The sequence below is a fragment of the Canis lupus genome, chromosome 2 (assembly GCF_003254725.2).
Source record: "Canis lupus dingo isolate Sandy chromosome 2, ASM325472v2, whole genome shotgun sequence".
Classification (NCBI taxonomy): Eukaryota; Metazoa; Chordata; class Mammalia; order Carnivora; family Canidae; genus Canis; species Canis lupus.
In genome coordinates, this window is record NC_064244.1 from 70,282,293 (window position 1) to 70,334,400 (window position 52,108).

General features: G+C 40.6%; 1 protein-coding gene and 1 pseudogene across 1 annotated transcript; both read right to left on the reverse strand.

Moving 5' to 3' along the window:
* Positions 1–11,360: 11,360 nt before the first annotated feature.
* YTHDF2 (YTH N6-methyladenosine RNA binding protein 2) lies at positions 11,361–44,107 on the reverse strand. Its single transcript, XM_025447408.3, has 5 exons — positions 43,733–44,107; positions 43,210–43,234; positions 42,547–42,626; positions 37,827–39,413; positions 11,361–12,206 (listed from the first exon to the last, which is right to left on the reverse strand). Exons 1-5 carry the CDS (start codon positions 43,757–43,759, stop codon positions 12,183–12,185), a joined length of 1,743 nt encoding a protein of 580 aa, XP_025303193.1. The 5' UTR covers positions 43,760–44,107; the 3' UTR covers positions 11,361–12,182.
* Positions 44,108–44,408: 301 nt separating this feature from the next.
* On the reverse strand, positions 44,409–46,732 carry LOC112660661 (40S ribosomal protein S21-like; annotated as a pseudogene).
* Between the last annotated feature and the right edge of the window lie 5,376 nt (positions 46,733–52,108).

The window sequence follows — 52,108 nt, forward strand, 5'->3', positions numbered from 1 at the left end:
AAGTGCCAGGTATCGTTTTAGTGCTGTGGACATAATAGTGAACGTGAAAGATCATGGTATACACTCTCATGACGTTTATATTCTCCTTAGGGAGATAGGAAACAGAGCAAGTACACAACTTTTAAATATTCACTTATTTTTTTTTCAAGATTTATTTATTTATTTATTCATGAGAGACACAGAGAGAGAGAGAGAGAGAGAGGCAGAGACACAGGCAGAGGGAGAAGCAGGGTCCCTGCAGGGAGCCCAACGTGGAGCTCAATCCGGGGACCCCAGGATCACACCCTGGGCCAAAGGAGGTGCTAAACCGCTGAGCCACCGGGCTGCCCTAAATATTCACTTATTTTTAATAGGTAGTAATGTATGTGATTCAAAATACAAAAAGATGCACAGTGAAAAGCCTCCCACTCCTCCCCTAGCCTCCTAGTTCCCTCCACTGAGGTAAGCAACGTTAAATTTTTTCTGCACCCATCCAGAGATAACATATGTGTGGACAAGCAAATATATTCTCCCCTCACCCTTATTATACAAATGATGGTATTCTATAGACTCTCTGTACTGCACCTTGGGCTTTTTTTTCATTTAGCAATTTATCTTAAGACATCATTCAATATCAATACATAGATTTCCATCTTTTTTACAGTGGTATGGTATCCCACCGTGTGAGTATTGCAAGAGTGAAAATAATGTTACATTGTGATAAACGTTAAGATGCAAACAGAAAATAAGCAGTGAGCTGAATTTTAAAGTAACAAGGGAGATCTGGCATTAGATAAGATAGTCAGGAAAGGAAATTCTCACTGAGGAAAAGACATGGAAGCAGAGTCCTAAAACATAAGAGGGGATCCACCAGGGAAATACAAGGGAGGAGCAAGAACAGGCACACAAAACAGAGGACTGTCAAGGCAGGAGTGAGCTGGGCTTATTGACGTGGCTGCAAACCACTGTGGCTGCAACTGGCTAGAGGAAGCACAGAACCAGAGGCGGGGAGAGCCTTGTAAGCCAGAGCAAGGAGCAGGGGCGGGTGGGATTCCAAGTGCAACAGGAAGCCAATGGAGGGCTCAAGAGAGAAATGGGAATTTATATTTGGAAGAACATTTCACTTAGGCAGCTACGTGAAAGGTGGATTAGAGGGCAAGAGTGAACAGGGAAGATCAGTAAGGAGGCTGAGGCACCATCCGGGGAAGAGCAAAGCAACAGCATGGAGACAGGGAGGTGGCTGCAGAGGATGGGAAATGCTGACAGTGCTGGCAGGAGAGTTCTTGGGATTGGAGATGGGTGGGGGGAGCCTTCTAAGTCACTGGGGCCAGTGTCTTCCCTTCCCAAACAGACTTAGCCTACTGCCTGCCTTGCCACAGGTCACAGAGCTCCTGTCTCAGAGTGACAAGTCCAGGCCTAGATTTCAAGATTTCTGGCTCCCTGGTCAGCGCTCTAGGAAAACAGGAGCTGGAATTTAAGCATAGAAATTACATTTTTAAAATTCTGTTAACCAGCAACTACTGATACATTCAATTTTTAAAACTGCTTTGACAACTTTTTATTAGCTTGCTTGCTTGCTTGATTTCTTTCTTTCTTTCTTTCTTTCTTTCTTTCTTTCTTTCTTTCTTTCTTTCTTTCTTTCTTTCTGAGACAGGCAGTGTAGGAGATGGGGATACCGAATATAAACAGGGTAGTCAGGAGAGACCTCACTGATAAGATAACCCTGCTGAAAAACCCAAAGGAGGTGAAGGAATGGGTCTAGCAAATATATGAAGAAAGGTATTCCAGGTGGAAGACACAGTTGGGTGAAGCTCCTCTGACAGGAGCCTGGCATGTTTGAAGGGTCTCAGGGAAGCCAAGGTAAGTAGAACAAATGAGAACAGAGCAGATGTAAGCCCAGAGAACTGTGAGAAGAATGTGGGAATGGAGGTCAGATGGCATAGGCTTCGTGAGCCTCAGAAGGCTTTGGCCTTTACTCTGAATGACATGGGAGCCAGGAGAGGGTGTAAGCTGAGAAATGGCATGATCTGATGTGCATGTTCACAGGAGCTCTGTGCTGCCATGTGGAGGACAGACTATAGGAAGCAGAAGTGGAAGCGAGACCTGCGACAAGATTGTGGCAATTAAGGTGAGAGGATAGTGACTTGGCCCATAGATGTGGCAAGAAGTGGTCAACCAGTAAGATGTGCTGACAAATATGATACAGAATGTGAGAAAGGGAGTCAAACATTACTCCCAGGATTTGGCCTGAGAAACAAAAGAGATGAATTTGTTATTAAATGTGATGGGGCAGATGAGGAAGGAAGGGGTTTGGGTTTGAAAGTGTTGAGTTTGAACTGCTGGTGAGGCATCCCGTGGAGAGGCTGAGCTGGCAGTCTAATACACCAGAGTTCAAGGAGATACATTTGAACTGGTTCTAGTTGGGAGTTGTTGGCACATGGATGGTGTTCAGAGACAGGACTGCATGAAATCTAGTGAGTATAGAGGCTCAGGGACGGAGTCCTGGGTTACTTTGGTGTGGAGAGGACAAAAAAGCAGAGGAGGAACCAGCCAAGAAGACTATGTAGGAACACCCATTGAAACAGGAGGAAAATCAGAGGAGGTATGCTGTGCTAAACTGCAAGTGAAGGAAGTGTATCAAGGAGGAAACAACATCACATGCTATTTATAGGTCATGACCTTGACAAGACTAGTCTACTGGGATGAAGAGGATGAAAGCCTGATTGGAGTGGATTAGAGAGAATGGAAGGAGAAGTGAAGCCAGGGAGTAACAGCTTCCTCTTGGGGGTTTTGCTGTAAAGAATAGAGAAATGGATGGTAACCGACAGAAGAAACAGGAGAAACAACAGCATGTTTGTATGCTGACAGGAATGATTCAATAGAATTCAAATTGGGATGTGAAAAGGGAGTGATTTGATGGACCCATGTTCTTGAGTTGGTGAGAGACAAAGGTCTGGTGCATAGCTGGAGGGATTTTCTGGGTAGAAACATGCATAGTCCAAGAGCATTGGTTCTCAGACTAGAAGGTTCATCAGAATCACCTGGAGCACATATTAAAGCACAGCTTACTGGGCCCCATCTCCCGAATTTGTAATTCAGTAGGTCTGAGGTGGGACCCAATAATTTGCCTTTCTGACAAGCTTCCATAGGTCCTAATGCTGCTGGCCTGAGATCAGGCTTCAAGAAACACTGATGTATGATGATGTATGAGTACATGAAGTGGAGGGAGGCTGTGATGTTTCATTCTGATTGCTTCGGCTTCCTCAGTTAAGTAGGAAATCTTAACTGATGTAAATGTGGCATCTAAAAAAAAAAAGTGGCATCTGAGGTGCTGGAGATTTGAAGAAAGGGCGAAGGCATGAAATGGTTCATCTTCTGAGTAGGCAAATGAATAGAAGGGGAAATGTTGGTGATTCCCCTCCTAAGACTGAAGATCATGAATTTAAAATAGGACTCTAGTTACACATTTCTCTCCAACCACTCTGAATGGCACAGGTGCAACGTTGTATGTAACCCAGATTATGGTTTGTCAGTTAAAGTCAATGAAGTGAAAGAAAGGGGCAAGGAAGTTGATGGTGAATACAAGGTGGGAGGGGGATTATGGTCAACCATGGAATGTAAACTGGGAAAGGAAAGATGTGAGGCATGGTGAGGTAAAATGCAAAGTGGATATACTTTTGTCAAAAGTGGGTACTTTCTTCTCAAAGTCTTACCCAACTTGTTTTTCCCTCTCACTTCATTGGACTTCTGCTGACATGTCTCTTCCAGCATCAGATGTTTGTGTTATTTTCTCTGAAGCATTCATCACCTGACAAATTTCTCTCTCCACCAGAATTTAAAGTCCCGTTGAAGGCAGGAGCTTTTCGTTTTCTGCTGTTGCCCCAAGTGCCTAGCACTCTGCCTGACATAGAATAGTCCTCCCCATACTACCCTCCCTATCCAACCCTGGCCAGTTTACTCTTCACCCACCTGACCAGAGTATGTCCTATTCTTCCTTTGATTTGGAATGTCATTCATTTAAAAATGGAATGCCTAACTCTTCAAGTTGAAAGGCTTTGGGGAAGAAGAAATCTGGAAAAGTTTGAATTCCAATGCTTCAGAGGAGCAAGTTTAGGAGGACAGGCTTCTGCCAAGTTGCTTTTGGTGACAGAGACGTAGGCCCTTGGAGTGCTAGTCACCCCAGGATGCTAGAAGGCCATCTTTATTAGATTGTCATAGAAGACCTGTGTCCTTTAGCAGACCAAAATAAAAAATTCATGGAATTGTGACTGGGGGAGGGAGAGCAAAGGAGAATCCTGCAGATGGTTTGGTATTATTCTATTTTTATAAAACAACTTAAAATTATGGGGAATATATATATATTTAGGAATACATACGTGCCATATATGTGTGTGTGTATATATATATATGTATACATATATATATTTAGGAATATATATATTTAGGAATACATACATGCCATATATATGCCACACACAGACACACATTTTTATGTCATAAAGCAAAATTTTTTTAAAGTTTAGAAGGGTAAATAGCAAACTGCTATATCAAGATCTACATCTTTTTATTTTATATATGTAACTGAACTGGTTATTTCACTTCTTTCATCAGAAAAGCACTACTAGTTAAAATGAATTTAAATCCCTGCAAAAATCATACATCTATTAGCTTCAGAAGACATTTCCTCTTTTCAACGAGAAAATGTGCGCTGAGCAATTCACTGATTTGCTTGACATCACACAGCTCACTGATACTGGAGCAGAGTGCCCACTGAGTGAGAGCTGCTGCTGTGAAACAAGATGAAAAGGCAGGGGCTCATGTGGTTTCCACTAAGAAAAAGGAAGGAAAATCCAGTACAGAAAGGGCAGTCTTGGGGATCCCTGGGTGGCTCAGCGGTTTGGCGCCTGCCTTTGGCCCAGCGCGCGATCCTGGAGTCCCGCATCGGGCTCCCAGCATGGAGCCTGTTTCTCCCTCCTCCTGTGTCTCTGCCTCTCTCTCTCTATCATAAATAAATAAATCTTTAAAAAGAAAAGAAAAGAAAGGGCAGTCTCCCCTCTTCTCTTCTCCAAGCAACCTATATCTCTCACAACTCCAAACAGTATTATAATGTAATCTTAAACTGAATTCTGAGAGGACAAGAATCTTGTTCTTTCCCTTTCCCCCTTGCCCAACAATAGCACCCCAGAGGCGCTCAGAAAATATAGGCTGAAGACATGGAAAAAAACAGAGGAGTACACTCACATGAAAAACTGGACAAAGCAGCTAAACTGAGTGTCTTCAAGGAGCTTCCCCTTAAAGGGCAATTCTTTTTTGGGGGGTGGAGGGCAATTAAGTAACTTTTTTCTTTTTCAAACAGGGGAACAGAGCCTATGGCCAGGAGGTGGGTCTGAAGTAATAGTTTCCAACCGTCAGTTGGCAGCCACACATTTGAGCATTATTTTATTTTTTTTAAAGATATTTATTTATTTACTTACTTACTTACTTACTTACTTATTCATAGAGACAGAGAGAGAGGCAGAGACACAGGCAGAGGGAGAAGCAGGCATCATACAGAGAGCCTGATGTGGGACTCCAGGGTCTCCAGGATCACGCCCTGGGCTGCAGGCGGCGCTAAACAGCTGCGCCACCGGGGCTGCCTGAGCATTATTTTAAAAGGTAAAAGAAAACAATAAAACCATGCATGACACTAAAGTCATCTGCACCGTTTGCACTGTTGAGTGAAATCCCTTTTCCCTCAACCCCCAGGCTACCTTGCTCACCTTTGAAGGTAAGGGGTTTAGCTCAGGGAAACAGAACCCATTTCAAACCCAGTTCCTGAAGCTCTTCGGTCAGGAAGAAGCGTCTACAAAAACGAGGGTATGCAGAGCGGCCCCTCATGTTGTTGCAGTGAGCTAGAGCCAGCAAGGTCACAGGAATATGGATTCAGGTTATAACAGAAGTTGTCCCTCCCGCAGGCCATGAAGCTGGGGGCCAGCGCTGAGCACGCACCATTCAGTGTCCTAACCCAGCGGCCGGATGGGGCAGAGTGGGAGGACCTGCCCTAAGCTCCCCAGGCAGGCCAGATTGCAGAGCCATTCTCAGAATCCTTGATGCAGAGCCATGAAGGCTTTGTGAGAACTTCTCCAACCCACTTAATCTTGCTGTGGATGTTTTACCCCACAATCATGTCAGGTTTCCACATGCAAGCCTACCTATAATAAATATTACCATTCTAAAGAAAGACTTCTCGAAAGTAAGGAGCCTCACCAGCTGCCCAGAAGCCACTAGCGAGAAGTGACACACAGTCATCTGTGGCATGACTTCCAGGGAGGCGGGGGCAAAAGGGAATCAATTGCAAACTATCAGATCTGAATCCTACATACATGATTACTCTTTATCAGAAGGGTCCTTCATTCATGACACAAGCCGCATTTCAAATGCACATATCCTTCAACTTAAGATGGGTTTGGGGGATCCCTGGGTGGCACAGCGGTTTGGCGCCTGCCTTTGGCCCAGGGCACGATCCTGGAGACCCGGGATCGAATCCCACGTCGGGCTCCCAGTGCATGGAGCCTGCCTCTCTCTCTCTCTATCATAAAAAAAAAAAAAAAAAAAAAATTGTCAGGGGTGCCTGGGTGCCTCAGTTGGTTGAGTGTCTGCCTTTGGCTCAGGTCACGATCACCAGGTTCTGGAATTGAGCCCCACATCGGACTCCCTGCTTGTCAGGAAGCCTGCTTCTCCCTCTCCCACTGCCCCTGCTTGTGCACATGCTCTCTGTGTCAAATAAATTAATAAAATCTTAAAAAAAAAAAAAAAAAAAAAAGATGGGTTTGGGTCCTAGGACGCCTGGGTGGCTCAGCAGTTGATCATCTGCTTTTGACTCAGGTAGTGATCCTGGGATCAAGTCCCACATCAGGGTCTCCATGCGGAGCCTGCTTCTCTCTCTGCCTACGTCTCTGCCCGTCTCTCGTGAATAAGTAAAATTTTAAAAACCTGATGGGGTTGGGTCCTGATAAACCCATGAAGTTAAAAATATCCTTAAGTTGAAAATGCATTCAATACACATAACGGGGGGACATCTGGCTGGCTCAGGCTGTAGAATATGCAACTCTTGATTTCAGGGTTGTGAGTTCAAACCCTACATTGGGTTAAGACAGATTACAAAAAAAAAAAATCTTTAAAGATGTATCACACATAATCTACCAAACATCATAGTTTTGACTTGCCTACCTTAAAAGTGCTCAGAACATTTACATTAAACTACAGTTGGGCAATATTATCTAACATCAAGCCTATTTTATAATAAAATACTCACTGAAAAATAAGAAAAACAAAATTTTCACTGAAAGTGAAAAACGAAATGGTTGTGTAGCACTAAATGATTGCAGTTGCAGTAGTCTTGCTATGTCATGAGAAAATATCTTTGGGCATACAGCTAGCCTGGGAAAATGATCAAAATTCAAAGTTCAGTTTCTACTGAATGCATATCACTTGCACACCAGCATGAAGTTGAAAAATCTTAGATCAAAACATCATAAATCAGGGACTGTCTGTGAAATCATTTTTCAAATAAAAGTCAAAAATAATCGGCAATACCCAAATATCACATTAATTCTAATGAAAAACTGAAAACTTTAGCATATGACCATTTGTTTTCTTGCAGGTTGAAAAACCTCTCAATCCCTAAAAGTTCAGATGGGGTGAAAGCCAGGTCTTCCAACATTTTGGGTCTTATTTATAAAACTAAAAGTAGAAATTCTGGAAGGGCACAAACCAACCCACATTCACTGGGCCTCACTCTAGGTGAAGCATTATGCCAAGTGGAAGTCCTCTCCACAACTCCACAAGATTCATATGACAGGGCTAGAAGTGAAGAGTAAAAGAAATGAAGTGGTTAGGTGTTGGATGGGCTAATTCTCGACCTACATCAGTAATAAAAACTCTAATAATCTTGTGCAATTTAAAGAATTGCTTTAAAAAAAAATCAAGGGATGGTTTCTAAATACTCTCCAATAAAAGGAATCTTTATTCCTTGGGGAAATGGGGCTGGGGCAGAGAAAATACAAGATTAACTGGGATCTAAGTATATTGTACCAGAAAGTAAGGAAGGGCTCCAAAAACCATTGAGGACATGCCAAAAAGACACAAAAGCCAACTTAAAGAAGCAGCTCCCAATTGCCAAGTCTGGGACAATCTGAGCAAGAAAATAAATGATGCACTGACCCATGGAATTATATATCCCTGAGTCCACACTGGTACAATTTTTTTAAAAACGGGAGAAGGCACAGTTCCTCCTTACAGGATTCTAATTTGTGTAAATATAGAACAGACCTACAAATAAACATTTGGCAAACACCACAGTGATACTTGTTGTAGGCAATAACAATCCAGATGTCAAAATTAGTGAACCAAAGATTGAAGTTTTTAAGTATACCCCTCCACGAGTTACTACTATAAAGGGAAAATCAGTAACTATACAGTGGAGAAATCTGGCAGACACTACCTAAACACCAAGTGACCAAAGTCAACATCACCACCAGTTAAGACATATGGACACCATGTATCATGATGTAATGCAGTGAGAAGTGTACAGGACTCTTGTGGTAGTCTTGCCAAAAAATAACCTCAATCTAACAGTGAAAAATTTGAGACAAATCCAATTCAAGGAACATTCTATAAAATATTTGGCCAATACTTCTCCAAAAGTGTCAATCATAAAAAGTGAAGACTGAAGAACTCATAGGCTAGAAGCCTAAAAAAACCAAAATGCAATATGGGATCCTAGATTGGATGCAGAGACAGAGAAACAAAAGGATATTCCTTGAACAATTGGCACAATTCATAGATTAGTTAGTAGTACTGAATTAGTATTTAGTGTTTTTGATAATTGTACTATGGTTACATAAATGTTGACATTTGGGGAAAGGGAAGTGAACAGTGTATGAGAGAACTCTATACTATTTTCACAAAATTAAATTATTCTAAAGTAAATTTTTAAAAAACAGAACATGTAAAAATAAAAACGTTAGGGGAAAATAGCCCATCAAATGCGACTAAGATTAAATTGAGTGACTTACACATTTTGTTCAAATCTTAAAGGTTTAGAATGCTTTGAATTGACAATGATGATATGTGGTAATATTGTTGTTCAGTTTCCCCTCAACAGAAGAGAAAAGTAAACAAACATGGCTATCCAAAGTCTTACATTCACAAAGTAAAGAACAAAACAAAAGTACAGAGGACAAATAATCAAGTCAGCAGTTTCCACTGGCAAAGCAGTCACTGGCAAATAAGAGAACTAGTTTTTTTATTCATTCATTCATGAGAGCCAGAGAGAGAGGGAGAGGGAGAGAGAGAGAGAGAGAGAGAAGCAGAGACATAGGCAGAGAGAGAAGCAGGCTCCATGCAGGAAGCCCATGCGGGACCCAATCCCAAGACTCCAGGATGACGTCATGGGCCAAAGGCAGGCGCTCAACCACTGAGCCACCCAGGCATCCCCAAGAGAACTAGTTTTAGCTGCTCTGGGAGATCACCAAACCAACTTTTGAACCAAAAACTTAGGGAGAACATAGCCTAATTTTTAATACTACAAAAATACCTCTCTGTGCGTGTATTTTTAACACAGAAATTCAACATCCTGACACCCTCAATCTCCCCCTCAAGGGAGAGCTAAGTGAACAGCCTTGTTAGGGGTTCTAAATTCTGTTTGCTCCCAAAGCTATACCAGTATTTTCTGTGACGTGAAAAGAAAAACTGGCAAGCACTGGCTTTAAACTAACATTCCAAATTGCAAAACAAGCATCTTGAATAATCTTCTATCCAACTTGAATACAAGGTAGAAAAATCTAGGAAAAATTGCTTTTGAATTTGCTTTGCTCAGGATATTTTCCCTTTTGAAGGTGAAATACTGGACAAATTAAGTTCACGGGAGTTCTCTACAAATCAGAGAAGTTTGACTAAAACTGAAAACAGTGAATGTAGATGAGCATCTTCAAACTGATTAAAGTGCAAAGGAATCCCAATTGGGGGGGGGGGGAGGGATGTAATTCAAAATGAGCTTGGGAAATAGGAATATCTAGGTATATTGTACTGTGCCTCAGGCAGAGAAAAGTTCTCCACTCAACTACAAATCAGAATTATTTGATTCAGTAGCCTGGGCTATGTCAAATAGCCAAATAAAGTCAATTGAGGACAAAATATCATTAAAATCCATTTTCAGAACCCTTTCTTTAAAAAGTTTTCACAGATTTAACTCTATAAAATTGTGACATCTTCAGAACTAAATATCTCCTGGGGCACCTGGGTGGCTCAGATCATGATCCCAGGGTCGTGGGATCGAGCCCCACCTTTGGGCTTCCTGCTCAGTGGGGAGTCTGTTCCTCTCTCTTTCTCCTCGCCCTGCTCATTCTCTCTCTCAAATAAAATAATAGAATCTTAAGGAAAAAAGAATAACAATCTTTTTAAACTTATTCACCTTATTTTTAAAAAAGATTTTATTTATTTATTCATGAGAGACACAGAGAAAGGCAGACAGGAGAAGCAGGCTCCATGCAGGAGTCTGATGTGGGACTCGACCCTGGAGTTCCAGAGCCTAAGGCAGACACTCAACCACTGAGCCACCCAGGTGTCCCATCACCTTATTTTTTTAAAAGTAATCCCTATACCCAACATGGGGCTCAAACACCACCTTGAGATCAAGAGTCCCATACTTGGGATACCTGGGTAGCTCAGGTCATGATCTCAGGGTTTTGACTGAGTCTCACCTTGGGCTCCTTACTGGGTGTGGAGCCTGCTTAAGAGTCCCTCTCCCTCTCCCCTCCCCCAACCCCACATAAAAAAAAAAAAAAAAAAGAGTCCATGCTCTACCAACTAAGCCAGCCAGGCACCCCAAAGACAAAAAATCATTAAGGCAGAGAAGCCCCAAACCCTGAAAAGCAAAGGTAAATCAAATACCATTATGGTTATATGGTTAACAAAAACCCAAGCCCCACTGGAATTTATTGTTTGACCTGCACCCATAGGGAATACTCTCTAGATAAGTGGTATTTCAAATTAAACACTTAACATCGTTGATATTGGGCTCTTCCTACTTTGCAAATAAAATTATGCACTATCTCGCCAGTTTCTAAAGGGTCAGCACAGTGCCTGGCACCTAGTAAGCAGTCATAATAAAATATTTGCTGAAATGATTTAGCAATGGCTTGACTTTATGAATTCTGACCCACCTTTTTCTTTATGGAGGTCATGGTTATCTGGCCCTGGATACAAAAGCAAACCTGAACTATTTCATTTCAGCAAGCTTTCTAAAAACAGTTGCCATCTCACCTCATACAACTCCTTACACTCCAAATCTTTAATAAAACACAGAAGACACAAATCATACTAATAAATGGTACTAGAAGTGATGCTCAACAGGATCTCACGTTTATTGAGAAGTGATTAATGGTAAAAAGAAAGGCAATGCCCTCTCCTCATTGGCTGAACAATAAACTGAAGAAACATTCACTACACGTTTTACAATATTTTTCTCTTCCAAAATGCATTTCTGTAAACAAGTTTTTACCACTGTTCTTAGCTTTGAAATCAAATTAATCCTGACTTAATCAGTATAATGTACAAGAACAGAAAATTTCTTAGGACTCCTAGTACTTTACTTTGAGTAACAAAGGGTCAGAGAAAATGAACCACCCTTAAAGACACAACCTTGGGTAACACTGTTAAATTCTCCAAGACAAAAATTCTTCATAAAAATGTTCTTCCAGTTCGGAAGGGAAAAACCAAATTCCCACTTTCTGGGGTGGAGGCCCAAAATCTTCGAAACTCAAGTGTTCTCCAAGTGCAAATGTCAAAATGGGGAGAGGAAAGGGTTTAAAAATTAGAGAAAACTGTATGCACTTACGGACTTTAAAATCCGAAAAACATAGTAAAAAGACAAAAAAACAAAGCATTATGCTCTGAAATCACAACCAAAGCCAAAATAAAAGGGACATTTTTCACCTAAACTACCTAGAGGGATTTTTTGTTTAGTTTTTTCTTTTTCTTTTTTTTTTCATTTTCCAGTTAAGTCCTATGTCTTTTGTGAAATTCCAATACTTAAACTGCAAGTCTGCAATCGTCTCTGAAGTCAATGAAATTAAGAAAAAAGTCCTAATTCTCTTGAAGGTCATTTTTTTCCTTAGGATATGCAGATGCAACCGTTGCTGCAGTCTGTGCAGAACTGCCTTTTATTTGCCACGACCTTGACGTTCCTATAGAAGTTAAAAAAAAAAAAAAATTTGAAATGGTTAGTTAAAACTTATCTGAACATGCATAAGAATTAAAATTTTACAACTCAACAGAAACTTCGTTATTTGTGCTAAGTAGAATATTCCTCACAAATATTTACTTCCTATATTTAAACCAAAGTAGTAATAAACACCCAATCATCCCAATTAATACAAAATTATTTTCCTTTGACTTTAAAATTTCTTACATGAAAAAAAAATAAAAAAATAAAAAATAATAAAATTTCTTACATGACTTAAACAGATCTGTTTTCCAATTACAGTTGGTTTAGGCTAATACTTATCAGTCCCCCCAAATAATGGAAGTAACTCAAACATACATCAAAAGCCTAAAGAAGGGAAGCAGCATCAAGTATACTAAACAAAAACAAAAACCTAACACTACTAGAGTCATCCCATACTAGTCCTAAGGCCTTAGGCATATTCACAGGCCTCAATTTCCTTTTTTTTTTTTTTTTAAAGTGAGGATATATATCTCACAGGGTTGTGTGAGAATTAATGGGCTGACATACAGAAAGCTCTTTATCCATAGCCAAAAAGAAAATTACCCTTTTCCCTAGGGACAGTTTAAAATCCACTTAGAGATGGATTTTGAAAACTGACCTCAATACTTAAGTTTTCCCTGAAATAAATCTAAATGCTCATTTCTTAGTAAAAATCATTCTTCGTGTGCCTTTTAGAAGCTTATCCTAAACAGCCTTCCATTTCACACACTACCTCATGTACTGGAATCTTTTAAACTATGACTCAATCCATGTTCCCTTTCTTTCTTTTTCTTTCTTTCTTTCTTTTTCTTTCTCTCTCTCTCTCTCTTTTTTTTTTTTTTTTTTTAAGAGAAGGAGGGGCAGAGGGAGAAGGAGAGCGTCTTTAGCAGGCTCCAAGCCCAGCACAGACCCCATGCGGGGCTCTGTCTCATGACCCTGAGATCATGACCCGGACTAAAATCAAGAGTCAGCTGTTTAACCAACTGAGCTACCCAGGCACCCCTCAAATCCACGTTTTTTATTTATTTATTTATTTATTTATTTATTATTTATTTATTTATTTGAGAGAGAGAGAGAGAGAGAGAGAGAGAGAGAGGCAGAGACACAGGAGGAGGGAGAAGCAGACTCCATGCCGGGAGCCTGACGTGGGACTCGATCCCGGGACTCCAGGATCACACCCTGGGCCAAAGGCAGGCGCTAAACCGCTGAGCCACCCAGGGATCCCCCCACGTTCCTTTTAAAAGCAAAAACATTAAGTAGTTAGGAGCACACAGGCCTGAACTTATACTTGATTCATCAATCTGCTTGAGTAGAGTCATCTGCTACCATTTACCCCATGGTAACTATGATTCTGAAGTAAAATAGGACTCCTACTAAAAGGAATAGCAACTACTACTTACGGGTTTCCGTGTTCCAGACACCATATATAATAATGATCTTCATAACTATGCTACAGGGACTGTATTACTTCTGAGATAGGAAAACTAAAGCTCAAAAAAGCTACTTGACTAGTATTACCTAATAACCAAGATTCAAACGTAAGGTCACATACTATATACGCTCTTTCTGAACACCAGTTATTACAAATACTTATGTGAAAGTCAACAAACTGAAGCTTTGTGATGAACTACCCTTACTACTAAATTAATCCATAGGTATAAAAACAGTATTCAGAAAGAAGTTGGGATCCTTGGGTGGCGCAGCGGTTTGGTGCCTGTCTTTGGCCCAGGGCGCGATCCTGGAGACCCAGGATCGAATCCCACGTCGGGCTCCCGGTGCATGGAGCCTGCTTCTCCCTCTGCCTATGTCTCTGCCTCTCTCGCTCTATCATAAAAAAATAAAATAAAATAAATGCTTTCCCTTAAAAAAAAAAAAGAAAGAAAGAAGTCATCTTTATTCTTTTTAAAAGATTTTATTCATTTGAGAGTGTGAAGGCCCTCAACGAGTGGGGGAAGGGGCGGGGGGAAGAGACAGAGAGGGACCAGCATACTCTGATAAGCACAGAGCCCCACACAGGGCTCAATCCCACAGCTCAATCCCATGACCCTGCGATCACAACCTGAGCCAAAATGAAGAGTTGTGACACTCAACCAACAGAGCCATCCAGGCACCCTGAGCAGTTATCTTTTTCTAAAATTTTATTTATTTATTCAAGAAAGACACAGAGAGTGGGAGAGAGGCAGAGACACAGGCAGAGGGAGAAGGAGGCTCCATGCAGGGAGCCCGACGTGGGACTCGATCCCGGGATCCCAGGACCACGCCCTGGGCTGAAAGCAAACACTCAACCACTGTGCCACCCAGGCGTCCCAATAACAGCATTTTTAATTCAAAAGAAACTAACCCACTGAGGGGGGCACTTGATGGGATGAGCACTGGGTGTTATTCTGTATGTTGGTAAATTGAACACCAATAAAAAATAAATTTATTATTAAAAAATAAATAAAAAAAAAAGAAACTAACCAGCATTTTGCAATTGTACTGCATCATCTGACTTTTAAAACACCAAATTCCTCTTTATAATGTGCTAAGTTCCACAAATACCTGTTCAAATTTTGCCCCAAACATAAAGCTATTCTTGAATCTTCACTACACAATGATACCAAGAAGGCAAGTATACAACCTGTGTCCTAACTTAAACCTATATGCCAGAAGGTTTAAGATTTTTATTTAAGATTTTATTTTTTCAAAACAACAACAACAAAAACGATTTTATTTTCTCATGGGAGACACAGAGACAGTGGCAGAGAGAAATACAGGCAGAGGGAGAAGCAGGCTCCCCATCAGGGAGCCGGATGTGGGACTCGATCCAGGACTCCAGGATCATGTCCTGAGCCGAAGGCAGACACTCAACCGTTGAGCTACCCAGGCATCCCTAAGATTTTATTTTTAAGTAATTTCTACACCTATGGTGGGTCTCAAACTCACCACCCCGAAATTCAGTCAAATGCTCTTCCAGCTGAGCCAGCCAGGCACCCCACAGGTTTATCTTAAATTATGCAAATTACATACAAATAAATAGCATTCACAATCTTAAATCTTTTTTTAAGATTTATTTATTTATTCATAGAGACAGAGGCAGAGACACAGGCAGAGGGAGACCAGAGAGCCTGACGTGGGACTCGATCCAGGGTCTCCAGGATCACGCCCTGGGCTGCAGGCGGCGCCAAACCGCTGCACCACCGGGGCTGCCCGGCATTCACAATCTTAATCTCCTGATCTACATCAAGAAAACATCATACACAATTCAGCAAGCTCAATTAACTGCTGTCCTATTTCCAAATAGTTTTGATGTGTATACAAAAATAAATTTATAAAATTATAAATAAGGAGAACCTCCATCTTCTCAGAGATTATAGAAAATATTCACAAGGCTGTTCTTTTAAAAGATTTTATATATTTATTCATGAGAGACACATAGAAAGAGGCAGAGACACAGGCAGAGGAAGAAGCAGGCTCCATGCAGGGAGCCGGATGTGGGACTCGATTCCAGGACCCCAGGATCACGCTCTGAGCCAAAGGCAGATGCTCAACCGCTGAGTCACCCAGGCGTCCCTTGTTTTGTTTTTTTTTTTTTTTTTTTTTTTTTTTTTTTTTAAATTTTTATTTTTTTTTTATGATAGTCACAGAGAGAGAGAGAGAGAGGAGAGAGAGGCAGAGACACAGGCAGAGGGAGAAGCAGGCTCCATGCGCCGGGAGCCTGATGTGGGATTCGATCCCGGGTCTCCAGGATCGTGCCCTGGGCCAAAGGCAGGCGCTAAACCGCTGCGCCACCCAGGGATCCCCCTTGTTTTGTTTTTAAAAGATTTTATTTATTCATTCATGAGAGGCAGAGGCAGAGGGAGAAGCAGGCTGCATGCAAGGAGGCTAATGCGGGACTCGATCCCAGGACTCCAAGATCATGCCCTGGGCCAAAGGCAGGGGCCAAACTGCTGAGGCACCCAGGGATCCCCTTGTTTTTTTTTGTTTTTTTTTTTTTAAAGTGGGCTCTGCCCAGCATGGAGACCAACAAAGGCCTGAACTCACAACCCCAAGATCAGAACCCAAGCTGAGATGAAAATTCAGATGGACTTAACTGACTGAGCCACCCCCAGGTGCCCCCAAGCAAGATTTTACATACTAGATTGAATTTTTAAAATATTTTCATCAGGGTGCCTGGCTGGCTCAGTCCATAGAGCATGCAACTCTTGATCTTGGAGTTGTGAGTTTTGAGCCACACAGTGGATGTAAAGATTACTTAAAATTTATTTTAAAAAATAAAAATTAAGGGGCACCTAGCTGGCTCAGGTCATGATCCCAGGCTCCTGGGATCGAGTCCTGCATCAGGCTTTCCAGAGAGAGTCTGCTTCTTCCTCTGCCTATTGTCTCTGCCTCTCTCATGAATAAGTAACATCTAATTTTCATTAAAAAAAAATATAGGACAGTCCCGGTGGCACAAAGGTTTAGCGCCGCCTGCAGCCCGGGGTGTGATCCTGGAGACCTGGGATTGAGTCCCACGTCGGGCTCCCTGCATGGAGCCTGCTTCTCCCTCTGCCTGTGTCTCTCTGCCTCTTCTTTGTCTCTATGAATAAATAAATAAGTAAAAAATCTTAAAAAAAAAATTATAGGTTGGAAACAGGAATCAGTAGGATCTTGCTTGAAGGTCCTCCCACTGCTCAAATCTGTGACAACTTAAGCATTACATAACCGCAGTAAGTAAACTATTATCACGGGGTGTCTGGGTAGCTCAGTTAAGCATCTGCCTTTTGGCTCAGGTCATGATCTCAGGGTCCTGGGATGGGCCCCACATTAGGCTGCCTGCTGAGTGGGAAGCCTGTGTCTCCCTCTCCCTCTGTTGTTCCCCATGTTTATGCTCTCTGGCTGTCAAATAAATAATTAAAAAAAAAAAGAATTATTATATAGTGTTATCTGAATTAAGGCAAGAAAACAATGCATGCAAAAACTAAAAGGTGAAAATTTGGTAAGGAACAAGGTATTTTTACAGTCTCAAACTATTTTCCCACTTATTGAAAGGAAAATAGCTTTACAATGGAGAATTTGGTGAACACTTTAAGTGATCAAAATAACATTCCCAATAATGACATAAAACAGCCTCCTAATGTGAAGCACTGAAGACACAGTCACTTATGTGGTATTCCTGCTAGAGAAACATAATCACAATGTACATGATGAGGAAACCTTAGACAAACTGAGGGGCATTCTACAAAAACAAACACCATATACTCTTCAGAAAGGCAAGGTCATAAAACAGCTGAGTGGGTGGGGTATGGTATTCATATGTAATCGCTGCAGATTAAGAGAAAAAAAAAAAGACATGAAAACTAAAAGATCCTGGACTAGAACCTGGATTATTAAAAAATGGCTATCAAGGACATTAAGACTTACTGTAAAATATAAATAAGATCTATAGATAATAGTGTTGTGTGTCAAAGTTAAATTTCCTGATGTTGGTAAATACACTGTGGTTATAAGCCAATGTTCTTATTTTCAGGAATTAACAGCAAAATATTGAGGAGAAAGGACCTATCTGAAACTTACTTTTAAATGGTCAGAAAATTACACACACATATCAAAAAGAATAAAGTAAATGAGCCAGAACGGTACACTGACAAATCTGGGTGAGAAGTATATAGGCATTTATGTACTATTCTTGAAATTTCTTGAAGTTTGAAATTATTTCAAAATAAATAAATGGGGAGAAAGTGAATGTTCATTTAACTCTTCTGCAAATACTGGTTACACTAAAAGTCATGTACAACAATTCATAAAACTTTGAATTAAGTTTATTTCTGGAGCACCTGGGTGGCTCAGTTTAAGTATCTGACTCGATTTTGGCTCAGGTCTTGATCTCAGAGTTGAGCCTCATGCTCAGCAGGGAGTCTGCTGGAGATTCTCTCCCTCCCTCTACCCCTCTGCCCTAAGAAAAATAAATAAATAAAATAATGAAATGAGTTTATTTCCTCAGACCTACACTAAAAGTCCCTAAACACAGTATTTTAGTAAAAAAAGAAAACAGGAGCCCCTGGCTAGCTGAGTTGGCGGAGTATGCAACTCTTGATCTCTGGGTTGTAAGTTCCAACCCCACACTGGATGTACATTACTTAAATAAATTTTTTAAATTCTGATTAAGTGTAAAAAAAGAAAAAAAAAGAAAACGTCTACTTAGCAGCTTTTTACAAGTCTTTTAGAATGAGAAAAGAGGACAGAGAATGTTCTAAGGACCATTATTTTTAGACACTTATGGACATTAAAACCTTTTAATTTTTTTTAAAGATTTTATGTATTTATTCATGAGAAATAGAGAGAGGCAGAGACTCAATGTGGGACTCCATCCTGGGGCCCAGGGATCACATGCTGAGCCACCCAGGCGTCCCTAAACTTTTTAGGTATCTTTTTTCTTTTTTTTTTTTTACCTTTTAGGTTTCTTTTTTTTTTTTTTTCTTTTTTTAAAGATTTTATTTACTTATTCATAGAGACACAGAGAGAGAGAGAGAGGCAGAGACACAGGCAGAGGGAGAAGCAGGCTCCATGCTGAGAGCCCAACGTGGGACTTGATCCAGGGTCTCCAGGATCACACCCTGGGCTGCAGGCGGCGCTAAACCGCTGCGCCACCGGGGCTGCCCAACCTTTTAGGTTTCTATAGATGACTTCTCTTACAGCAGATTTCTTTCACTTTTGTGACTATCTCCTATTACCACTGAGAACAATTTCACTAAATGCTTTGACAACTTATGGCCAAAGGGTTTTGCTTGTAGGTTGGCTGTATCTGCTGACATTCCTAATCAACCAGTCCTACCCTAGTAATATTTAATAAATAAAAAGCAAGGAGATGGGGGAACCAGAAGAATGATGATGGATATATAATAAAGGGAGGAGAGAAGAGCATATAAAAGCAAATTTGGATTTCCAATGGGTCCAAGTCCCAATCAGAATTGCCATGAGCAAAACATACATCTATGTTTCGTTGGACATGCCAGCTTTTTTTTAAGATTTATTTATTCATGAGACACAGAGAGGCAGAGACACAGTGAAGCAGACTCCCTGCAGGGAGCCCAATGCGGGACTTGATCCCAGGATCACAACCTGAGCCAAAGGCTCAACCACTGAGCCACTGGACACTCCAGCTTTTATTATACATGAAGACACTGCTGACTCATCATAGCAGTGCAAGTGGTATGTCAAGTTGTTTCTCCCCATGGTACTGTCATGTGGAACTGATCTACCAACCCCCCCCCCCTTTTTTTTAAACTTAGTACTTCTAGAGCCACAGTCTGGACAGTTACAATGAGATCTGTGGTAAGAATAGGCTGAAATGGTCAGTCAAGGTTAAGCTTTTGCCATGATTTACTGTCTGCAGAAAGGTAAACGTAAGATCCTCAAGCACAAACACAAAATTAATCATAAAGTCCCAGTTAACCAGAAAACAACCCAACACTAGAAGTTAGAGAAGATGCATGCATTTCTAGAGCTTAAGAATATTGTACTGATAGAAGATAGAAGATCACAGAGCCAAGATCTTACTGAATTCACACCCCTTCCTCAAAATTCTAATTAGGACACATTCATCCTATCTTCAATCAATTCACAATCTCAACAAAAACAGCAAGACTAAAGAAACAATCTTAGAAATAAAGATAGGGCAACCCCAGTGGCTCAGCGATTTAGCGCAGCCTTCAGCCCAGGGTGTGATCCTGGAGACCTGGGATCGAGTCCCACACGTCAGCCTCCCTACATGGAGCCTGCTTCTCCCTCTGCCTGTCTCTTTCTCTCTGCATCTCTCATGAATAAATAAAATTAAAAAAAAAAAAAAAGAAATAAAGATAATTTAAAGACAGTAAGAAAGCGTAAAAAGGGAAAAAATTTCTAGCCCTCAGCATCTGTTCTGCCACTTAAATAACTAGAGGTAATACCCATACTAATCATGCATCCCACCCTGAGCCCCTCCCCACTTTACATCTATGATTATAAAATACAAAACTTCATCTCTAGAAAATATCCTAAAAACCACAAGGTGGCAATGTTACTTAAAATGTGCACATCTAGGGACGCCTGAGTGGCTCAGTGGTTGAGTGTCTGCCTTTGGCTTAGGGCGTGATCCTGGAGTCCTGGGATCCAGTCCCACATCAGGCTCCCTGCATGGAGCCTGCTTCTCTCTCTGCCTATGTCTCTGCCTCTGTGTCTCTCATGAATAAATAAAATCTTTAAAAAAAAAAAAATGTGGACATCTGAAACCTCTTCCTGTAATACATATAGAACTCTCTACATACGGATTTATTTTTCCTCTATTTAGCTTAACATCCTCTTGTTTCTACTAGCATACCACTCCCTCCACTTTTAAGAAGCCATAAAACACAAGTGAGGCATATATTTATTTGCCGGCTATAACTTAACCATAAAAACAGATATTCACCCCCAAATTAAATTTATTTACATAGCCCTCAACTAATTTTTCCTATGTCCCCATGGGCCTTGAGAGAAAGAACAGAAATTTCGCTGTCCCTGGCTGAAAGAGAATGCTAAGATGGGCTAAGCATGAAAAAAAAAAAAAAAAAAAAAAACATGATCATACTAAAATCACTTTCAGAGACAAATACCATATGATTTCATTTATACGTGAAATTAAAAAAAAAAAAACCCAGATGAATAAACAAAAAGCAGTAACAGACCCATAAATACAGAGAACAAACTAAGGGGAGGAGAGGGAAGAGGGGAGTTGAAATCAGTGAAGGAGGGTGGGAGATAGTCTTCCAGGTATGGAATGAGTAAGAAGATAAAACATAAAAGCAGGGATCCCTGGATGGCGCAGTGGTTTAGCGCCTGCCTTTGGCCCAGGGCACGATCCTGGAGACCCGGGATCGAATCCCACGTCGGGCTCCTGGTGCATGGAGCCTGCTTCTCCCTCTGCCTATGTCTCTGCCTCTCTCGCTCGCTCTCTGTGTGACTATCATAAATAAATAAAAATTTAAAAAAACATAAAAGCAAAGGGAATATAGTCAATGGTATCATATGGTGACATAGCCTTGTATGGTAGCAGATGGTAGCTACATTTGTGGTGAGCAGAGTATAACATATAGACTTGTCCTGTCAAATCACTATGTTGTACTTAGGCACCTGGTTGGCTCAGTCGGCTGGATGTCTGACTCTTGATTTTGACTCTAGTCATGGTCTCAGGGTCATGGGAATGAGCCCTGTGTGGGACTTCCTGCTAAGCACAGAATCTGCTTAAGACCCTCTCTCCCTCTCTTTCCCACTTCCTTTCTAAAGTAAATATATCTTAAAACATATCTATTCTGCGGGGGGCACCTGGGTGGCTTGACTGGTTAAGCGTCTGACTTAGGCTCACATCATGATCTCAGGGTCCTGAGACTGAGCCCTGTCACAGGACCTTCACTCAGCAGGGAGTCTGCTTGTCTCTATCCCTCTGCCCCTCCCCCCACTCATGCTAGCTCTCTCTCAAATCTTTAAAAAAAATCTTCTACCTTCTCATCCCCTTTTAAGCTTTTCCAGGTGCAGAAATGGACATTTAGTTAGAATGAATTTCTGGGAATTAAAGTAGGAACAACAAAATGAAGCTAATGCATTAACTAGTAACATTTCATACTACCAGTTATTTTCCAAAATTACTAATTAGAAGCTGAACTCCTATACACATTTTGCCAAACGGGTTATAAGTAAAAAGCCTGAATAAGCCACTATTTTCAGTACCTGAATAAGAAATCTGACTAGCGACAGAACAAAGGGTAAGATAATTTATATATTAACAAAGGGTAAGATAATTTATACATTAACATTTTTTAGCTTAACTAAAAGTAAAATGAGGAAACACTAGCTCTAAATCAAATGAAATGGTCTGACAGGCTTAACTATTGACTAAATCATTCCCTGGCTTTCCAATAAAAACTGCATTTGAACCAAACCTGACTTCACAATAAAATCAATTTCTCAAAACACTTCAGAATACAATTTAGCAAATAAGGTTTGTTTTTGGGTTTGTTTTTATTTATTCATGAGAGAGAGAGAGAGAGAGAGGCAGAGACACAGGCAGAGGGAGAAGCAGGTTCCTCACAGGGAGCCCAATGCGGTACTCGATCCCCAGACCCGGGATTCATGGCCTGAGCTGAAGGCAGACACTCAACAGCTGAGCCAGCCGGGCGTCCCAACAAATAAGGTTTTAACAGCTTCTCAAATCCCCCCCATTCCCAGTATAAGCATTATTTTGCTTTTGACAGATAAATTCAGAATGAAGAAATCATTAGAATATGCTTTCCAATTATCTGATGATACTCTCCAGCTCTACCTCCAAAACTTTCCAGTAGAATCATTAATACCTCTCTAGTCCAAGCTACTACTATCTCTCATCTGGAATTTGCCAGACTCTTAAATGATCTTTTATTCTTATGCCCTCTTCAGTGTATTCCAAGGGTTGGACCTCAAAATGGAAACTCAGCAACACTATTAATTACCATGCCAAAGGTTACCGAAAAATTTAATGAATGATTCAAAATAAACAAGTGTATATTTGTGTATGCCTAATATTATAGATAACAATCATTCATAAAAGACCTGTATGCAAAGAACTTCTATAAAATTTAATCCTAACAGCACAATAAGGTATTTTTCTGATTTTTAAAAATATACTAAAGCTCAGAGAAGTTTACTTGCTCCAATCAGTCATAGTGGTAGATATGGTATCAGGTCTTCTAGAGCCTTTAGCCTTTCTGCTACTATAAATATATGTTAACAAGACCACAGAATCTGAAATTAATGCTCTCTATAAATAATATCAACCATTATACATACCTAAATAAATTAAGGCCCATTTAATTAACATATTTTATTGAATCCTCTCCATCCAAAAAAACGGGTTACCTTTAAAGATCAGCGTTTAAATATCTTAGTTTGGGCAACTTCAAAATGGCTAGTGAGCACTAAATATTATAGTTTAAGATTAACAACTTTCTAAACAAAATTAACCTGCTCACAAAAGGAGAGATACAATAAAAGGAATACTAAATAATGCAAAACTTAGGGGTGCCTGGGTGGTGCAGGTGCTTAAGCATCTGACTCTCAGTTTCAGCTCAAGTCATGATCTCAAGGTTCTGGGATCGAGCACTGAGTAGGGCTCTGTTGAGCAAGGAGCCTGCTTGAGCTCTCTTCCTCTCCCTCTTCCATTCGTGTGCTCTAAGATAAATAAATCTTCAAATAATGTAAAACTGAAAACCATTAATGTCTCTTAGAAACAGCCATAATGCCTCTAAAAAGTATATTATAACATCAAGTTACAGGGGTGCCTGGGTGGCTTGGTCAATTAAGCGTCCAACTCTTGATTTTGGCTGAGGTCATGATCTCAGGGTTGTGAGATCCGGCCCCATGTTGGGTTCGACACTGGGCATGGAGCCTGCTTAAGATTCTCTCTCTCCGGACACCTAGGTGACTTAGTGGTTGAGCATCTGCCTTCGGTCAGGTCATGATTCTGGGGTCCTGGGAGAGTCCCACGTCTGGCTCCCCGCAGGGGGCCTGCTTCTCCCTCTGCCTGTGTCTCTGCCCCTCTCTCTCTATCTCTCATGAATGAATAAATAAAATATTTAAAAAAAAAAAGATTCTCTCTCTCTCCCCCTCACTAAAAAAAATAAAAATAAAAAATAAAACAAGTAACATCAAGTTACAATTGTAGGATATTAAGCCAAAGAGACTGTCAGCTTTTAATAGACAAAAATTATTGGCAACACACTAGAGACTCATAATATTAGTAGCTGATTAAAAAACGGGACTAACTGCTCAAAATACCACAGTACTAAAAAGTACAGCCAGGTTTATCAGATATATGTGAATTCTAACACTGCTTTTAAAGGTGAAGTCTTGAGACGAACAGGTAATAGAGACTTTTTTTGTGGGGGGAGGGTAGGACTATATTACAAAGAAAGAAACTTTAGAAACCAAATTTGCAGGAAAAATAAGCATGAAGAATTTGAGGTAAAAGGCATACAAAACACTAATGATCTACATAATCCAAGAATTCTCAAACTTGAAAAATACAAGAGTCTCCTATAGATAAAGAGCTGATAAAATGCAGATTCCAAGACTGTCTCCAAAGATGCTCCTTCAGTAGGTGAGAGAATAGAATCTGCAGTTTAAATACTCAGAGATGGTAATTTATGTAAACTGAGAAACTTCTCATCAATTTCTAATCCCATAAAAATACCTGGGGAGTTTCCTAAATTAACTTTCTTCTTTAATAAGTCTGAGTATAGAACCTAGTTACCAGTATTTCTGTAAATACTTTTCAGATGACTCAAAGTTTATTTTATATCATTGTTACCATCTTTCTGTTTATATTCTAAAACACTCACCTAGGTCCACCCTGTTCCCCTCCCCATCCGTCTGCAGGCTTATGGATTCCAAGTAAAGTAACATTTGCCATAAATAATATCAGTTACCCAAGAACTTGTCTGGGTTCTAGTTCTGGCTCTGCCACTAAACAAAAGTAAACTTGCAACTTTGTGTACAAATGAGAGTGGGATACACTAAAACCTTTCCATTCAATTTTATATCCTTTTCAGAGTACATTATATCTAGAGCCATTTGTGTTCCCCCTTATTCCTGCTGACTGTCATTAGGCAGCAACTTTCACAAGGTTAGGTAAAGTAGATCCAATTAGCTCCATTTTGATGCTGGTGATGAGGGGAGTATATAACCTGAGTAGTTAAAGGTTTAAATTTCAATTAATTATGCTCTCCTCATATACCCTCAAAGAGGTGAATGGCATCTGCAGATAACAGAACACCGTTGTTAAAACTGTTTTGAATGATAAATGTGGGGGCGCCTGGCTGGCTCAGTCAGTAAAGCATGTGACTCAATCTCAGGGTTATGAGCTGGAGCCCACATTGGGTATAGAGATTACTTAAAGATAAAATCTTAAAAAAAAAAAAAAAAAAAAGATAAATGTGAAGATGCAGCAAAGCATTAAGAACAAAAAAAAAAGCTTTGGGGCAAAACAAATTCCAGCTCATCTACAATTTAGCTAGTGATCTTGAGGAAGTTATACCTTCCAAATCACAGTTCCCTAACTGTAAACTGAAGATAATCTTATAAAGAATATTAAAAGGGATCAGAAACAAGGCATGAAAAGTATCTAATACATAGATGCCCCCCAAAATGGCTAAATATGGATATACACCTAAAGTACTAAGAGAAAAAAAAAGATCAAAATACTATGTAGAATATGATTAGGGACCCCTGGGTGGCTCAGTGGTTGAGCGTCTGTCTTCAGCCCAGGGCGTGATCCTGGATCTCAGGATCCAGGATCAGGATCCTCTGTATGTGGGGAGCCTGCTTCTCTCTCTGCCCCCCCTCTCTCTTGTGAATAAATAAATCTTTTTAAAAAATATGATTATTACCATATAAACCACTTGTGTTAAGTAAAGACAAGCAAACATGCCAAAATGATGAGTGGTTTGTCAAAGAAATCAGGTGTGATTTTTCATTTTCTATACTTTTTATAATTTGATTTCACAATAAAAGATAAAATCAAAGGCAAAATTTGCAAAATACTACTATAAAATTTGCACACTGGAAATTTTTCACAAACACTTTAAAATTCTATACACTACCCACACCCTGATTACCAAAAAAAGTTCACATAAAGTCAAAAGCTTATATAAATCTACCTTTCTAAATGGCTTTGTGTATTACATAAGTGATATGGCCAAATTTTTAATGTTGACAAATATAGGAAAGTACTAAGTATCTCATAAGAACTACCAGATCTTTTAATAGCGCAAAAGAGTTGGAAAGATTAACTGCCTGCTTCTTCCTTCCCCTCCTCCTCTATACCCAACAGCTCAAACTTGGCCAGTTTAGTCATTTTCTTCATCTTTCCACTATTTTTCCTATCCATCCTTCCAGAGTCAACTCAAATACAGTCTTCCATTGTCTTGACTCTAACCCTAACTGGTCTTACTATTCTTTTCTTTTACACTTGGTCTCATACTATAAAATTAGCATTTTAAAATACACTGTCCTGTACTTTCATTTATGATACCTTCTCCCTATGATTAATTGGAGTTAAATCAGTTCAATCAGGAATTGTTATTCGGCAGGAGATGAAAACTATTAGGGCACTATTTAATGAGCTAGTTGTTGTATCTAGAAGAATTTGGTCCAGAGAAGGTGACAGCATGCAAATTTAAACTGAATTATTTGCTTCTGTGGAGGAGAAAGGCAGAAGGGATGATATAAGTTACCATGCTCTGAGCTTTTCTCCTTGCTCATTTGTAGACTTGCAGGATTCAATGAGGAAGAAAGAGATCACTTTTGTTTGCCCTAATTCAGGGAATAAAGCTATTTCCTCCACTACATGAAACTCCTGAACAGCTATAGCTAACAGTCCTTTGTCATTTGAGGACAGTCAAAACCAATGCTGTAGCCTCCCTCCCCACCTCTTATGATAGGTGTGGTCTTCCTCACAACCCCTCTTCCCCACAGACTAAATAAACTAACACACTTAGATGAAATGAAGCTGCAGAACCTTACATTTCTTTAGTTACAACATAGATCCACCACAATAGAACTTCCCTGTACCATTCTTTCATTTAAAAAAATTTGTATCATCCAATGGGGTCCAAATTATCCTTTCACAGGGGAGATGCTTTGGAGACCTCCGAGTGGGGGTTGGAGGGTGCTGAGTACCTAAGGTTAGCAATTCACGGGGTTCTGAGTAAGGTTTTGTTTGAGAGAAAAAGAATTCACTGCTAAAAAGTTTGAAAATGGTTATGGGACTAATCTTTACTTCTGGTAAGCACAAAGGCTCCCATCTGAGTAATTCTCAGTTTCAACTATTCAGAATAGATACTAATAGTAAATGGTTCTAGAGTTACTAACTATCCTTATCCCAAAATGGGGATTTTTTGGAAACATAGCAGTCCCCTCTCTATCAATCTTTAGCCGTGTATGTGTGTATCCACACACATATACATATATATACACACACACAATACTGCCATTTCTTAATACTCGTATTTCAGACATTTTTATATGGTCTACATTACCAAAACAACCCATACTAACTAGATAATAACTGGTCTTACTTCCAGCAGTTCAAACTTCACTAAATCTCTTTAAGGCTTGGAACACCTTGTGGGTGAGGAGGTACTGGAACAAAATAAAACAAACAAACAAACAAACAAATGCAAAGTCTGTTGAATAATGTATGGACACCAAAACCTTCAAATACCTAACAACAAAGCCCCCTCATGTTACTTTTACTCAACAGATAGCCATTGCCATTTCCCATTATCAGCTACCTCTCTGTACAAGTTGATTATAACTTCACCGCCCCCTCTTTAACCCATTCCCCCCCGCCTTTTTTTAAGATTTATTTACTCATGAGAGACAGAGACAGAGAGAGAGGCAGAGACACAGGCAGAGGGAGAAGCAGGCTCCCATAAGTAGCCCACTGTGGGACTTGATCCTGGACCCTAGGATCACGCCCTGAGCCGAAGGCAGACGCTCAACCACAGAGCCACCCAGGCATCCCTAACCCATTCTTTAAATTGTGTTATGGGGGTTCTTTTTTTTTGGCCCTCTTCTCTTACTGTGGGTTAACTCTAGAACCCTACCATAGAAAAGAGGTACACCAGCTCCGCTTTCTCAGCTTATGTGACTTTACAATACTATTTTTTTTGTGCTTCAGGGTCTTTATATATAGAATTAGTTCAATCTACATCATAATAATGTAAGAATTAGATGAAAATTTATAAATATGTAAAATATTCAGGACAGATGTGTGCTAGACACTATATACAGTGTTTAATAACTTCAGCCATTATTTTTATTACCAATATTCTTGACTAATCTTATACTCTTTCATGCCTTTGCCTATACTGAAGTCTAAAAGACACTCTTATTTCTATCAACAGATCTCTTTCCTGAGCTCCAGACCCTATCACCTTACTGTCCCCTACAGGTACACTATTTCCAAAAGCCAACACACCTCCAAACCCCCTAACCTTAATCTGCTGTTCGTCCCATGTTCTTGTTTGTTTGTTTGTTTTTTAATAGTAACTGGTTAGGAAATTTATCTACCTTCTTCAAATCTACCTTTCCCATCATTGTTTTGGTTCAGGTCTGTCTTTTTTTCCAAACTCATTAAAGCTTCTGATTTGGTCTTTGAGCCACCTGTATCCATCATTTAATAGATGAGTTTAGGTAAACTGCTAACCTCAGTTTCCATTTTCCTATCTGCCTCCCAGGGTTAATATGGAGATTAAAGGAAGATTATGGAAGTGGTTAACAAAGCCAGTGCTTCAGTATTTTACCCTTCCCATCCTCCAAAACTGTCATTCCACATTAACTACCATCCCTTACAATCCAACTAAAAACATAAGTATAGAATATAAATGCAAAGCCCAGGGTGCTGGGTGGCTCAGTCGGTTAAGCATCTGTGTTTGCTCAGGGAATGATCCCAGCGTTCTGGGAGAGAACAGGCACAGCGGAGAACCCTGTTCAGCAGAGAGCCTGCTTTTCTCCCTCTCCTGTTGCCCCTCTCCCTGCTGATGCTCGAGCTCTCTCAAATAAAATCTTAAAAAAAAAAAAAAAAAGCAAAGCCCCAGAGCACCTGGTTGGCTCAGTCAGTTAAGTATCTGACTCTTGATTTCCACTCAGGTCATGATCTCAGGGTTGGGAGGGGGTGTGGAGCCTACTTTAAAAAGGGGGGCGGGGGGAGCCCTTCATACATACTGCTGGGCCTACCCAACCTCTGCAGCTTTATCCCTTACCATTCTTTTCCACCTTAAACTTCTCATTACTCTGAAAACAAAACCTAAGCATTCATGAGATCATGTTTATGCACATGCTCTCTCCTCCTAGAATGCCCTTCTCCCTACTTTTCTATCTTACAAATTCCATATATCATATAATGGTCCATGGGCTTTGGCGCCAGATTTCTGTGTTTAATTCAGATGTAGTTCCAACATCTTTTCGTTTATCAAGACAAAAGTGAAACGAATCCACTGTCAGAACTTCACTAGTTTATCAATGATTTGAACAACTTCTTTGCTAAACTGGATAATAATTTTAAAATTCTGGAAGACTATTTCCTCAAATTTTGTGCTATTCAAAATATGTAGAGCTACAGACATGACACACTTTACAGTAATATTTTCTCTATCACTTTAAGGCTAGACAATGAACAAAAACCAAGTCCTGACATGTATACATAGCATTTGCCTATTTTCATGGTGTAAATAACATGGCATATTTCAAACTACCAATGTGACACCACTGAAAGTGGGATTGAGGAGAGATGTGCAATGGCATGGTATATATTGATACAACAGATGTAAATAAATAACTTCAAGAGTGATAAATTTGAGTATTTATTATGGTTGAGTGCTCGCTTCGGCAACACATACACTAAAATATTATGGTTGAAAAGTAATAGTGGTATTCTAAGTTTATGTTGTTTAACTGTAATTTTTATTATAAACTAGTTTATAATGAATTTAATGTAAATACAAAAGCATTTAAAACAGCTCTTAATACAATGTATTTAATTTTGTCTTTTTTTTTTTTTTAAGATTTTATTTATTCATAGAGACAGAGGGAGAGAGGGGCAGAGACACAGGCAGAGGGAGAAGCAGGCTCCATACAGGAAGCCTGACATGGGACTCTATCCTGGGTCTCCAGGATCACACCCGGCTGCAGGCGGCGCTAAACTACTGCGCCACCAGGGCTGCCCTAATTTTGTCACTTAATAATGACTTTTTAAAATAATGTTTAACAGCCAGCTTGCTAAAATTCTTAAAAGCTCAACAGCTAACAATTAGCCAGCTTCACATCATTGACTTAACTGAAATACCAATTCTACCACTTATTAAGCAATGAGTCCTTATACAAATAACCTCTTTGGGCCTGCTTCCTCATCTAAAATGAGAATATACTGAACTTTTGTGTACACTATGTGCCAGGCACTATGCTACTATCTGAGTGCTTACTACTAATTCTATTTGACATGGTTCAAATGTTATTTCTTCCACAAAGCCTTCCTTAATTTCCCCAAATTTATCACTCTTCTCAGAAAACCATTTCTTGGGACACCTGGGTGGCTCAGCGGTTGAACCTTTGGCTCAGGGTGTAATCCCGGAGTCCTGGGATCAAGTCCCACATGGAACCTGCTTCTCCCTCTCCCTGGGTCTCTGCCTCACTGTGTCTCTCATGAATAAATAAAATCTTAAAAAAAAAAAAAAAAAAAAGGGATCCCGGGGTGGCTCAGCGGTTTAGCGCCTGCCTTCCGCCCAGGGCATGATCCTGGAGACCCAGGATCGAGTCCCACATCAGGCTCCTTGCATGGAGCCTGCTTCTCCATCTGTCTCTGCCTCTCTCTCTCTCTCTCTCTCTCTCTCTCTCATGAATAAATAAAATCTTTAAAAAAAAAAAAAAAAAAGAAAAGAAAACCATTTCTTCATTCCTCTATTACAGTTCTTATCCTGTATTTTATCATTTTGTACCTTATCAATTAACAAACACTTGTTCAAAGATGGATACAAAAGGCATGGCTAAAAGAGATGCAAATTCAGTTTCATCTATTCTCTTCTAGTCCTCTTCTAAGGAGGCTGCAGAAAGGCATTTTATCTATCCATGAAGGAAAATGATGAGTAACACAAGTAGAATTTCCTCAACCCTTTTGGCAGAGAGACAAGTAATCTTATCTTCAAGACAGAAGTAGACATAAACAGCCTTAGAATTTAAAAAAAAAGTCCAGATTTGCCATCCCAATTAAAACAGGATACCCAGGGGGACACCTAGGTGGCTCAGTGGTTGGGTGTCTGCCTTTGGCTCAGGGTGTGATCTCAGTCTGGGGATGAACTCCCACTTCAGGCTCCCTGTGAGGAGCCTGCTTCTCCCTCTCCTTGTGTGTCTGCCTCTCTCTGTGTGTCTCTCTGAATAAATAAACAATAACAACAACAACAACAACAAAAAAAACAGGATAGCCAAGGACACCTGGTGCCTCAGCAGTTGAGCGTCTGCCTGCCTTTGGCTCAGGGCTTGATCCCTGGGTCTGGGGATTGAGTCCCACATCAGGCTCCATGTGGGGATCCTGCTTCTCCCTCAGCCTATGTCTCTGCCTGTGTCTCTCATGAATAAATAAAATCTTAAAACAGAGTACCAGCATTCCATTAGTTCTGAAGAGGCAATTTAAACCAGTGGCGGAAGGAGAAATACCAAATGGAAAGGAACAATATCCCATAGTTATTTATTCCCTAAGGACTTAATAAGAAAACATTATTTGGCTTTTAAAGTGATGCTTTCTAACTTTTGTATCACAAACTTTACTTGGATATTTTTAATTTTTTTCTAAAGTTGAAAATAGAATGAGGGCACCTGGCTGGCTCAGTCAGTGGAGCATGTGACTCTTGATCTTGGGCTCATGAGCAAAAGCCCCACACTGGCACAGTACTTAAAAAGAAAGGAAGAAAGAAAAGAAAATGGAGCCAGTGTTGATTGCTTCAAGTATTTCCCAACAAAAGATTAAATGCACAAATCAAAGGGTTAGGAGGAAGATGGACCAAAAAAAAAAATTTTTTTTAAACAAACAAACAAAAAAAACCCCAAACTTCCTTATAAAGAGAAACACTAGGGCGCCTGGGTGACTCAGTCAATTGTCTAACTCTTGATTTCTGCTCAGGTCAGGATTTCAGGGTCGTGAGATCAGGCGCCATGATCTTTCCCTCTGCCTCTCCCTCCCCTGCTTTCTTTAAAAAAAAAAAAAGAGAGAGAGAGAAAGAGACTGAAATATTACTTGCACCAACACCATAGGCAAACTGGATTTAAAGAAAAAGGAAATATTTTTCTTAAATAATGATTTCTATGATCCTTTAATAAGTTTTTAAATTTTTTAAAATTGTATTTGAGAAAGCACACACATGCAAGCTGGGGAAGGAGCAAAGAGAAGAGAAATAGACACCACCACCCACACCCCACCGTGCTGAGCAGGGAGCCCAATGTGGGGCTGGATCCCAGGATACCTCAATCATGACCTGAGCCAAAGGCACCTGCCTACTACATTAGAATTAATGAAAAATTAATACCTGAGCCACCCAGGTATGTTTCAGATAACAAATTTTTCATTAATACTAATGTAGTAAATGTTTTAAAAATAACTATCCATATACCTTATCTGTACTAAGATTTGCTGGGAATCTACCAATCCTTTCTGTTATCCATATCCTTCTAGCCTCAAGTCCTTTATATGTAATAATTAGGTCAAAAAATATAAAACAGAAATAACCTTCTTATAAAGCTCTGTTAAGTAACATCAATTCCTCTCCAAGAATTTCAAATGTTATCTTGCACTGGATAACTCTTTTATCCTTTGTCTCTCTGATCTACTAGACTATTCCACCTATAAATCTTCCCTACAACGTATCTAATAAAAGTTGTTTTGGTCTCTTCTTGAAACCCTCCTGTGACTAAGAACTTTAAAAAGTTCTCCCTTTTAAAATCTTCCTCCCTATAACCTCTATCCTTTGGTTCTGGTGCTGTCTTTTGGCATGGAGAATAAACCCACCAGTCTTTTTTTTTTTTTTTTTTTAAGTGAACTCTACACCCAACATGAAACTTGAACTCAGACCCTGAGATCTAGAATCACATGCTCTACTGACTGAGCTAGTCAGGTGCCCCTAAACCTACCACTCTTAAAGGCATTTGATAACAGCTATCCTATGCCTCTTCTAAATCATCTCTTCTAAACACTCTGATATACACTAAGGCGTAAGAGGAAAAACAAGTAATGGGTATCAAACACAACACTGGTGGGCACCTGGATGGCTCAGTGGTTGAGCATCTGCCTTTGGCTCAGGTCACGATCACGGGGTCCTGGGATTGAGTCCCGCATTGGGCTCCCCAGGGGGAGCTTGCTTCTTCCTCTGCCTATGTCTCTGCCTCTGCCCGTTTCTCTGTGTCTCTCTCATGAATATATACATAAAATCTTTAAACACACACACATCACTGGAAGAAGTGAGCTGACAGGTATTCAGTAATGGTATCTATTATTACCATATAATGGGGTTCACTTTTACTTCTACAAGCTTCCCATTGCCTTCCATGCAAAGGTAACAACAAGGAGAACACCACCTGATTTATGGAATTGTTGAATCACTACTATACTGTACAATGTATGTACTAAAACTAATATAACACTATATGTTGGGATCCCTGGGTGGTGCAGCGGTTTGGCGCCTGCCTTTGGCCCAAGGCGCGATCTTGGAGACCCGGGATCGAATCCCACATGGGGCTCCCGGTGCATGGAGTCTGCTTCTCCCTCTGCCTGTGTCTCTGCCCCTCTCTCTCTCTCTCTGGGACTATCATAAATAAATAAAACTTAAAAAAAAATAAGAAAAAAACACTATATGTTAAGTAGAATTAAACTAGTATATGTTATAAGCAAATATAACAGTGTATGTTAACTACAATTAAAATAAAAACTTATTAAGAAAAAGTTAACATCAAGTAGCTCCTCTATCCTGATTCAAATTAGACCTTAATGCTTTCTTTTAAACTCTAGAATTTTTTTAAACCAACTGTGCCTTTCTCAGTTTCCTTGTATCTCAAACTAACCGCATAAACGTTTCTTTCAATTCTCCTATTCTAATCTCCAACAAGCTTCCATTGTGGAGAAATCCATTCTACAAATACCAATTAGACTTGCTCTTAAACTGTACAGGACTTCTAGTTCCAAATTATCATCTATATGGTGTCACAGACGTGGGCTGTCCTGAACCTAGGTTCAGTCTTCCCCAAACACCTCTGGCTACCTTCTATACATCTTTAAAGGCTCATCACAAAGTTCATGTCCTCCTCCAGGATTTCTTCTGTGACCAATCCACCCACACTCCAAGCATGGAAGTTCTCACTTCCAAATTGGCACCCTGTGCATATCTTGAGAAAATACTTTCTCTTTTGTATGCCTACCTGTCGCTAGTGTAAGTGACAATACCTGACAATACACTCCAGCTTTCTCTGTAGTACCTAGCACACAGCAAAGAACAGATATATAACTTCATTACAATTCTCAAGCAGCATAATAAATCTTATGTATATCCAAGCACACTCCAAGTCATCACTATTTTTAGGTCTTCTGCTTGAAGAGTACTTTTAGAGGTATTTAAGAAATCCTGATATTTTCCCTTAATAGCAATTAAATTTTTAAAAATATACACCTCAAGCCATTGTCACAATAGTCACATCTTCTCTAGCTGTCTCTTTCCCATTAGCTTTCCAGTTATTCAGAAAAATCAGTGACCCAAGTCCCTGACTGAATCTAAGACTGGGATAGGCTTCAAGAAAATTATGCAGTCCCTGGTCCCCTCTACTATTTTTACTTTTACCTATAGTTAAAAGGCTGGAAACGTAAGACAAAAATTAAACCAACTATTAACGAAGTTTATGAAAAACATAGCACATCATTTACGCAGGGAATAACTCTCCCTTTACGCCATACTACTCTAAAGTTTAAACAAAAGAGGTTAACTCACTTCTTTTGACAATAATTCTTTCAAAAAAATCTTTCAGAAAGAAAAAGTCCCATATGGCAATATACAGCACAGCCAAAACCTTCAAAAAGCCTATACCCTTTCAGGCAGCAATAACATTGAAGGACAGGTGTGAATCAGTATTTTTATCAACGGATGTTCACTGGAGTGTCATTTTAGCTGTAAAAAAATATAAAGAAGCTGACAAAAATAAATAAAAATAAAAAAATTTAAAAAGCTGACAAATCTAAGATTGGTAAATTATAATTAATCTATGATAGAATACTATGAAGCAATCAAAAGTGATGTCATAGAAGAATATTTAACAATTAGGGAAAGGTTCTAAATAAATGCAGAAAGCAGGTTACAAAATAGTATCTGAAGTATACAACAGAGAAAACCACATATGGAAAACGACCCTAAAGTTCGTTGAAGTTTCAAGCCACATAGATCCAATGCTTGAAGTTCTATGATACTGAATTACATCATGGAAAAGAGCAAGTCAGTAATAGTAGGCAAAAATGGCTATAGTTCTGCTTACTGTGTTCTGCCAAGATACGTGCCCAATCATGGAATTTTAGAATAGCTGTGACATCATTTCCAGGATGAAGCTTAAGTATTTCCCTACTTACTGAGTTACCATGCCCATTTGGCACGATTTTATAATCTTGTAAATGAACACCCGACCTAAAAGGGTATGCTGCCTCAATGAATTATCAGCTCAACTCTCATGAAACTTGTTTTCTTTGGAAGTCTGATCAAGTCCTAGGGTCTGGGATCAAGTCCCACATATCCTTAAGGGGAGCCTACTTCTCCCTCTGCCGATGTCTCTGCCCCTCTTTCTCTCTAGGTCTCTCCAATGAATAAATAAAATTAAAAAAAAAAAAAAAAGGACTGGCTTTACAGTTATGTAAGGATGTTAAGGATAACAGTGGGCAAGTAAGGCAATACTAACTGAAAAGGTAACTGGGTTTAGAAGCAATCATAGGGACCTTCCTGAAAAACCGCAGCTATCTCTTCTCACAAAAGATAAACTGAAAAGTAATCTGACACAAGTATAATCAAAGCTTTTATTTTTTTTATTTTTGGTGGTTTGTTCACCAGCCTGAGAACAATCGGTATACTCATTCATCAAAAGTCTTTATGGAATGGTTTTAAGAAAGATCCGTTAGCTCTCTTAACAAAGACCCTAAACTTTGATTATTATTACTCAGTATTAAAACACCACAAAGCTGGTCAATTCCAAAATGTGAATCTTACACCTCCTTTATGAAATTGAATTATTATTCACTGAACCACTCAAGTGAAAAGCAAATCTGATTACAAGTCTATATAAATTAACAGCCCTCAAATTTGCTACTGCCTTTTTAAATCCAGGTTTCCCCACTAGTTCTAACAAATACAAATTGATCTTATCATTTGTGCTGTACATTCCTAAAAATGTAATTCTGTCTTTGCCTTCCTATTTTTATTTTTTTCGCCTTCCTATTTTTAATCACAAAGTGTTAAGACAACTTTGCAGATGAAAACAAGCAAATTCACAACATGGGATTGATTTTATGAATGTTTCAAGTGGTTAAACTAAGCACCTGGATGCCCCTCACACATTAATAATCTGCTATGAAAAAAAAAATAATAATCTGCTATGAAACTGATTTCATACATGATGCTTAAAAAGTCCTTTCCTTGAGTTTCTCTAAATATAGGAGCCTGTTAAAACATCTTTAGAGCCTTTCAAATAATCAATAAACTATTTCTTCAAGATTATGGCAGATTTTAAATTAAACTTAAAGGAAATTAAAGGGAATTTAAAGGACAAAAAAAGGATTTTTTTTTTAAAAAAGGATTTTTTGACTGAACTTTTTCAGTAATGTGGCTCTGTACTTTTAGCATCACTGACAAGCAGATCTCCATTTTTATTCATCTGCACACACTAGAAGGTAAGATGGCAACCATCCTAATTTAGTTGGACAACTATGCACCTCTAATTCTATGTTATGGAGATGGAGAGTCTAACCAAAGAGCCCTCCTTCCACTGCTCAAAAAATAAGCTTTTACAGAGGCTTCTTTTAACAAGTGCCTCTTAGAGGCACTCCTAGATCAAATATATAAAATCTATGAATTCATGACAAATATTTATATGAACTTAATAGGCTATTTTACATTTGAAGCTAACCACTTACGATTCTATCACTAATATGTAATCTTAAAAAAAAAAAAAAAAAGGTCTCCTTGCCCATAATAATCTCTTCACCTACTTCCTACATTTAAATGTCTAAGTCCTAGATAATACATGCTCTGCCCCCCAATCAGTATTTTACCATTCTCTATGGCCGTAAAAGTTTACATTCACTCAACACACACAGACCAAGCATTCCCAACACTTTCCAATAAATTCCAATTCTTTCATTTGGACCTAATTCTCCATCGTCACTTGTGACAAAGAGGAAACAAGATACAGTTACTCTTCAGGAATACAACAGCATTCTAAGAGCAAGAGATTAAGCTTTTTCTGATTATCTGTTTTGCAAGTTTTATGTAATAAATGTTACCTTTTCAAATGACAAAAGAGTTTTAGAAAAAGTAACTAAGAATAGGAAGAAAAAAGTTCTGAAAAATACCAAATACTGCCAATTGTCAAAGGCAGGCAGAAAGCGATGTCAGGCCTTGGTGACACACCAACTCCTGACTCAACCACCATACCCGACTTAGGCCAAAAGTTCATTATAAGAAAACTTTTACCTTTTCTCTGCCATATTACAGTCTCAACTTTTTCTTACTTGAATTTCTATGGTTCTATCACTTCAATTACTCCCTTTGCATTTCTTTTGGCCTTGTTCTTCACCTCTGTTGCATCACTTAAATTCAGTTTCTCTACAGTTTCTGCTTTCCGTTAATTTAAGCCCACATTTCTACACACTAAGTCAAACAGTAACACCAATTATACTTCCATAAAGGCTTGAACTGTTAAGTGATATGTTATTTACAGAGCTTTTACTAACCATTCAGAATACCTCTCCTGTTCTAATTCCTTCTCCTTCCCTAAAAGTCTTTAAGAATGGTAAACTGATTACCTTTTTAACACTTTCTTCTTCCTCTTGGCGTTTCTCATAGTGTGAGAAGTCATCAAAAATCGAAGTGGTGTGCTTGTAGCTGGCTATGATTTTCAACACCTGCTTAGCCTTTTCCAGAGGCACTTCCTGAGTGTCCCTGGAGTTGGTCACTGGTTTATTCTCGTTGTTCTCTAGGCGAATGTGTCGCAGTTGGCTATTGGGAACGTCCTTCACAAAAATCCACCTGACATCAAAACGACCCTTCCATTTGTCCTGGGACCACACACCTGCACATGTGTTGTAGTCCACAGCAGATTTCATTTCTGCAACGCCACAGAAGTGTCCACTGCCGTTGACACTGAAAAGTAAGTAAACGGGGCCTTTCCCGTTCATGGAGCGATAAGCAGCATCCAGTCTCTTGTTACCATGCTCTGTGCTGCACCAGATATTATACTTAATGGAACGGTGGATATCGTCCTCAGAGTAGCTCTTAATGATGAAAACCCGGCCATGTTTCAGATTCCAGTCAAAATCCTTAGGGTTATAGTTATTAATGGACCGCAGCTTCTCCAACACTGGGTGAGGTTCTGAAGGAGTAGATCCAGATCCAGCCTGAGACTGTCCTACTCCATTACCATCCACCCCATTATGACCGAACCCACTGCCACGGTTCCGAGGTGCTACCCAGCGGGTTGGCTGAGTTGCCTGTTGCTGGACTGAGAGCTGCGCAGGCTGTGGTGGAGGTGGGGGCAATGGCTGTGTCTGTTGCCCCACTGATGCCTGAGCCACTGGTGGGCTATTGTTGGCCTGCTGACCTACAGGCTGGGGAGACCCCTGGGTTGGCTGCTGACCTATATTCTGAACCAAAGCCTGTGAGGGGGCTTTTGCAACAGGACCCTTGTTATCCCAAGTTCCAATATCCATATTATGCTTTATTGGGGGTGGTGGAAGACTTGACCCTGCAATGCCATTCTTGGTCTTCAACTTAGGTTGCTGTTTCGCAGGCTTGCTAGCAATATCAGCCCAAGATGCTGGTTTTGGAGGAGCAATAGTAGCTGGAGGCAAACTATTGGAAGCCACGATGTTACCAGTAATGGACCCACTACCAACTGCAGAACCTACAACTTTTGGAACATTGCTTGCAACTTCTGTGCTACCCAACTTCAGTGCTGCCATCCCTTGGTCTATTGTATTCATGCCAGGAGCCTTATTGAGGGTCTCACTGGCAAAAGCTGACTGTCCATCGATCATGGCTCCACCTAAGGAGCTAGGTGCATAAGCATAATTGCTACTATATCCAGAGCTCTGAGTAGACTGTCCCTGAGAACTGTTATTTCCCCAAGCTGAGAAGTCAATCCCACTGGGAAAGAAATTAAAACCATGCTGACCAAGAAATGGAGTGCTACCTAGGGCTCCTGGTTGTCCAAACATTGCATCTGGTAGGAAATGAGGCTCTCCGTTGCTCAGCTGTCCATAAGAAGTTAGATAGGGCATGGCTGTATCACCCCCAGTAGACCAAGCAGCTTCACCCAAAGAATAGGAGAAGCCAATGGAGGGACTGTAGTAACTGGGTAAGTAGGAATCTGACATGGCAGTATATGCATTATTCTGTGGAAAAGAAAAAAAAGACAAATCAAAACTAAACACAAAAATTAATAAAATAACAATCAGGACATTTCCTCCCCCAACTATTCACTCAATTCAAATCCAATTAAAAAAGCAAGTGACCATTTCAAGTGGTGTCTTTCCATAAACCTGCTACAATTCTTACAAGAGATTTTGGTTTCATAATTGCAATATTTAAACATTTCTAATTAAACTGACATATAATGATATATGCCTTAACCTTAGCACTATAATTCAGAAAAGGGAAAACCCAGCATCTCTATAGAAGTGTTGAGATGATGCTTTTATTAAAACCAGTTCTCCCTGGATTTAAGGAGTGCAAATTTTGGCAGATTGGAGGAGTGTTCCTAAAAGCTTCCTATCAAAACCATACTATGATAGATAAAACAAAACTAAAAAACTGAGTATTTCAAGTTCTAGCCCCAAAATCTGTGCAGCCGTTCCTCAACCATAAATCACTACACCTCGTTTACATCATTAGCCTCTTGGCCAACCACCTGGGAACATCAATAGATGCCACTATTTAATTATAACCTGGAAGGAAATGGCACAATAGCTCCCAGAGTTTAAAACTAGAAAAACGTTGCTACCTGTTCTACTTTACCTATAATTTTAATTACAAAATTAATGGCTGTAGGTTCAAATGCACACCTGATTTTTCCATTAAAAGAATTCAAAAAAAAAAAGAATTCCAAAAACACTGTAAACTCTGTATCTTTAAGAATTATCCTAAAGAATAACCAAAAATATATACTTACACTCAACTAGTCTACACATTAGGAAACCGATTCCATTGCAAAAACCTCAATCATTCTTGACCTTAGTTTGTGAACAGTATTTGAACTTTTTTTTTTGTATTTGAACTTTTTTATAAATGCTGTAACTAACTCACAGAATAGTCCCTTCAATAAGAAGCTGGATATAAAAAGTTGGTCTGTATAAGTACAGATATGGCTCAAGTCAAAATAGAGTACTTTACCCTATCTTCAAAATAGCTCTGGTACAAGAGTAAATTTTCTTGATGGGCATAGAGGGACACATGAAATTGTTGAATCACTACTACACTGTACCCCTGAAACTAATATAACTGTGTATTAAGTACACTGGAATTAAAATAATAGCTCTGGTACGTAAAAATCCATTAACTAGTGAATAAAGAATTTTAAGAAACTTGGATGTGCATAAGAATGTCAGGACAGAAGTTTGTTTTACCAAAGCGAACAGTACTTCTCCCTTGCCAAACACAGCTCTTGAAAATTAAATGTTTCAACTAATGTGGTTTGATACAATGGTGCTTTTCCCTGCCAAAATTTCCTTACCAAAAAAAAAAAAAAGCTAAGTCCTTTCACACATACCCTCAAGTTTAAAAGAAGTCTATTTCTTGAAGATAGTGTTAAAACTTTAACAGATTCAAATCCATTATGAATAAGAAATTTAGTCTAGAATCAATGGATTAACCCTGAAGGATTATACCAACATAGGGCGATGAATAATGGTTAAAAAGTAGGTGAATTACCCTTGACAAACTACAAAGAACAAAGATTCTCAAGTTACCCATCTATTCAACCAAGATTTCTACTCCCCAAACTTCCAAATTTTTAAGATATTTAAGCTTTAGCTCATTTGAGAAGTAAAAAACATGGACTTAATATCAGAGGTTATGCCATTATATAGCTGAATGCCTACACCTGAACTGGCAGGTTCCCACATGCCCCTGAGCTCAAAAATCTGAATTACACAATGTTTCACAAGAACTACCTAGAATTATGTTTCTAAAAGCTCCCACTCTCCCTGTTATAATGATTATGTAAGCAAACTACTTCAATAGCAGGAACCTATTAATAGTTCATTCCTCTACTTCCTTCCTACTTTTCCTGATTAACTGGTTGACTTCTCTGAAAACTTTTCCCAATCACTTGCTTAAGTGGTTTCTACACTCTCAATGGAGAAAATTTCATGAGGGATCTAAAAATTTTATGCAAGAATTAGGTCCAAATATGAGCATGCACCAATATGTCAAGTTTTAAAACTATATTATCTATCGCATGGCATCTGTTCACGTTTAAATGTTTCATAAGCTTTTTCTTTTTTTTTTTTTTAAGATTTTATTTATTTATTTATCCACAAGAGACGGGGGGGGGGGGGGGGGGGCAGAGACACAGGCAGAGGGAGAAGCAGGCTCCATGCAGGGAGCCTGACGTGGGACTCCATCTGGGGTCTCCAGGATCACGCCCTGGGCCAAAGGTGGCGCTAAACTGCTGAGCTACCTGGGCTGCCCTGCTTTTTCATTTTTTAGGATATCTTGAGTTACTGTAAGTTTTTCTTTTTGTTTATTAACCTGTGGATTTTTATTAGCTACGACCCTGAGTGTTATGTGTTTGGGACCCAAGATATTAATGCAAAAGAACTGACAAATCAAAGTAGTTTCTACATGCACAGATCATGTTAACATATGAGGCTGCAGAGCTAGAAGAAATTAGAATAGGTTACATGGCAAAAACCTCAATCATTCTTGAGCTTCGTTTGTGCTAAACAGTATTTTATCTTCCTTTAACTCCATTTTATGAATCCTATAGCTCCCGTAAGTGAGGAGCCCAAAGTGTACAAAGTTGGTGCCTACAGATACAGCTCAGCTTGAAAAAGGAATACCTAAGTCCAAAATTTAGGGTAACCTAAGAAACCACTAACTAGTGACCAGATGAAAAGGAAGATTCCAGTTCTGCAGCACTGAATAAAGTTCAGGTGATTTTTTTATTACTTTTCTACCCATCACATTTGCATCCAGTTTTCCTAAAAGAAAAAGGGTTGTGGAGTAAAAACAATACTGAAGCTAAAAAGTATTCTTCAGTTTTGCACTGCTACATTCTTGGTAAGGAGAATTACTAACACATGCGGTTAGTATACTATAAAATGCTATCACCTCTCATCTCAGAATATGTTTGCTGTCAACAGAGATGGGAGTCTTAACAGCCTGTACCATTTGTAGTAACTCCTGTTACAACACATGGACGGGTATTAAGTCACCCCCTGATAATGAGATTTATTGATAGGACAGAGAAAAAAAATACGGTATCCTACACCCTTTGATCAGGCATGTAAATGGTTAACTACTCACGGGCCTTGCCTGTGGACTCAAGTAAGGTTCAAAATCATCATCATTTAATCCATCCTTTTGATGTACAGATCCATTTTGTACTGAAGGGAAAAAATTCAAATAAATTAGCAGCGCCTTAATTGTACCATCTACCTCCCAAAGTAAGCAAAATACATTCTAGCCACGGGGACCTTACTCAACAAAGCAAATAAGTTTGAATTTCAAACGGATTAAGAGGCAAGTGAACGCTGAGCAACGTTCGTCAATGAAAATGTCTCCCTCTACCCGGAGCAAGTTGATCTAAAAAAGGTCATTTTATTGGCTCCTCTAGATTTCAATTCCCTCCCGCTTCCCCTCCCCCCACCCCCCATCACATGTGAGTACTTCCAGAGTGTGATCCACGAGGATGAAAAACAAAGGCCTCCTAAGACCTACAGGAAACTAAGGACCTGGGACATTTCAAAACCGAATCCACCCCCACCCCTGATGAATTACTCCTTGTTCACTGGAAAGCTGCTCGCCAGCTGCAGGAACACACCGAAAGGGTCAAACACTTAAGTGTGAGGCACCTGCGAACTAAGCGGCTTCCGAAAGGTCCTCTCCCCGGGGCGCTTCCCGGAGACCCCGCCCCCACCACTCGGCGTCCCCCTCCCGGCCCGGGGCCACCGGCGGAGCTGGGCTCACCTTTGTTTCCTTGACCTTTTGGTCTCTGCGGGCGAAGAAAAACGTCGCCGAGCAGCAAGCCGTCCGAGGGAGAAAGGAAAAGGAAAGACGAATTAAAGCCGGGCCCGAGCAGGGAATAAAGGAGCAGGCCTGACGGGAGGCGTCAGGAATGGTGGTGAGGGGGAGGCTGAAAATGGGAGGCGGGGAAAGGCGCAGGCCGGCGGGGCCCGCGGAGAAAAAGCGGGGGACGCGCCAGCAACCCCGCCAGCGGACCAGGGCTTCAAGGAAGGGGAAGGAAACAAGGAAGAAAACGAGGCCGGCTGAGAGGAGGGCGCGCAGCGCGGCCCGTGGGCTCCGAGGCCCGGGGCGAAGCGGGAGAGCGGGCTGAGGGCGAGGCGCTGGGCGCGGCCGGCCTGAGAGGCCCGAAACCCGGCCCGCGAGAGGCGCCGCCTCGGCCCGGCCCGACCGGGGGCGGCGGGCCCGGGCCTAGTCGGGCTCCCTCTCGCCTCACACAATGGCCGAGGCATGCGGGCCGGGCCTGTACCTGCTCCAAGAGGCTGCTGGCCGACATGGCTCTCGGATCCTCACGGGTGGCGACGGCGGCGGACTCTCGTCAGGGCGGCGGCGGCGGCGGATGAGCCCTGGCGGCGGGAGCAGGCGGCGCGGCGGCGGCTTTTGTCCCTGACACTCGGGGGCCTCGGCGGACGCAGCAGAGACACAGCGCGCGGCTCGGGCTCCGGCTCCGACTCGGCGACGCTCTAGCCCGAGAGCTCAACGCCCGTCTCTATGCCTTTACGCGCGCGCCCGCCCCTCGCAGCCGAAATAAGGGCGCCGAGCGGCGGAGGCGGACGGCGCGCGCGGCGCGACGCTGACTCTCACATTCACTCACCCACGCGGAAGGGGCCCGGCGCGAAGCACTCCGGGAAGGAAGAGGCGAGGCCGCAGGGCCCTCTGGTGGGCTGGAGGAGCGGAAGCGGCGAGCGCGGCCTCCCCGCCCCCACCGCCTCGGGATTGGGGCCTGTAGGAAGGTGGGGGCGGTCAGGGTCGCGCCACGAGGTTTTGACGAACACCTCACGAGAGTAGCTTTGGCTTAAGAAAACCCACAAAAGCCAGAGTTTCTCAAGGAAGAATTGACCCCCCCCCCTCCCCCGCCGGAGCGCGAGAGACCTCAAAATAAACCTGCCTCCCAGCTGCAAATGGCACCCCACCCCACCCCCATCCGGGAGGGCACCCTGAGAGGGGTCACAGCCCCCAGGGAAAGTTCATGGGGGCACTGCCCGGAGACATACACAGCATCATCACTACCACCGGGGACCTGGTTATAGTCCTCTGTTGGGCTGCAAAAAGACCGCCCAGAGAACAGAATCATCCACAAAAAAATCTTGCAGGTCCCCTGCAAGAGAGATTTGGCACTGCAGGGAGGACAATCGACAGCTCTGTTTTAGGGGGGAAATTTTTTTATAAGATTATTTATTGATTTATTCATGAGAGACATAGAGAGAGAGGCAGAGACACAGGCAGAGGGCGAAGCAGTCTCCATGCAAGGAGCCGGATGTGGGACTCGATCTTGGATCCTGGGATCATGCCCTGAGCCAAAGGCAGATGCTCAACCACTGAGAGAAGTTGTTGGCCACTATGATAATCTGTTAAACTGTGGCCTTTATTTCCAAGAAAAACACACCTTACACATCTACACAAAATATCCCATGTACTTTTGACAAGTACCGAGAATCTCTAAATCTATGGACCTCAAGAGAGAATATCCTTACCTGTGAAAGGAGAGAAATTAACTCTATTTGAACACCTGCTGTGGGTTAGGTTTTGTTGATAGGTGCTTTCAAACATTTAAAAGCTAGCAGCATCTTCCAAATAATCTTCAGTCTCTGTTTTACAACTGGGGAAACAGACTAAGCGATGTCCCCAAAGTCACAAGTCTATTAAATAGTCATGTGTATAGCTAACATATTTCTAGGAGAAATATAATAGTGACCCTCCACCCCCAAAAAAATATCCTGTATTCAGGAATCAAAATCTAGATGAGATCCATAATATGTGCAAAACCATTTTTAATCAGCAGCAAACCCAAGGACAGCCTATCTCCTATTAGCTTCTGTTATTGCAAATAGTAGTAAACAGATAAATAATGCACTGTTAAGTTGTCAACCTGATACCATCCACTCTCTGGAAACAGGTTTGGTGGACTCAGTGGTAAAATAAGTGACAACATAGCATCTTGGATTTTGCATTATAATTTTGCTCAGAGTGCTCAAGGCATTTTTATCTGCCCATAATCACATTTATGTTTGGAATGAATAAGGTCAGACACCAATGTGTGATGGACTTCTGTAGAGACAGTAAAATGTCAAGTCTCAGAGCGTAGATCCCAACAAGGGAATGAAAGAAACCTAGTAAGCCTTTTTTTTTTTTTTTAAAGATACTTAGCTAGTTAACTCCATAACCCTGATTTTTGTATAAATAGTTGCTTACACTTACCCTTGAAAGCAACATAATTTGATAAGAAAAGGATTGACCAAGAGTCATGTCCTGCGGAGGGGAGGGACTAAATATTGGCCTCATCACCAGATTTGTAACAGGTAATTTACTAGACCTTTCAGAGATTCACTCATTTGAAAAACGGAATAATAATATTTACCTAACAGGTTTGTTGTGAAGATAAAGGTTAAAAAAACAACACAGAAGCAGTCTGGTACATTGCAGATTCCTTTCCTATAATCCCATTAAGGGATAATAGTGAAAATTCCCTCCTTCCAATGACATTTGCAGGGCCTGAAAGTTTTCTTACAATAGTTCTCCCTTATCTGAGGTTTTATTTTCCTTTTTTTTTTTTTTAATTTTATTTATTTACAATAGTCACACAGAGAGAGAGAGAAGAGGCAGAGACATAGGCAGAGGGAGAGGGAGAAGCAGGCTCCATGCACCGGGAGCCCGACGTGGGATTCAATCCCAGATCTCCAGGATCACGCCCTGAGCCAAAGGCAGGCGCTAAACCGCTGCACCACCCAGGGATCCCTGAGTTTTTATTTTCCATGGTTTCAGTTACCCATGGTCAACTGTGGTCCAGACCAGATGATTCTTCCGACGTGTGGTCAGAAAAATCAACGGTAGCTTTGTGCTTGGTTATAATGCCTATGCCGTTCATTTCACATCATTGCATCATGTAGGCATTTTATCATCTCACATCATCACAAGAAGAGTGAGTATATTACAATATTTTGGGGGGTTGCTATTTATTTATTACAAATATCCCACATCCGCAATCCTCTCCTGTCAGAAGTTCTTTGAAATGATGCTGTCAGCCTTGGTCAGTCAGAGGATTCTATCCTCTGACTCACCTAACCTATGAATGGCCCCCACAGATAGCATAGATTTTAAACTGGCCATTTGAAACCACCTGTCACCTTGTCAACCTTGGCCATATTCATCTGGATGGGCGTGTGTGGTCCTTAGCACCCATGTTGCAGTAGCTGGCAGAGCATTTCTGCAACAGGTACAGGTCCACAAACTTGCTGGCATCCTATTGCATGTCCAGGGTGTGCCTGCTGCCACCACCACAAGGACGAGTACAGAAAGCTACAATAAGATATTTTTGATAGGGATCCCTGGGTGGCTCAGCCGTTTAGCACCTGCCTCTGGCCCAGGGCGTGATCCTGGAGTCCTGGGATCAAGTCCCACATTGGGCTCCCTGCTTGGAGCCTGCTTCTCCCTCTGCCTGTGTCTCTGCCTCTCTCTGTGTCTCTTGTGAATAAATAAATAAAATCTTAAAAAAAAAAATTTTTTTTAAGATATTTTTGATAGACCCCATTCATATAACATTTATTCCAGTATATCATTATAATTGTTTTATTATTGTTGTTAACCTTTTTTTGTACCTAATTTATAAATTAAACTTTATTTTAGGTAGGTACATATAGAAAAAAAAACAGTATATATAAGGTTCAGTACTATCTGCAGTTTCAAGTGTCCACTGGGAGATCTTGAAACATATGCCTTGTAGATAAAATGGGACTACTGTAGTTTCTTTGGGGTTCCTTTCTGCCCTCCAGGAGTTCCCAGGAGTTAAAATGCAAATATCCTTGAAGTAAGGGTAATCTCTAAACCCCTATTAATTCTCCAGATCAGCTATAACAGACCCCTGAATAGAATACACAAGACAGATCACTTACCACTGGGAAAAGGGAGAGGAAGTCTGGAGTGTGGAGTATCATATTACCAGGATAGACCCCTCACGATTTAAGAAAGGAATAATGTACTAGAAATAGGCTTGGGTTCTAGTTTCAGCTCTGCTTCTGGGTGGATAAAGCACTCAATACCCCTTCTAACAGGGATTTATTGAGGGTCAGGCAATGTGCTAGAGAGAAAATTTTAAGAGTTCACTTACTCATGAAGCTTATAGACTAGTCAGGGAAAATGACAGTAAGTAAATAGTTATTCAATTACAGTTGTGCAAAGTGCAATGAAAAAGCACAGATGGATCTAACCTAATCAGGGGGGCAAGGAAGCTTTCCCTGAGGTCATAAGCTTCAGCTAAAACCTGAAGGATAAAAAAAAAATTAAAATAAAATAAATTAAAATAAAAAATAAAACCTGAAGGATGACCAGAAATTAACCAGACAAGGAGAGAAGGGAAGTACGGAAACAATATGTGCAAAGGCCCTATGTGGGGAAGGAGCTTGGCACTGACTGATAAGGAATGGAAAGAAGGCCAGCATGACGGGCGCATAATGAGAGAGAGGGTGGCACCAGACGAGACTGGAGAAAGAAGAAAAACAGGGACGTTAGTCATTAGCTGCAAATGATGATCAACTAGTAGGGAGTTAATGGGAGTATAGCATTCTCAGGTTTATGTTTTAAGAAGTTCCTTTTGGTTGCAGTGTGGGAAGTAGACCTACCTAGGAAGAAGAGAGTTGATTAGGAGTTAGAAGAGACATGTAATAAATCTAGGCAAAAGATAATGGTCTAACGTAGTGGCAGTGAAGACAGTTAGAAATGGACAAAACGAACATTTTGGGAGGTAAGATAAGAGGTCTTGGTGATGGATTAGACTGGGAGAAGGGTTCTAAAGGAAGAGTTATCAAAGATGATACCTGATTTGATTTGAGCAATTGAGTTGGTGAGGTGGCATGTTTTAATGTGGGGAGATAATGGAAAAAGGCCATACATTTATCTTTGGACATGCTGGGTCTCAGGAAAACATAAAGCATCAGATAGAAATGTTCTATAAACAAAGGGCGGGGGACAGAGAGAGAAAAACATAGCTGGGACTGCAAATCTTGGAGCCTTTGGTATAAAGAAATTGGTGGAAGTGAAAGGCATCCTTACAATTCACTCAGAAGAGAGGGAGAAGAGCAAAAGACCCCACAGCAAACCAGAGAGACAGAAGGGGAGACAAGAAGAGTAAATCATTCCCTCAGAATCTATTCCCAAAGCTGTAAAATTAGGAAGTTGGACCAAAATAAATTCTAAAGTCCATTCTGGTTCCATCGTTTTAGACCTCTGGAAGGTAGAAACCAAAGCAGTCCTTAGAGATACATGAAGTGAGGAGTAGGGCTGAGAGAGAGAAGAAGTAGCAAAGAGGACAGATTTCATATACTCTTTAGAATGTCATAGGCCGGGGTGGTAGAAGGGGAGGTGGGCGGGGGGTGGGGGTGACTGGGTGACGGGCACTGAGAGGGGCACTTGATGGGATGAGCACTGGGTGTTATTCTATATGTTGGCAAATTGAACACCAATAAAAAAAAGATAGGGAGAGAGAATGTCATAGGCCAGGGGTGGGTCCTCAAGCTCTAGTTCTCAAAGTTTTCCAACCTTCAGAAGTAATAGACCTCATGGCCCAAGTCATTCCCTTAGTAAGGTAGGAATAGAGAAATATTTATATCCTTCACACAACTGACAGTGTAAAACCCTATTTTTAAAGATTTCTGCTGGTTCTCTGTAGTCTACACAATGTACAAAAGCTTGCCACTCTCTCTGGTCCTGTGTATTTCTCACCATGTACTTATGCCCCAGTCACACTGAACTTTTCCCTCCACACACATTTTTTCTGGAACCTGAAGTAATGCACATGCAATTCCTTCTGCGTCAAATGCCTGGTCATTTCACCTGCCCAGCTCCTATCTGTCTTTGAGACCCTCATCAAATGATGCCTTATTTCTTCCCCCAAGCAGAAACGTGCTTTATTCTTTGTTCATTCATAATGTTAGTCATATTTCCTTATTGTAACATTAACTGTATTAAAATTCTCTGTTTACATCAGTGTTCATTTTTCTTTTGGAAGTTTTGCATTTTGTTGATAATCTAATGGGAGAAATTAATTTTCTCCTTAGAAAAAGGTACATGCATCAAAATTTTTGCCAGCAATCGCATTGAGCAGTCCCTTCCCAAGCCCATCTATCCCATGGACCCCAGGTTAAAAGAACCAAGCCTTGGGCTTACATATTGCTTCTCCAGTAAGTCTAGGACTGCCAATAGAACAAGGTACATTTATCGGGACACCCAGGTGGCTCAGCAGTTGAGTGCCTGCCTTCAACCCAGGGCGTGACCCTGGAGTCCCAGGATCAAGTACCGCATTGCCCTCCCTGCATGGAGCCTGCTTCTTTCTCTGCCTGTGTCTCTGTCTCTGTGTGTGTGTGTCTCTCTCTCATGAATAAATAAATAAAAATCTTTAAAAAGAATAAGGAGGGACGCCTGGGTGGCTCAGCAGTTAAAGTATCTGCCTTCAGCCCAGAGCGTGATCCTGGAGACCCAGGATCGAGTCCCACATCGGGCTCCCTGCATGGAGCCTGCTTCTCCCTCTGCCTGTGTCTCTGCCTCTCTCTGTATGTCTCTCATGAATAAACTTAAAAAATTTTAAGAAAAAGAATAAGGAACATTTTTATTATTGATCTTTATATTCCAAAGCTAAGTAAATATTTGTTGAATTAATTTATCTCATTCATTTCAAAATTCTCCCTAGTAATGTCAATTCTCATTTTAGTAATGAAAATCTGGTGGGGCCAACATATATGTTAAAAAGTTAAATGTAAGGGGTGGCTGGGTGGCTCAGTCAGTTAAACATCTGCCTTCAGCTTAGATCATGATCCCAGGGTCTTGGGATCCAGCCCCGCATCAGGCTCCCTGCTCAGCCAGGAGCCTGTTTCTCCCTCTCCCTCTGTTGCTCCACCTGCTTGTGCCCTATCAAATAAATAAGATCTTTAAAAAAAAAAAAAGCTAAATGTGCAGAGCACCTGGCTGGCTCAATCAGAAGAACATGTGATTCTTGATCTCTATATCATGAGTTCAAGCCCCACATTGGGTGTAGAGATTACTAAAAATATAAACTTTAAAAAAAGTTAAATGTGCAGAGACTTAACTAGTTTAATTGAATGTTAAAAAGAAAGGCTCTGTAGAAATCTCAAGGTAAGTGGGTGATTGGCTTTGTAATGTGCAGGTGTATTTCATGATGGGTTGAATGGAAGCATAAAAAGAGCAATATGAGAACGAGGCTAAAGGAAGAAAAGACCTGCAGCTGAGCCAGGTGACCTTTAGACTCTAGTAATTCACAGCTGTGCAAATCCAAAGGCAGCTGTTAGAGATATTGAGGGCAGAGAAGAACAGCACCAAGAAAGGACCAGCAGTAAAAGAGTCTTGAAGATTCAACTTAGAGTCTAGAGGTTAAGAGTAGAAATTTTCACTAGTCCTCCAGGAAGTAAGAACGATAATGATAATGTAATGAGTTTTCATAAAGCTAAATGTATTTAATGTACAGGGCTTTTTTATTATTATTATTAAATTAATAATATGAGGGGATCCTTGGGCGGCTCAGCAGTTTAGCACCTGCCTTGGGCCCGGGGCGTAATCCTTGAGTCCCAGAATGGAGTCCCACATCAGGCTCCCTGCATAGAACCTGCTTCTCTCTCTGTCTGTGTCTCTGCCTCTGTGTGTGTGTGTGTCTCATGAATAAATAAATAAAATCTTTTTTAAAAATAAAATAACATAATTAATTAATCAATATGAGATTATTTATCTCCTATCTTTTTGATGTAAAATGCCCTTTCTTTTCAAATGATGACAGTAAGAGTGGCCATTTTTAAAACATCCTTATTTGGTAAAATATGTCTGGAACCCCATGTTGGCTCCAAAGACTTTTTTTTTTTTTTTTATCTTTTATTGATACATAGAAGCTAGAAGTCCAAGTAGCAGTGTGCTAGGGATCAACTTATAGTCTCAATCTAAGACAGACAGAGAAAAATGGAGGGCAAACAAGATTTCTGGAGATAAGGCCAAAGGGAAATGAAGCCATGGATCTCCTAGAAGGGCTGGTTCAATTTTAAAAGTGTGCTAAGAAAGAATAATGAAACCAATAAATGTGTGTCTGAACGATTTGTGACAATGTTTTACAAATAAATCCTTCCCTGGTCCTTGGCTAGAAACCACAGAGAACTCAAACAAGACAAGTATGTAAGAAGTTGGGTCCAGGGACACCTGGGTTGCTCAGTGGTTGAGCGTCTGCCTTTGGCTCAGGTCATGGTCCCAGGGTCCTGGGATTGAGTCCCACATCAGGCTCCCTGCAGGGAGCCTGCTTCCCCCTCTGCCCATGTCTCTACATCTCTCTGTGTCTCTCATGAATAAATAAATAAAATATTTACCAAAAAAAATTGGGTCCAATCAGCTCAGAAAGGCTAACTAGAGTGTTTCAGTCAATAGCAGTGTGAACCTAGCATTTCTGTAGCAGAGTAGTTCCAGTAGTTCCTGGAGCAAGGGAATATTGGCTTTTTCAGTTAGTAAAGGTTTTATAGTTCTATTAATGTTCTATGGAGTAGGGTCTCCATGTAGCAACTAGCACATGGAGTTGGGTTCTGCACAGTAGGTTCTTAACATAGAAATGAAGGAGTTCTAAGCAAAGACCCTGACACCAGCATCA

Bases quoted from the DNA above. Each gene is read 5' to 3' on its own strand.
- YTHDF2 (XM_025447408.3), bottom strand. From the start codon at position 43,759: ATGTCGGCCAGCAGCCTCTTGGAGCAG. The intron at 42,627-43,209 runs GTGAGCCCAGCT...TTTTCCCTTCAG, and splicing joins AAAAGGTCAAGGAAACAAAG to TACAAAATGGATCTGTACAT. The intron at 39,414-42,546 runs GTGAGTAGTTAA...TCTTTTCCACAG, and splicing joins TGAGTCCACAGGCAAGGCCC to AATAATGCATATACTGCCAT.